This window comes from Nipponia nippon, unplaced genomic scaffold, assembly GCF_047370975.1.
Source record: "Nipponia nippon isolate SJK-2023a ecotype South Korea unplaced genomic scaffold, ASM4737097v1 scaffold_7, whole genome shotgun sequence".
Lineage (NCBI taxonomy): Eukaryota > Metazoa > Chordata > Aves > Pelecaniformes > Threskiornithidae > Nipponia > Nipponia nippon.
This window is the reverse complement of record NW_028262391.1, coordinates 22,872,105-22,944,193: the sequence shown is the minus strand read 5'-3', so window position 1 is coordinate 22,944,193 and position 72,089 is coordinate 22,872,105.

Genomic DNA, 72,089 nt, shown 5'->3' with positions numbered 1-72,089 from the left:
ACCTTAACCACAGCTTATCTGATCAAAAACCTGCAACTAAAGCTTTGCACAAAGGACTGGATGGAGCTAAAGGTAAAGCATAACATATTTATTTCATCACCCAATAAAAGCCATTTCTAGCCAGCTGTATCATTAGTCCAATTTCAAATGCAAACCTTGGTGTTCAAGAATAATTCTTATTTCAAGGGCTGTTTTCTCACCTCCTGCCAATGTGAGATTAGTTAGCACAACATTGACTGGAGGAACTGAAAGTGCCAGAGATTTGGAAAGGGAATGGATGACAATTTCCTGGTTATTGAAGACTAATTATACTTATCTAGCAAATAATCACTACATGTTCAATGTTTCATTAAAAAAGGGGGAATGGACAAAAACCCCTTCATTTTCCTTATCATAAAACCTTATAAAAATATACATATATATCTCCTCCTGGCTATTTTATACAGTCCTGTCTTCCTCAGGCTCCCAATTCCTGCCTACAGGTTACATAGCAGAATATATACTCACTGCTCTGGGCTGAGTTCTGCTGGGCACAGGGTACCTAAAAAGCAGACATTGCAATACCTGCACCTGTTCTGTGAAATGTGCTGTTACATTTATTATAAATTCAGTTATCCCAGGGTGTCCTGGTTTCGGCTGGGATAGAGTTAATTTTCTTCCTAGTAGCTGGTATAGTGCTGTGCTTTGGATTTAGTATGAGAATAATGTTGATAACACACTCATGTTTTAGTTGTTGCTAAGTAGTGCTTACACCAGTCAAGGACTTTTCAGCTTCCCATGCTCTGCCAGGTGCACAAGAAGCTGGGAGGGAGCACAACCAGGACAGCTGACCCAGACTGGCCAAAGGGCTATGCCATACCATATGGCGTCATGCTCAGTATATAAGCTGGGGGAAGTTGGCCGGGAGGGGGGACCACTGCTCAAGGATAGGCTGGGTGGTGAGCAATTGATTTGTGCATCACTTGCTTTGTATATTATTATTACTACTACTACTACTATTTTACTTTATTTTATTTCAATTATTAAACTGTTCTTATTTCAACCCACAAGTTTTCTCACTTTTACTCTTCTGATTCTCTCCTCCATCCCACTGGGGAGGGGGGAGTGAGCGAGCAGCTGTGTGGTGCTTAGTTGCTGGCTGGGGTTAAACCACAACACAGGGACTGTATGTGTCACCCAGGGCAGATATGAGTTAAAAAAAAAATCACTGTATGTGACTTTCTTTTCAAGAGGCAGGCATAACCTACTTTGTCTCATTACTTGGTACTTTTGAAGGTAAATAACCTCAGCTAGAAAATCTCTCTGAGAGCACATTGCTTGGCTCAGTTTCATTGGCTAGCCAGGCTTGCTAAAGAATATGTTTTAATAGGCTACCATCTGCAACCTTCCCATTATCATCTGTTTTCCAGGATGTGTGATATGTAACAACTTTGTTAAGTGCATATAGGAGTAATCTACCATGCAACATTATTTCAGAGTGACACATGCTGAAATTCAAATTATGCTATTCCTTTCTAGAAAGCAAATGACCATAACTTCAACAAGGAAAGTCATTCTGAGAGTTATGATGTATTATGATGTATTTGAACCTAAGTTTAAGTCCTTAAATTAAAACCAAATGAATTTTGTAGCATCAGGGGCACACAGAGGAAGGAGATGAAGCAAAAAGAAACAAAAATTTCCGTGCACTTGCAACTTCCCTGACAAATCTTGCTCATTGTTACAAGGGACTAAGAGCTCAGTGTTTCAATTTTCTTCCTCCCACAGCTACTAAGGATGAGGATGTCCATCAATGTGTGGAATTATAGAATGATTTGGGTTGCAAGGGACCTTTAAAGATCATCTAGTTCCAAACTCTCACCTGTGAGCAGGGACATCTTTCACTAGATCAGGTTGCTCAGAGCTCTATCCACCCTGACCCTGAACCCTTCCAGTGACGGGCATCCACAACTTCTTTGGGAAACCTGTTCAGGTGCCTCACCACTCCCATTGTAAAGAATCTCTTCTTTTGCGCTTTCAATATCATTGTCATTTCTTCAGTATCTTGGTTTTTAGAAGTCATGGGACTTGACAATTCTCCCCAGCAGTGCACCTGAGCACTTCATTAACAATATGTAACATGCTTTTTTACTGTCCTGTGAGTTAGAGAAGTACAATGGGGAAATTCTACATTCTTCCTCAAAGTCATTCAGGATGCATCTAGGAAAGGAGATATACCACCTCTCCTCTTCCCCCTAGGAGGATTGTTTTGCTTGCTTGTGCTCTGAGCTCCCAAACCTAGAGGTAAACTGCAGAGGTGTGGCACAAAGTCTAAGACCTAGCCCTGTTAAATCCCCAGTCCAGAGCTTATTCACACACACCACTGTTGTCATGTGGCTATTGGTGGGCTTGAAAATAGAATTAATAACAAATACTAAGTAGATCGGTTTTAGTGTAGAAATAAAATCACCATTCTGATAAATGGAAACTAAACAGATTTGTACCTACTGAGGTCTTACTGTTCTCAAACTTATTACTCAATTCAGTGACAAAGATCTTTTAGCGTCCCACAAAATTAGGTGGATTTCTTCACCAAAATAGTTTCGTATGTATTTTTAAAGGTTAATGTTCTCTTTTGAAATACATATGTTAATGTGGCCTAGCACAGGTTTCTCTGTTCTTCTCTTTCTAAAACTTCAACCTGAGTTTCATTGAAACATTGCAATATTCTATCATTGCTAAGATCTAGATGAATAAGCTAGAGGTGTTTGGCAACAATTACCAAATGATGAAACAAGTCAGATCATTGTATTACACAGGAATGAAAGCAGATTTAAGTAAAATGCCATTCCTTGGATATGTGCAGAGGTTTCTTATCACCCATAAACCAAAATAATGGTTTTGCAGTTCTGTGAAAGTAGACAACCTAAGAATATAAGATTTGTACAATGTATGAGAAGAAAAAGGAAAGAGAGAAATGTAACAGCAATATGACATGTTGCTAATTTAGTAAAAATTTTGGACTGCTAAGATGTTTCGTATTTAAAAGTCCAATTTCCTTCACAAACGTACATCAACGCATACAACAATAAGTATTCACTGAAGGAGATATGTTCATATGATTATGATACGTGCTTCAGAACTATTATCTCTGAAAAAGATGCAACACAGATACTGGAGCAATCCAGCAGATCTAAGGAATATTTGAGATGGGTCATTTGTGGATATGTGATGGGGAGAGGAGGATATAGATGTATGAAAAAAGGATATGGATATGTGAGAGGAGGGTGTTGGAGAGGGTTGTTTTGCTTTGTTTTAAAAACTCGTCTAAAATGTTGACCATTAATTAATCAAAGTAAGAAAACTCATGGAGGAGGTTTTGCATGGATGAAAATACCAAGCTTGGAAAAAAAAAATCGAAATATGTCTACCTGAAAAGAAACAGATATTCAGCTCCGTGCACAGGCAGCAATGATTGACAAAATTTATTTCAACCACTTTTTCAAACTGAACAAAGCTTGAGGCCAAATTTCCCACTTTGTAAATAAATGGAGATGGAGTAAGAGAGTTACGCTTTGTTGTCTTTTGGCCATGAAAGAACTGATCTAGTTCTTATCTTTTTTATTTTTTTTCCTCAAGCTAAAAATCGCAGTTTCATTATATATGTACCTATAAGTATTTAAGTGCTAAATGCTTTCATCCAAATCCTGTTGCTTTAACGTGGGAATCAAAGTGAAAACTCCCATCTCAATCAGAATTTGCCATTAAACATTTCACAAAAATCTGTTATTGCTAGTATCCATGAGTTAGAGCAGAAGTTGTTCCAAGTTTTCAGTACTTCTTGCGATAAAGTGTGAATGTGATTTGAAAATCTATTACAGTCTAGGCTTCTTATTAGATAATGATGTTACAGGCATTGACTTAGTACCTTCAAATCCTATTTTGCAACATTCTTTGAAATTACACTCGGGCTTCTGGTAGTCTTGTCCTTTTGAACTTATAGAAAACAGCTTCCCTAAGAGCTTAAAAATGATTTCCTTAATAGATCTATTTCCTTCCTTCACAGATACTAATTAATTTTACATTAACTTGCGAGCACGATGATTTCTTTGCAGAAACATCAACAGGTCAATAATCAAGCACAGAGAATCTACTGTGCCAGGTGCTGTGGATGAATAACATGATGAAAACAGTTTTTCAGAAGAAAAAAAGAAAGTGTAAAGGTCAATATAGCACTTCACACTGACATTAATTTCCTCATCCCATTTAACTATGCAGATCTCAAAGTGCATCGGGGAGATAAAAATAGGATTTATGTTGTGAAACTTGGAGTCAAAGCCAAGAATCCTACTAAGTCAAAAGAAGCTCTGAAGCTAAGTTAAAAATCTGGCATGAAAGAAAACAAATGGTATTAAAACAACAACAACAACAACAACAACAACAACAACAACAACAACAACAAAACCCTACAGGTGATCAAACTGGTATTTGACCAAACAAATAAGCCACCCTGGGAAAACATATTTTTTAACATTAGCTGGCCAATGTACTAACAGAGAGTTGGACAAAACTCTTTCCCTTAGAAGCTCTTCCCCACCATATGCATTAAAGTATATTCGACATCAGCATAGGATGAGCTCAGAGTTTCCTCTCTGAACTGCTACCTGAGGAGGCAACAGGCCATGGTTTAGGAAAATACATGTCCTTATGGATCAATGCATAATAGCAATTTGATTACCCTCACAAGGTGTAATGAAAGTTAACATATTTCTATGTGCAACTGATTTTCATTACCATCCCCCATTATCATCAATGGTCAAAAATCACCTTTTATAATGGACTTCAAACAAATTTTCCACTTAAAATAATACCACCACTCTCAGAGAAAAAAGTAATGGGTATATAGTATTTCACCATACACATAAATTATATTTAACTTCTAAATTAGAGCAGTTCCTCAAACAGGTTTTTTTAGGTGAAAGTTGCAGTTCTGCTTAGTTTTAACTGCATGTTGAATGCTCACTGTTAGAGTGCCCAATGTTCATCAGAATCAAAGACATCTAAATTAGAAACTAATTTTGAAAATGGTTTACCTTAAATTCCATTTTCATCTCAATATTAGATGCAGATTAGCTGTCAAACTTTAGGCACGTGAGGAGGAAAAATACGAACACTCAGTAACATTAATACTAGAATATAGTCTTGGACTATTTTTTTCTACTAACACTTCAATGGAATGCAACATAACCTGAATGCAAGCAAGGATTTTTAAAATGTTCCTAGTTCTGTTAACCTATGCTGTTAAACCTGAATTCCAATTGAATCCTATTCACACAGCTCTCTCAACATTCCTTTCTTTTGCCATATAATGACTGGTTTTGTCAACAGAATTTAAGGGTACCTAAACAAATAAGGTGAAGTCCAGAATGAAATGGAGCTAATATTTTGGGACCTAAGAATCTAACATGAACCTGACAAGCACTGATGAGTTCCTGTGCTCACTTTGCCTCCTTCTTTTCTCCATCTAGAAAAAAAAGATCAACTACAATCTGCTGTTAGGTAATCATCGATGGTGAAGATGCTCCAAAATATATTTCACTTACACAAGAAAGAAGAGCACTGAGAGAAAAATGTTAGACCATCAGAGCTGGGTCCCAAAATCTTGGCCCAACATCCCATATCTCTGAGGACATTGGGAGGCTAGCCATGAAAAACTGAGAGCTTTTTCTTCTATCCCACTGCATAATAAGGAATCTTTGGTTAACATTAATCACCAGAAGATGCGTTTTCCATACCAACTCTGTGTTACTGACACTTGCACTGTTTATGCACCTCAGTGGAAGAATACTCTTTTATGAATAGTATCACTAACTAGTGTTTACGTGTCCAGGCATGCTAAGAATAGACCACTACCTTGATTGCAACACATGGTTTGGAGTGAAATGCTATCCCAGAAACTGGAATAAACAGCAGATGAAGTCTAGGACAAAAATTAAGATAAAACGTACTGATACAGTCCAAATAGACAACGCTGTTGTCACAGATTTAGAGACGGGCATACAGAAAATAAAAGGGAAAACATTTGTTTATTTATTCTATATTTTCTTATATTTCATAGCTCATATGTCTTTCTTTGATCAGCTATTAAACTATTAGGACATCTTGTCCCAGGACAGTGCAGCTCAAAATCTTGTATCCTGGATCTTTGCCTCTATGGGAAAAGGATCTTAATTTGGTGTACCCACATCTTCCTTACGGTTCTATTTATATTCAAACCTTTACCCTCAGCCTTGTGGATTTTTTAAAACCTCAATTTGGCTGGTAGTTAGTTTTAACTCTTCTTCTAACAGATCAATAACTGTCCTGTCCTCTCTGGAGAGGTCGTGTTTTATGCACCTTTCAAGAATGAGTTATTACCTATACAAACAAGAAACAAAACCCTATTAACACTTTATCTGTTCTTAAGCTCTCTGTATAAGATAAGTGTTAATCTGAGAAAACTTTTGTTTTGTTCTGAAAGAGATGTTCAAATCTCAGGTGAATGAATTTTTGGATGCTGAAACTGCATTGCTACGTAAACATAGAGGTTAGCAGCCATAACTGTACAACCACATAAAAGACATTCCTGTACGATGTTAAACATCAGTCTAATTAGATACGGTAGCAAAAAGACACTTTGCATAAGTAAGGCAGATCTTACTCTTGGTTCAAGAGTGCCATAATACTGAGTTTAAACTTCCTGTTCAAAATCAGTCACAATAGGTATTTGAAAACTGAAACAACTAATATAATTGCATTAGTCTTCTTATTGTTTAATGGGAAAAAAGATGTGTTGTCGGAGATGCACATCTGAAGGGACTTTCTGTCCAAAAGCTCTGAGTTAAGGTGCCAAATTACTCCCAGGTACAAATTATTCAAGCTAGGCAGGAATCAAACTTGCAATCCTTCAATCAGTAGTCACACACTGTATTCATTGCACGGCTGGCAGAAGCATCCACCTCCTTGTCATTCACTCCTGGTTAACTTAGATATCTCCTGCTCTCATGGTGTTCCTGAGAAACCAGTCCTATGCATTTATTTTTTTTTTTTCAATTGCTTTAAAAGGACAAACTAGATTCTTATTCAGAGCTTTTAATTCCACTGTTTGGTAGGAAATTGCAGGGCTCACAGTTACAATGGCTGAATCTTTTTGTATTTCAAGCCTAAGGTTGCCTGTATACTACACAAATATCATCGTTTTCAGAAGTGCAGATGGAAAAAATACAAAGCTGCTAAGCTAGTATTCAGCTAGAATTCAATCCGTGTCCACTAGTCCTCATTAAATAGGAATAAAAATCTCAGCTAAACTTTGAAAATGAGTTAATCCATCAGCTGATGATGTTATAGATTGGTCTTACAGAGAAAACAAAAGTCTTATCACCAAACAAGTCTTCCAAAAGGTTAGAGATCATACACATGCTGTGGTCCTCTTTAGTCAGCACAGTTCAATTTAATGAAGGGCTTGTACAGTTCATGCTATTCAATAGATACCCAACTAGTTTCAGGTCTGCTTGCTGTTCAATACCATGCACCTCACTGAGCAATACTCAGCAGCAATTAAGGCTGAAGCAGCAGCCACTGAAACAGATATTTGAACTGCTACGCAATCAATTGTCAGGTGACACTGATGCGATGGACCAAAAGCACAGAGAGATGTCTAGGAAAGCTACTGTCTAGCAGTCAGCAGTGCAGAAGGTGACAGGACTTGCATGTATAAGGTAAATTGCATGAAAGTAACAGGACCCTAAATATCAATGACCAGATCAACGAGTCACCCAGCTCCCTGTAGCAAAATCCTCCTACTTATTAGCTGGAGATACAATTTCTGTTCTTCTTTAGACTAAGAGTTAATTCTATCTATTCAAAGCAAAAATACCACTTAATGTGTAGCTATTCAATCACACAGGGCATGACCTGAGCAAGGACCTGTCTCCTTGTATGACAGTTTCACAGCAAACAGGCTGGAGGAAAGGTCTGTTGGTGTTTTACAGGCAGCATAAACTGCAGCCTCTAAATGGGTTTATAATTTGGAAATGTGATAGGTTATTAACATAAGTAGGCTGCACCACTGTTACATTGATACCTGTGTCAACAAAATGGATACCTGAGATCTTCCAAGGTTTGCAAATGTCTCAGCAACACTTAAGTTACTCCTAAAGATCTAGCAATAACTGATTGAGAAGAGTTAGTTCTGTCAGTGGGCAGCTGCCAAACAAGGAGAACAGTTAACTTTAGCAAAACACCCCTCCCCATTTCAAAAACTTGTTTAAGAAAAAGAAAAATTCATTCCTGTGCAGTAATTATTCATTTCTGCAGTAAATTCCACAGAACAGGCTTTCAAAACTAATTTTACAGCCTATACACATGGTTCTGTTACAAATTAGCTGAATTTACTATCTAAGTCATGACAAACAGTTACTTAATTAGAAAGGACAACTTCATGACTTCCAGGAACGGCAGATTTTGGTAACATGCCATATATCCTCATATTTCTCCCTCTATTTATTCTGTCTTAAACTGGAATTATACAACCTCAACTAGTAACTTAACCTTGCCTTTAGAAGTAGTACCACCTACAAGTTACCTCAGTTTATTTCACATACCGCATTATTTTTTCTATAGTAGGTTATCTACTGTAAAGGCCAGTATGTTGTAACATTTTAAAATAGTATATATTAAAGGAATAACTTCTGCTAGACTTTCTCTCAAATAAAAGTCCCACTAAGATGAACTTTCTCCTTGAAATCAGGTTTGGAGAATTTATTGATTATAGATTAAATCACCCAAATTCTACCTTAATTTCTCTATGGCAATGTGAACCTACATTTTACACACATCACAGTGATCTCTCTATTTTTATTTCTATTTTACCTGTCTCACATTTCAAATAGGTTATAAATAAATCCAAATTCCTGCAAATAAAATACAAACATAACAAAAAAAAATATTCCCAAGTGTTCTCATAACCCAATTAAATCTTCTTTCATAACATTGTCTTCAGTATGCAAATTAATTATATTGCATAAACTCCTTTGCAGTTTCTAAGTTGATCACCCTCTCTTAACCACCTTAGTTATATCTGGTAAATCTTGCAAAAGTAGCATTCCAGATAATTAAACTGAAAGCCAAGAATACTTCAGTGACAATGCAAGAATGGAAAGGTTTGACTACACTGGTGAAATATCACAAGACATCAGATGGGATTATCTTCTCTTAAAATCAACACCTACAATTTTCTCCAGAAATCAGACATTCAGAACTAGTCATGGATAGAACTATAACATAATCTAGGCGACAAACAGCACTTAATCTTGTGCTTGAAGTGTGTGCTTAGGAAGCATTCTTCCATGAAATAGGAAGAAAAAAATGATACAAAATGGTAGCTGCATTAACTAAGAGTTGGCAGTGGGTTATAGCACTGAATGAAAATCAATGGATCCATTTAGCACTACAAAAAAAAGGTCTCTCACTGAGTACTTCCTTGGATTATGATATAAAGTAATTTGAAATTCTTGTTTAAGTAAACTACTCTATTTACTATAAGCTCATATGTTTAAGAAGCTCTGTAATTTTAGATAAATGCAGCAATTTATCATAGTCTGACATGCAATACTAACTAATATGTCATCACGGTTCAAATGACATTTGTGGTTGCACTGAGGTGGTATGGATTAATCCACTAGGACTAGAGAAATGCAGTTATAAGTCTCTCTTCAGTGAAAGACTTGCTTCTGATAAAAGACAATGAGCGTGTAGAACCTGGATGATCTCCTAATATTTTCTTCAAGTATTGAGTTTATAGAAGGACATCAAAATATCACAGAAAACAGTACTATCCCAGCTTTCCAAATACCACAGCTTTTTCATTTTGCTCTTTTTGCGTTTTTTTAAAGCTGTATATTTTCTGATGGTTTTTCTCTGTTTTTTACTACCTACAGACTGTACACAATACCTCTGAATCAAATGGAGAATATAGTACTATAAATGTTTAAGGAAAACATACATCAGTAAATTCAATTAATCTACTTCAAGTATTCCACTATTATTTCACAGCAAGTTATGAAATTGTATCATGAAAGCAGCTGTAGCTGGTCAAAATACTAAAATGTTTATAAATCTGGAAACATCTTCACTGCATTTTGTGAAAAAAAAAATGAGAAATGAAATGCTCAGGGAAAAATAAATCTTCAAACTTACAACTTTGTCAGGATTGGGATATAATTGTCTTAATACCAGATAAAATTCTAGAAATAAGAACCAAATCACACACCTGTTTTAGTACCAAGAAAGATATTCACAAACTCTAAAATATGAAAGACTCATAGGAGCTAGTGATTACTATAGCTGTCTCATCTGACCAGCACTATAACACAGTCCGTAAAATGTGTCTCAGTCTTCTTAGGCATCAGTTTTTATTTATAAGATTCCAGTGGGATCCTTCAATTGCTAAACGTCTCTGGCATTTAATTACATATACTACTGATGGCAGACATGATAAGGTTTCAATGCTTAGCTGCCAAATCTTGAGATTCTTTTTATCTAGGAGGATGAAAGTCATCTTCTTTCTCAAGACTGATATACTAACACACCTGTCAACAAATACTTGTCACAAAATGCACGTGTGGCTTTGATGCTTAAATCATGTCATCCTTTACCTATCATGTGCTAGATTAAACTCAAACCCTCATCACAGTAGTGATCATTAAGTTCAAACTAGCTAAAAAATTGCCACTATCTCCTGGCTTACATCTCCCAAGGCAGCTGCTTTCTTTGGGTAGAATGAAACTCTGAAAGGATGGGGTAAGGCGCATCAGACATAACAGAGTCATCCAATCAGTTATTGCAGACAACCACATCAAATAACTCTGAGCATAATAAAATCCATCATAACACCAAATGTGCTCATGTCCCCTCTGCTCCTGTGGATGGCTGCTCCAGAACCTCATTCCATTCATAGTTCTTATTAATTACCCCCATAAATTTATTCAGGGACACTGCATACTCATTTTTTGTTATGCCAGCATCGTTCATCATCTTAAACAGCTTTTCCACCTCCACAGTGTTTATACCTGAAGTTTTCATAGAAAACAATAAGATCTTCTCTCTACCTCTGTTTTTTGGCTTGGCAAATGTCAATTTTAAACATGAAGACACTGATCCCCTTATTGTCCTTTTCTGCTACTGTTCTGTTAGAGAGGAAGAGAACGCAAAGTCTTTTCAACAGCTGTCTGCAATTATAGGACCCTCTGCTAAAATCATCCCCTCTGGGAGCAAACTTGACTCCTCTAAGGACAGAATGAAAGAGACATTTCCTTACCATATGCTGTAAGAACATATATGCATGCACAAAAAATGTAATGCAGTGTTTTAAGAGCTAGGCTGTTTGCCTTGCTGCCCTAGCTTGAAAATGTCGATTATCACATTTGTACTTTGCTATAAGCTAGGCAATGCTTTCAGAAGATACTATGCAATCACAGGAAAAGTAATTAGGATGGATATTGCCACTAGTTGTTCAGATCACTTAATCACACTTTTCTGCTTTGAGCTAAGAATGATTTATCATAATTTTCCTTGACAAACTAAATGTAACACATAGTGTTTCTCATTTTAAGAAGCAGGCTTTTTCTTCCAAGTATTTATCTTTGTTTGAAATGTTCCTGTTAGTACTGAGTCTACAGATGAATCAACTTATATTGACAGGGATAATATATGATTCAAAACTGAAGCTACTGTCATTTTGAACCTTTTGAGAAATATTTTATTCTGAAATACTAATACTTTCAAGATTCTACTCCTACAGTAATTTTCCAAATTAATTGGCAGGTCATGTCATTTCACTGAAGTCTAAACAGAAAATGTTTTTGTGTTTTTGTAAATGTATTTTTTGAACCATTACTAAAAGCTTAAATCAGTATATATAATTAATTAAACCTTGAATCCAACTGGTTCCATTCTGTAACATAGAAATGATACCGATCTTTCTTAAGCATTAAGTGGCTGGGTAACTCTCTTACATGCACATGAGAGTATTTTAAATTAATTCTGTTTGTATGTGAAAATTAGTATTTGTTATTTACATATACTCCTTTTGGTTTCCTTGTCAATACAGTCATGCCATTTTTCTTTCCAAACACCCTAGCTCTCTAACATATTCTTCACATAAAAAGCTCATATAGCTGAGCGCGTTACACAGTCCATCGTCACGTGCTACTTTAAGTGCTGTATTCACTGTAGTGGGTTACCTTTTTTTCATATTGAACATTTCAGTAATTCTGGCTCCCAGTGTATGTACCAATGTTTGCAACTAATGTTCCCTTTCTTGATAATTAGTAATATTTTCTCAGAACTGTGATGCTTCAGGGCTTGCTAGGAACCAAAAAGTACCTCTACTTCTTATTCCTTGCAAAAAGAACATGTAACTGCTTTTGCTGATCATTCTCCCTGATAAAATGCATTGCCTGGCTAGCCAGCCCTTACACAGCATTTGCCTGCCCTTACTATCAGCCCCCAGCTTCCCCACATGTGTCCCAGACACCGCTGCCCCTGCACTGGTTGGGGCTGGACACCACTGTGCTGAATTCACACCTGTGGGCAGCATCAATTTGTCGGTTTCCCCTGATCCATCATGACAGTTCAGTGGCAGAAAGGTTTAATACTAAAATAGACACAAGAATTACTTGTCAAGCTTCAGAGCTAGGCTTTTGGATATAAAACTGAAAAAGGGTCATTTTATAGAATATAAGGAATATAATTCCCATCTCTATCTGACAACAGGGTTCATTCCTACCTTCTTCAAATATACCTCAGGCAGGAATTCCTTGATATCACCTAATACCTGACAGGAGTTGCTGGACTCATCTGACTTTCTAAATTATCCCTAATGCCTGGTCATTTTTACTTCTTTATAACCTTTTACAGATATATTGGTATATACAAATACTGTTGAATGCTACAACTACATATACAAAGAATTTCTTCTGCCCAGTTCAGACCTAATCATCCAGGAGATACAGGAACTATAAAATACCTTTGCACTCTCCTGGGATTAGTTTTTTCTATTTGTCTTGTTCATCGTGACAGCAAACAGCTTTTATTAAATACCAGTTGTTCATACTTTCCTTACTCCTCTAGGCATGGCTCCCAAGCTTTACTGTGGAGTGCCTGTGATATAATGCTATAGCAAAACCCATGATAAAAATCTACACTTCAGAAGAAGGAAACCAATGATTCAAATTTGTAGATTCTCACTAAATTAATTCCCCATTTAGCTCTCCTGCTGGAGAACTTAACAGCTGTGTTCCTACCTAGCAGTTAAGAGAGGAAGCTTTATAGAAACACATCCATGGGAACTCTTTTTGGAAAAGAAAGACGGTTTTTAGAGGATCAAATCACAATCCAGGTTCAAAGCTGAACAAAAGCTAGAAAATTGGAGAAAGCCATCGGGCTTGAGCAGGTAAGTGATTATTATTTCCAAGAGATTTTGAATGGAATTGCAGCCAAAAGAACTGCTTTCGAGATGATTTTAAGATCCAGCATCTCTGCCATAATGACATTACTGCAAATTTAAAAAAAAAACAAAAAAAGATAAATCAAGCAATCCTATTTATATAGCCTTTCCTTTTTTTCATATATGCTTACCAAAAGCCCTTACATACTCAAATTAAAGAATTAAATTGTGAGATATGCAAAACCCCTGAGTATTTGCTTACTTTTTACGTCCTGCATATATTCCAATGGCAAAAGGACTACAGAAGCCATATGTGAAATTTATGCTCGAATTCATGCAGATCTTAAAATAAATTAGAAAGCTTATCTATCCTGATACTTATTTTTTAAATTTTTGGTTTTGTGAGATTTTTTTCAACAGTAAGCAAAGATGTGTTAGGACTGTTACAGGCCCAATAATATTTAGATAGGAATAATATTTAGATTATTGTAGAAATAATGTTAGACTTAAGACAAGCTAGCAAAAGAGAGAACACTTAGATCAAAGACAAACATGTCACAACTTACTGGATCTGATTCAAAGTCAGCTGAGAAGTCCATGGAAAGATTCCCATTGACTTATAAATAGGCTTTCAATCAGGTCAATGCATAGTACGTTATGTACTAAGACTCCTACATAACAACTTCAGCCAGTGCTACTAGTCAAAAGAACAGCTGTTGTTGGCTTGACTGATTTTTTGCCCCTGCTTTTACTAGTTTATGTCAAAATTGTAATGTTTTCCCATAGGTTTATTTGTGCATCTATTTAGTTACATATGCCATGCATTTAATTTGAAAATTCTTATCATTAAAGAAGTATCGTCACAGTTACTTCAAAGCGAAGAACCATCAAAAATGTTATCAGAGGATTTAAAAATAAGACTAATTACTACAGTTAAGACGTCACATAAAACCACACCATACTGTACCAATATTAGTTCCAGAAGCCATTCAAAGACCTACTTGTAGTAATTTCAAAGGCCACAAAAAAACCCAATTTAAAATATCTCCCTTTCCAGAATGATTTACCTTTTTCCCTCTCAGCATTATTATGCTCACTTGAAAACTTTTATATTATGTTTTGCAATTGTAGATATCTTCTTTTAATTAATTCACCAACAACAGCTCTAGCACTCTTTGATAAACTGCATTTACCCAAATTAAGGGGTGAAACTCTAGATAAGAAACGTGAATTTGGGTACCAGGCAATTGCTTAGAAAGTATTTATGAATTAGAACAAATGCTTGATGTAAATACGGCATAAAGAATGGCACTATGCACCAACATTTGTTTGTGTTATGTTTTGGTTTACTTGATGGACTCATTAATAACCTAATTTCAATTTTAGGACTGCTGTTTTGATAATAAAATAGTTTCATGTATAATTTAGGCCTGACCTCAGTTTTGCCTCAGACATATAAAGGGCATTATATAAAAGAAAGGAGATCAGTTTTAAAAATAATCTTGTACTGCTATATTGATGAAGCGATCTAACGTTTTAATTGATCCAGTACCTCATTACACACTTTATATCGCTCAAGATTGATTAAGTGATAAATGCATTTGATGTAGGTCTTATACCACGAAACAAACAGTTCATCACACCAAAAAATGATGAGGCTGCAGACTGGACAATCGATTGATACATGCAACATTTATCTCATACTCTAAAATATCACTAATAGAATATTCCATTAGAAAACTGCAGTACTTGGGCTGTTATTTTTTAATGCCTTCCTGTAATACTTGTAGCTAAGAATACTTACATGATTAGTCATGCTGAAAGAATGACTTTCCTAACAGTTTCCAAGTATCTTTGAAGAACAGCAGTTGATCAGGCCACTGAATGCCCAGACAGATGCATTTGGGTCTCATTTGAATACATGCTGAAATGTCAGACAGCTTTACACTGCCTTTTGTGGACAAAAGTGGATTATGTTTGTTTTTTTTTTACCAACAACTGTCAAAGTAAGTGGGTAAAGTAACAAAACAAAAACAAACAAACAAAACGTCTGATTTTTCCAGTTACCCCTCTTCTGTTTTCATTGGCAAATGGTGCTCCTTCAAAGTCAGCATATGGGTAGTGTCAGGAACAGGATTTTGCCTTGTCTCCTGACTACTGAAACGGTACCAAAAAGAAAGAAACAACCCCCCCATAAAAAACGAAAAAAGGCAGTTATACAATTGTCTCCTCTAGCTTGCTTTAATATTCCTCCATCGATTAAGTGCTAAGAAATAAAGTTCAGCACACTAGATCTCATTCCCCTCCCTCAGAGGTTGCTCTAAGCTGGTGCAGTGCAGCCAGTGCTACATGAAGCAGCTATAAAATGGGAGTTACAAAAAGTGAACTATTAAATCACTTGTCTAACACTTTCATCTTCCTTTGTATACATGTAGTTTGACCATAACCACGGATCCAGGCAATTGTTCTGATACCATGAGACTGCAATCACAAGTGACTTATTTTAGAATGTTAGGTAGTTCAAGAAAAAGGAGGAAAGGGGGAGCATGTTAATTAAGTGATTGTGAAGAGACCTGTAAGACACAATGGAATTTTAAAAGAGAATAATTAACCATTGTATGTGATATTTCATATACCTGTTTTATGCACCTGCTACGTCTGAAGTGTTCTTTGCACATGATGATTTGTATTGTCAGTGTCTCAAAGCCTCCATTCTCTTTGAAACATTAAGATCAATGGAATGGGGCTTAAAAACACCAGCTGAGAATTGGACCCAAGAGCTTTTCAAATACCTATTTTTCTCCAAAAAATAAACAGCGTATCAAGAAACTACTTGTTGTAGGATCTCATTGATTCTCAAAGTGTTGTTATACTGCTTTGCTGCAGATGAAGCACGATTATTGTGCCATTTAAAGCATGGACTACTAGTCTAAAACTCACTAATGTCAGTCAAGAACAACAGCTGCTCTCAAAGCATGTTTTTACCTACAGAAACCAAGCTTTTTGGAAGGTAAAAGTACATTGGTGCTGAATATTGGGAGCAGCTAGCACTCTTCATAGGATAGTGTTTTCACTATCAAAGAGAGAGAGAGAGACTGTTACAGAACAGACAGGAAAAAAGAGAAGCAATAGGTGAGCTAGAGGAGCTGAAATGATTTATTCTGCATCCTGGGCCTATTTATACAGTAGTGAGTCTGCTTCTTTTTTTCAGAATATTTTTCCTGGTCAGTGTTTAAACCTACAATGTATTCAGATAACTAAGCAGAAAAGGTTTGCTTTAGTTCAACTCATTTCAACTTATCTCTAGGTCCATTGTTCCCAACCAGACTGCAAAATACTTCCAGAAATACGCATGGTCTGTGTTAACCAGTTCAGATAGGACAATCCTAGTTTTAGAAAAATCCTATCACTATGTGAACAAACTATTCCAAACATTCCAATGTTAAAAAAACAAAAACCAGGACACGTTTCTATGAATGCCTGGCTATTGCTAGGACAGGGATAAGGAGAGCTACTTGGCAGGCTCCAGCTCACAGTCGTCTTCCCAAATGATCTCAACAGCCCCTCACTTTCTTTGGGGACAGCACGCTGGCAATTTACCCAGAAGTAAAATTTGGGTAAAAAAACGAATCAAGCCTATCAGAAAAACTCCTGGAAAAGAGCATTGGCTTGTTTTCCCTTCTAGGAAAAAGCTGTTCCTCTGTGGTGTTCAAGGGACAGACTAATCCATTGTAACCCCTCGTGAAATGCCACAAATGTGGTCTTCAGTACTGGATTACTATTTTTGGACTCACAATTTAAGAGAATTCGGCATTGTTCTATGCTGAAGCAACTAATTTTAAAGGTATTTCTTACATTTCCCAAACCAATGGATTAGGCTGACCCTTGCTGGACACAACTCTTTGCTAGAAGGCCAATGGCCCCTGTTTAGACACAACTCTGTAGTTTTCTTTCCTACCTATTCTTTAACATCAATAAGGGTTTAGTTCATGTTATAACCTTAATATCATAACACTAAAACTAGTCAATTTTTAGATGCAATTTCATATTAATTACACCACCCAAAAAGCATACTGCTTCTCCATTGGAACCCTGCCCCATTCATTTCATTTTGAATACAAAGATGGACAACATTAAGATTTCATAGCCAATCCAAAATGGTATCTTCCAAACTTTTAAGTCTTGCCATTGCAATCTGAATATATTTTTATTTATACATATACACATTAAATATATATACAATATATACATAATATATATATATGATTATATACACCATTCCTATTAACATATCAGGATAACCATGTCCTCTATGACCTTTATTCCAACTTGAGATCACATTTCTCTCTGCTTTTACCTCTTCTAGTTTTGTATTTTTTGCTCTAACACCACCTTTTCTTGTGACCTTTGTCACACTTAACCTTAGGTACTTTTGCTTCTCCTTCCTTTAGTAACGTTGCTTTCCTCTGTTGTAAATCTCCCTTATCTTCAGATGAAAAACGCTAAGAGCTAAATATCAATTATTGCTGGTATGTAAAAGCTCCAGCTCTAAGTTTGGAATTGAAGAGATGGAAGAACTTGCAGGATAAGGTATTTTTCACTATTACAGTCTTTGCTTGAACATACATAACAAATGTGCTTGACAACCCAAGTATGAAATTGCTACAGGCAAAGGGCATTAACAAATTGGCAAATCCGGTGCCTTAGGGAAATAACCAAGATGAAGTTGCCTATCTGAAACTGCTGTTCTGTCAGTGTCTAAATATACACTTTCAAGTGCTGCAGGGTGCAAACTGAAAGTTGTAACTTGCTGAGAGGATGCTGACTGAATCCTTTGAAGGAAACTTCATTTGTGATGGCAGAGCAGTCCATCAGTGCACTCCAATGATATAATCAGCTGAACTTTCTTTGTTTTTAGGACAGATATCTGTGAACCCTGTATTCATGGAACTGCATGGAGTATCTTGTCAAACTTGCTTATATCTTGTGTAACTAGAACTTTTTATAAGGCCCAGCACATTGAACTATAAATTGTCTATTTCTACACAGTCCACAAGAGGTACTTCATGGCCTTTTCCTGCCTCATTCATAGAAGTATAAACTAACCTGTCCACATGCTTATTAGTTTTCCTTAAAAAGGATATTTTGAGATTGATATCAGATTGATATGCAAAGTAATGAGGCAAAAGTATATTTTCAGATTGATACGCAAAACTTGTCCACCTGGTAAGAAATGGCATAAGGTGGAAGAGTTTTAAGAAAGCAGATGATGGAGCAAAGTTTTCAGACCATTCTAACTAGAATTTTGGTTAGCAGTTAATTGTGCTTATAGTTATGTGTAGTAGAACAACCACCTTACTTTAGCTCTAAAAAAACCAACCAAACAAACAAACAAAAAACTTTACTACTACTGCTGGTTGTATAAGCAAGGAATGTAGCTGCTGTCTGCCATGCACCACCAAAGCTGCCAGGAATTACACAGCCACTCATTTATCATAGATTTCTGGGAGATTTTGGAGTGGTCTGGTGTTCAGTCTTACAGAACTCTGGTAAATTTGCAACTTCAGACAGATTGCAGTGCTAGTATTACTCACTTATAATTTCAGAAAAATTCACACAACTGAGGTGAGAGCACAGATAGTTTCCAGGACTTTGTGTGAATTAACAGTTAAAAACCTAAGAGGCGTATTTCCTAAGAAAGGCGAGAACTACTGCATAAAAGATTTCAGATGAGGTTAGGCACAGCTGAGAAAACAGGGAATAGAAAACACTATTCAAACATGAAAAGAGAAGCATATCAAAGTGTGATGTAAAAGTGCAATTTTTATAAGTAATAAACTGTTCAGTGGGAAGCCAGGCAGCAGCAATCTTTCAGTACTTGAGGATATGTTCATTTGTGATTTGAGCTGTATAACCTGGTGGTTTGCTGTATTTTGATTCTTTTGGAACTTGCACAAAATACCCTCATTAGGCAGTATTCCAATTCCTAATTTGATTGTTGCTCAGGCAGACAAAGCAGCTCTCCCAACAGGCAGAAAAACAGGATATCTGCAAAACGGACCTTCAGAGATTAAGGATAAAGTTTCTCAAAGATCTATCCAAATGGCCATCATGTCTCCAGTTTTAAAAGTTATGCTGTAGATAATGAAGTCACCTTCAAAACGGAAGTTACTGACAACTTTCTAGCAGGGGATGTCAACCACTAATTGGAACTCGAGGGCGTTAAACTCTGCTCTCATCTATACCACAGAAAACCAGAAGAAATTCCACTGCATGAGGTGGTATTTTGTCTCAGTGAAACCAGTGTCACTGAGAACAGCGGCAGGTGACATAATCAATTGTAAGGACTCTTACTCAGGTATTCAGTGGTTAGTGCATTTCAGTTGCCCATTGTAACCCTAATAATAATAGTCTGAACACTATTAAGTCTCTTGAACAAAATCATTATGACAAAAAGTTGCAGTACACATTTTGTTACCTCTTTCTTTAACCAGTCAGATATCCTACTGCAAAGGGATCCAAGGAGCGAAGATAACAAAATAGAAGAAAACTTTAACATTACGTTATACTTATTTCCACGAGTATCATTTCTGGCATTTCTGGAATACTTCAGTGTGACACACATTGCCAGTGCCAGTCTCAAAGCTTTTCTAATTTTGGATCCTTCAAAATTTCAATTAATAGAAAGGTATTACTTCCACATTGTTTTCACTTAGAAGCCAAACCAAATTTTTTGTTTAGTCTCAGCTTACCTCAACATGATGCCAAAGCTCAGCATCTGACTTCATTGAAGTGGTCAATAATAAACTTTAGCAGAGCTAGCCCATTTCTGACACAGTAATAGGTACTATTACAATTCCTGCTAGGAAAAGGATTCATCGCTGAAGCATCAAATATACAGCATAGTTGTGTTCTAACAGACCTTGGGAAAAGGAAAACTAATTAATTAAATTAGTCTGCACTATAAAGTAACTGCCGTTGTCACTGATGCAAAACTGCAAGCAGAGGTTAACTGGACATATCCAGAGAGCAAGATACCACGAGGGTAAACATACAGAACTACAGCAAAGAGCAAACACATGAAAGATATGTTGCCTTTGCATTTTTTAAATGACTTGCATGTGTGGTTGAGCAGTTGCCTATTAAAATAATGATCATAAGCCAACAGTTTCAGTAATCACCGTGTAGAGCTCTGAATTTTGGAAAGTGCCAAGTACCCCACCCACTGAAAAATAATCAGACTTCAAGATACCTCACAATGCCCATAAATTAAGGCAATAAAAATCCTTAGTTTCTTTGTGGAAGAAAACTTTTTTCAGCATGTATCTGTGGAGAGTTTGATAACAATCAAAACCAGCAGCTGCTACTGTCTCAGAGCTCTGTCATTATCATACACAATTAACTAGTAACCTCAGTGCCCATAGTGGATAAATACTCACATTACAATAATCAAAGGCATATTTGGCATTGTGAGTGGTAGCCATATTAAAGGATTTGGTTAAATCACCATCGTTCTGTTCCTTATGTCTAAAAAACTTGAATCTTATTTGTACATGGGAAAGTACTGACTGAAGAATATGTGAATTCCGGCTAAATCCATTTCAAATGTGCAAACTCTTATATCCTCTTCACTGGGTTGCAATTGCAGAAATAAATCTGAGAATGGTGATTATATTTTTCTTTAACTCTTTGACCTTTTTCCTCTGTGCTGGTGCTCAGCTCCTGGGAGAATCATCTATTGGAAATTTTGGTGTCTAGCTTATATTTAACCTGCTGGGTACGTATGTCCAGTCAGTTTAGGGGTTTGATTTTTTGGATGGAATATCTAGAAATGAGAAAGTCACTTATAGGACTGGAGATATATAAGGCAGCAGTATCTGATATACTGTATTTCATAAGGAGATGTAGAGATCAAACTAATCCAACAAAAAATGGAAAGTGTCGATCGGACTCGTAGTTAGAATTTGTGACAGGAATAGCAAGAGATTAATTCCCTCGGCAGATTCTGTTTACACTCATTTCTGAGTGAGCTAAAGAGTTCCATATTTCTTAATAGAACAGGATCATAAACTTTATTTTTCAGAAATACTTACTACCTTTAGAGATATTAAAGCATCAGTGTAACGCCTTACCCACACGAGCAAATATATGTGGCTTTCTAAGAAGGATGTCAGAGGTCATGTATTTCACCATTTTCAAAGAACTGACAAAGTCTATGTCTGATCCTGTTTAACTTGTGCTCGAAGAACGCACATATTCCTAGGTACATTTTCTTTTAAGTAATCTTGATCAGAGAATCAAACAAAAAATACAAAACAAACAAAAACCCAAAGGTTTTAGGCCTCTCATAGGAAAAATATTCTTTTGATTCTAAGCTAAACATAATCAGCTTGTTTATTGAGAGTCCTGCACAGTTACTTCATTTTTATAACTGACAGCGCTTGAGTGAACCAATTACAGTGCCTTTCAACATAGTGGTTAAAAATGAATAATAAGCCAAAAAGCAAATGCTAAATATGTAAAGAGTGCTCAATAAACCATAAATAATAAACCATTTAAATTAACACAAATTTAATAGTGACAAGATAGATAGCGTTCAGCACTGTAACCCTGGCCCATGACCCTTTAAACAACCCAGATTATTCACAACATTGATGTAGCGCTCAGGAATAAAGCTCTCTGAACACATAAGATCAGAGCAGTAGCAACCCACATTGTTACTCTATGGGCAGAAGACTGGCAATAGGATTTACATTTTTAATCTTACCTAAACAGAGCGTAACATTTTCCAGCAATCCTCAGTGGAAAATCACATAGGAAATGACACACTGTTGAAAAATAAAATTTCTCCTTGAGATGGTCAAGCAATTTATATTAGGCTATATATGTGTTCAGTTCAGGTCATACATACAACTACTGATCCACCATTGAAATATTGACTGGCAAATCTAAAAATGACATTTAAAATGCCAGAAGCTATGACTTCCTTCAGAAAATGCCCAAATAAGTTCTTTATTAGCTGAAATACTTCAACAGATGCAACAGAAAGAAGAAGATATAGACCAGTGCGACCTATTTGAAATGAATTCAGGAATCAATCACAAGTAACACAGAGAAGCTTTATGAAGCAAGGAAGGACCCTGGTCCAAGTCTCTGTTCTGTTATTCAATATTTTGGGAGAGAAGTGTTAATTTTGTTGTCAAAAATATAAACACATCTATTTTGCTTGCAATTGTACTGAAAACACATCTTTCATTAAGAGCCGTAGTCTTTTTCAGCCAAACTCCATTTCTATTGAAATGATCAATGGCATATAGCTGGATCAACATTTAAGTTGCTGCCAGCCTTCCAAATCAACACTCAGTGGTATAGATTGCATAGTAATATTAGTATTGGTTTAATCTATTTGTCTACTTTCCTTCATTCAAAATCACTGCTCATATTTTATATTTTCAGCCTTTGCTTTGTTTTTATAACTAGAAAGTCAATTTTATGTATTTCCCATATTAATCAATTGACAAGGTACATTTTTAATTAAAAAAAAAAAGTCAGTACAATGTAGTAGTTTTCCTGATGATTTTGACCCCAAGTTAAAAAAAAAACAACATGGAAAACATAGTATCAAGTAGGTACCAAAAGCAAATGAAACATTAATAATAATTGAAGAAAATATTACAGTTTTCTAAGAGATCTTTGAGAGAGTCATACATCTTACACAAAAGCTTGGCTTTGGGAGAAAACAGCAGATGTTTTTATCTAAGAAACAGCCAAACTGAAGAAATGAATACAGCTATTCATAGCTATAACAGGCTCATATGTACTCAAGAAGGAAACAAGATCTGTAAAAATACAAGTAAGGGGCCAAGAGGTTAGAGCTGATGTTACCATCACTGCAGCAGCACCTTGACTGTACTTCTCTTCAGTGTTGTCTTGTTTTAATCTCTGTTTGACTTACAAAAAAATGGTTGGTGCCAATAGAAATTACACTTTTCTCACCATTTCTTTGTCTTTTTTTTCTAAACAGCAGTGCTTTTTTAGCTATATAATAACCCCGTTTTTCTCTACAAAATAACAGTGAATTAGAGTACCTTCAGTCACAACAAGACGACAGAGTAGAGGAAGATGCATAAGACATCATAAAGTTGAACCACTGGAGACTGTGCAGCTTTTGAGTCAGCCCATGAAAAGCTCTCAGAATAAAGCACATTTCCTCCTTGACCTTTGCCTGCTGCTGGGCTCTGACTCACAAGATTGTGTTTTCCCTTGTGGTGAACATTTGTTAAACCTCAGCCTCATTTATCATGAATGCTCACACAGAACTTTCACAGAAAAGAGCTAAATGCCAAAAATGAATTGGTCTTTTTGACTAGGCACCTGGGCAGACATTACAACAATGACACCTGAGGTGGACCCCTTCTGTTATTTGGCTTTAACCATGTTCCTCTTCCATCATCTTGTCATAAACAGAGTACCTGCCTGGCAATTTGCTGAAGGTGCCACTTAAAAGAAGGCGTTGGAAAAGTTGTTAAATATTGAAGACTAAACTTAACGTAAATTTCTTGTAGTTAGTTTGTTACAGTGATATAAAGTGGTGATGAGAATAAATGACACAAAAATTTAGCAGAGGAAAAAAAAATGCTGTTTCTGTATGCTAGTAATTCCCAAAGTATTGTCTATGATAATCGCTTTCCAGTTGGTTGCCCAAAAGGGCAGGCTTTTATCTTTATTTCTAAGTGCTGAATCACACATATAAGGGGCAAAGTTGCAGTGTTTTCCAAAAATCATCCTTCCAAATAGCATCAGAAACAGGGAGATAAAACAAAATAGAAGCAATGTCTACTATCCAGACTTAGAAGTGCAGCACTGAACACAAGCACAGGTAGGAGGGAATCCCGTTCTGTGAAATATTCACCTCATCAAAGAATGAACCACTCAAAAAAGGAGGTTTCAGTAACTTTTTTCCTCATCAAGAGGAGCATACAAGGCCTCCATTGCGTTAGAGGATGTTTACAACATTCAGAGTTTTAAGAGTTCTAGCCCTACTCGAATAGTCTTGCTTGATCTTAAGTATAACCAACCAAATCACAGCATCACATCCTGTTGTCAGGCTGGTCTTATCACCTGCACCGCTCTCACCAGCTATGCTTGAGGTTCACGATAGCAGTCAGGGAAATGCTTACAAAAGGCACATGCTGTGATCCCTGAATCCCCAATACCATCAGCCTCACTCTGCTCACAGATCTGCTCTTATTATGCCACATTCATGATAATGCAGGTACAGCATCCATCATCCTTCTGACCCCTGGCTCAGTGAAGTAAACCCAAGCCTAACAACTTCTTAATGCATGGTTATCTACAAGTACTTAAAGCCTGGAACAGATTAACCGTAAAACAGATTGTCATAGATGACATAGACTGGATTAGAATAGGCTTTTGCAGCCTGGAAACGTGAAAGACACCATGAAAAAGTCAGGCGCAGCAATCAGAGCTTCTCCAAGTGAATGGAAAGAGAAGGCTGGGTTCAGTCACAGGAAGTGCCTGCTTCAGGCAACTGCAGTAAGGAGGGATAAATCACCCTCAGGAGGCATGTATTTCCCATCAGGGTCTGTAGAAGGAATGGGTGCCTAAAGCTGGGTGAAGTATGTCTACTTTTTGCAGAATCTAAAATCTTTGTCTTTGATTCCTAACATGCTGTGTGCTTAATTTGCCCACTTGAATCCCCCCCCCCCTTTTAAAATAACTTTTTAGTTTAAATGTATACACAAAAGCAATGGGATTAATTAGGGGAATTAAGAGCATAAAGCAGTATCCTGAGACAGTTCTCAAATGGAAAAAAGCAGAATTCATCAGCAAATTAGTTATGTCAAACCATCTGCTGAGTTTTAAAAATAACATATCTAACAATGCTTCTCTACTCTTTCACATAGCTCATACACCATGTATTCAGCTCCCTTTGTACCCCCTTGTTTTGTGCTTGTAATTGTGGTCATCATCAAAAAAAGTCTCCCTTTTTTGCTACTATGGAGCTTTTGGGGGTTTTGTATGGAAAATCTTGTGTTATGCTGAATGCCATTAGATGCAGCCTTCTAAAGAGTGGTCTTAGAACCTAAGTGTATAACTTACAAAAGTGATCAGTTACATGACATTCCATCATATTACATACCTAAATTGGATTCTTTCCTATTATAACCTACACTTTCTAGTATCTAAATTGCCTTCATGCTGACTTGCACTGATTACTGGCATGTAATTTACACCACTTATGACACCACTAAATTTGGCTCAAGCAAAGTTCCTGCAAGTGGCAGCATGCTGTGCTACAGATAGATTTGCTGGGCTGGACCAGATGGTAAAATTCTGTTTTGCAATTGTACTGGGGAGTGGGGGTGGGGGTGGAAACGACAAGACAAGAAAACAAAACAAAAAAGTCCCCACAAGAGAGAGACTAGGAACCACTAGGAACAAGGACACACAGTTAGAAGGCAGATTAGCCGTATCTATGGAGCCCTTTTAAATAAGGAGATCCTGTGTCTGACAATAACTCCTTAGAACTAAGCTTCATTTATTATAACTTAAGTAGAAGGTATACAAACAGGTAGTATTAGTTCACTGAGGTGATATGAATAATGGCTATTAGGCAAATCCTATCTTTCACTGAATAACTGTGGGAAAGAGGGGAGGAGAGACCACTCTGGCTTAGGTCACCTGCCTAGCACAGGGGGTTTCTGATTCCTAATAAAAAAATGCAAAACAAAGAAAAAAATCACAATTAAATCAGAAAATAAATTGCGAACTCTTTTCCCTTTGTTAACTGAAGTAGTATAGCTATTCTTATTCGCCTAAGCAAAAGGATAACAGATCTTCTGCTCCAGAAGTTAAAATTCTTATTGTATATAGGTACTTCAAATATCCAAAGTTCTTTAAAAGCAAGAATGAGGAACTTTGTGTGCACCTTTCAGGGCAAGTTCAGTTGAAGGTGACCCATGGTGTTTTGTCTTGGTATACAAAAGGTATAAAAGAGATTTTAAATTTATCATTCTTGCAAATAAGAAAATATGAACAGGCTTGTGTTTTCATTCTTCTTGTAAAAGGTGCAGTGCTACCAACTAAAAGTACAGTATCATGAAGTAACCTATGGCTAGGGAAAATGCCAGTTTGGAATTCAATAAATAGAGCTTCTACCACTGTTGGGTTCAAAGAGCTATTGATGTACATTACAGTTCAATACAAGTTTTGTTGAATTTGACTAATTTCTCTAAAAGAGTATATACCGCAAAAGAAGTGTTTTGTTTTGGTTTATTTCTTTTCTTAAGAGGAAGAGATAATAATTTTGAATCAAATTCTGTTGAGAACTCAGGGTAGTTTATCACTGTCATCGGTATTAAACTCATTTTGTAGCATTATGCAGTAAGCACTAAATGATGTGTGAAATAAAAAAATTAAAAGAAAGAAGAATGCCTGGATGCTCAGAGGAGGGAGTTCATAGACAGCTGGCTGCTGGGGTGGTATCCTGCTGTGCTGGACAACTCACTGTAATATTCTTTTCCAATAAGAAGAAAATACTTATGAGGTTCAGAGGTCACAGAACAAGAATCAAGTTTCCACTTTCAGGATTTTTTTTTTTTTCCCCCCAATATTCTCCCTCCCTTAACCTTCTTTTTGCCCCATGCATTTCTTTTTTCTCCTCTTTACAGCATTCCTTGTAGTCAGTGTATGTGTTTATCTGAATGCATTAGGGTAGAAAGGTCTTCCACCTGTGCATTCAAAAAGCTTTCTGCTAACAAGCACAGAACCTATAAATAGCATGTTTTAAAGAAACCTTTAGGAAGGTTGGTTCTCTTTTCTGTTTTTTTCACAGAGACACTGAACTGCTGTCCGAGAAGAATTGCAGTGAATTAAAACGGCTATACATCACTGCCAGGATTCACGGCAGAAGCATTATCAGAAAGAGATAAATTTGCTAAACAAAGGAAGTCACAGTCTCTCTTTTACACCTATGCTTCTTTTCCCAGGCTAAAAATGAAGCAGATGACAAAATTTGTATCTTATACAGTGGCTGTTAAAAAATGTCACTTATTTGGCAGAAATGTTCACTCTGAAATTCCTCCTTGCAAAGTCATGTTATTTTGATAACAAAAAGAAACCTCATGTGTAACTTTTTCTTTCTTTAAGGGCCATAAAATCCATATACAAAAGATAAAAGCATGCTTATTTTCGATATTGTGTAGGACAAATGATACTGGAAAAGGTGCCAGCAAGTAACTCTTTCCAGTAATTCTGCATTTTAAATAAACTTGTAGGAGCATAAAGATAATATAACGGTGCCAGGTCCTACCATTCTACCATACCTCTCACCCTATTTGGTGGAATTTATTATTAAATATCTAAAAAAAAATTTTATTGTATTTATTGTGATATTTTTATTACATTTAAACCATTTTAGTCCTGTAAATCAAACAGATTTTTTTGTGGACTTTAAGGAACCTGGAACTGAGAATATCTTTTTGTTAAATATATAAACAATCACATAACTTAAGGTTCTGGACACTATATGGCTGGTTTAGAGAAAGAGCAGAGTAAGTATTGCTTTTTTTTTAATTAATGTTTTGGTATTTATATTAGTAGATACAAATCTCACCTTTTTTTTCCCTCTAAATATCCTGAACAGGCTGCACTGATTTTTGTACAGTACCTGGATAATATTATGGTGATTGGAGCGCTGGAAATTCAAAGATCAAATGCAGCACATTCATGGACATAAAACAAGCCTGTTATACTTGTCTAAATTATTAATCCACAATCCACAAAAAAATATTAAAGACTTCCTCCACTTCCTACCAGAAAACCTGCCAAGATGCTGAACTGATCAGAATACGTTGCCATACTCAAGACACCTGCTCTGAACGTGCCACTTTAAACTATGCCTCTAATGTACAATTCAGCCTTCAGAAAGCAAAATGTCATTGTGGATGCGTTGAGCAAAAGTGTTAATAACTCTTCACAGTAAAAAAGAAAAAAAAAAAAACCCAACCATGCTGAGAAACCTGAATGAATCTTTTCAGAAACAGAGCATACTTTGAGAATTATTTGTTGTAATTGATTAAGAATACCACACGTACACAGAGAGGACAGGAACACAGGGAAACACAAAGAACATATTCTGAATTTACATCATGATTTTTACTTTTCCCTCTCATTCCAGAAATGGGGGGGGGGGGGGGAGGGGGGGGGCAAGTAGTTAATCAGGCACAAAATTCATATTTTGCCACCAGTTCCAACTCTATTAGATAGATACCATATACTGTGCAAGCTTTCTGCTCCTCTTCTTAAAATGGTTTCTGTATAAGAATGTGTGCGTGGGAGAAGGATATTAAGAAAAGACTTTAAAGATGTATTTCGTATTAGAAAATCCCACACAATTCTTTCTAAGATGTGGCTGGAGTTATAGATATGTAATCAACAACCTTACTATGGAGTCTTTGGAAAGAACATTGGTGCTATATTCCTTTTGAAATATCAGAAAACTCAAAATTTCAGATACTGAAATGTTACATTTTGCAATTAAAGACAAAGTAATATTAAGACACTAACTTCTATGATTATATGAATATAAGAAAAATCACTGTCAAATGTAATCCAAAAAGTAAAGTTTTCTGTATAGATGGGAGTATAATGGTTTTATATCACACTTATTTGCCTTCATGGTCTTTCCTTGGATGTTTTCACATGCAAATCAGTGAAAGCAGGACTGCCATTTGTGTGGCAAGAGACACGAAGAAACTACTTTCTAAATGCACAGTCCATGCTGTTCAAATATTCTCTACAACCTGCAAATCTTCACAATCTGAAGGTACACTAATCTCAGTTTTCAATTCAACTATAACTTTTTTTGCACCAGAAATACAGAAAGAAGGGAAACTGTTGTAAAGATACAATGCTTCAAGAAACAGGGTCAGATGTAGGCAAAAAAATGCTGATCAGAGAGCTAGGAAGAGAGGATAAGACCACAAGGACTATGTGAGGCAGAGTGAAGAAGGAAGATCTAGATTTTTCAACATGTCTTGTAAAATAGTCTTTATATTAAATAAACTGCTGGGTTATCTATAAAAGTCCTGCAACAAAAGAGATGGAAAAGCAACTACAAGTTGGGAAATGCTCCATAAAGAAAGGAGAACCATGCTTAATAACCTAAGGATTTTTTGCTTTAATCTGTATAGAACAAAGCTCTATTCAGAATTTTTGTAAGAGGGTGCAGCATAGGTTACCTAGTGTGCCTGCTCTAATCCAATGCTAGCACCAAGCATTTATTATAGTTAATACAGGAATTGTACAGACAGGAAGCATTTCTGGCAGGTTTCCTCTATTTAAATTAGTTTATTACCCAAAATTGTTTTTATAGAACCAAGAAAAAAACGTCAGGGTTATCATTACTAAGGCAAATGTTAGGCAATAACAATGCACACTCTATTTTAAGGGATGTTGAGCACATATTCTTTACAGCAAAAGAAACTGACACCTCTGATGTTTCTCATTAGAAACTCAGAAAGCTTTACTAGAATTTACGGACCTCAAAAACTACAAAATCCTTAAAACAGTTTACAAAACTTATGAAACTAATTCTAACTTCCCCCACTCCAAAAACACAGACAGTCCCAAAGATTTATAAAGACCAAGGAATGAATCTGTTACAGTGCTCATCAGGACCCTGATATCCTAGTTCTTCCTGGGACTGCTCCTTGTTTATTGCCACTCTTCACATCTAATCTATCATTCATCCAATGCTCCTCTTTCTTCATCTTATTGTCATTTCCACACTATATCCAGAAGACTCTTGGTTATAAGCAGCTGACCTCCACCCACATTTCCTAAGCTCCAGAAGCCATTGTAGCCTCAGGGAGGATTCTTCTTGGTAAGCACTGTAATTCAGAGTGTTTTCATCCTCAGAACCAAACATATTCCAGAAAAACAGGTCTAGTGCTTACTGGATACGATATTTGAGGAAAGTCATACTATATGCTGAGTAAGCTCGCCTTTCTTTGGTTATGTGATTGCTCAAAGTCTTCAACAAACCAGTGCAGAAGGAAAGGCAAAAAGTCCCCAGTAGCTCAGCCTACTTTTGTAGTACAGACTTTCCCTTTTTAATTTATATAATACTGGCTTGAAGGCAGAATATCACGCCCATTCATTTCTTACTGTGAATTATAGTTTAAAACCCTTTCTTCAATAGTAAATTACCTATCCCTAGAATAAACACAACCCACATGACATGGGTTAATTGAAAGGATAATTCCTAAGGCGCTGATGTCCACTGTGGTGGAGCATTTTTCTTGTCAGCACTGTTGAATGGATGGCATTGGGAAAGAGAAATACATAGTAAATACTCAGAGTGAGAAAGCAGAAAAATGATCGCAGGCAGAAGCTGGGAGCAGGACAGTATCTGAATAGCTAATCAGTTCAGGAGTACTAGGGTGAAAAACCCAGCTGAATTCTTTCCCTTGTGTGCAGCAGTTATGATAACATTCTTTAGCTTTTGAGGTTTCCTTGATGAAAACTTCTTACTAGTGCAGTTTTCCAGGCTGTGAACAATTGAAGGTTCTTCCTTAAATGATACACAAGTAGCACATATTTTTAGTGTCCTTGGCAGACTGTACCTTCACAGCATTTTTCAGATAAGAGGTAAATAATCTGATTTACTCTACAGTAGAAGCAATTCTAAAGTCGTTTATCAGACTCCCATTGAGAAGCATTGAATACTATCCCTTTTATAGATGTGTGGCAGATTACTCATCCTTTGTACACCTTTCTAAAGTTTGGCACTTTTATGCAAATGGTTGAGGAATTTGCGCAACTGTAGCAAGCTGATGTGAGCTAAGAAGCACAGTAAATTAATTCACTACTTGTTCTTTTCTGCACATCCAGATGACTGATTGTTTTCTTTTAGTCTTTAGTACATTTGGCTACACCGAATAACATAGTGATGCAAAGCCTTTGTTCAAGTTTGGGTTTTGGATTAGACTGTTATTTTGCACAACTATCCATAAAGTACTAGCAGCTAAAAACAACAGTATGAAACACCTTACATGCAAATAGCCTGAAAATTAGCCACCAACAAGTTGTATGCCACAGGGCTCAGGTCTTAGCAATTGAATGCATGGACCTAGTCATGACAAATATTTGTCTAACATTACAGCAGGCAGCCGCAGACTCACATTAAGAAACAGAACAAAAACAGCTGCAACTTGACTTCCAAGCCTTTCAAGGATTTATTCGCTCGTCTCAGTACTGGGTTCACAATTTTTCTTCCAGTGCCAAAAGTGATAAATACTAGAAAGGAAGGGTTTCAGTATTTACAACAGAAGGCAACAGGGGCAAAAGTTGTTAAGGACAAGTTTGCTCCGGAGGATGGTTAAGCTACCTTCTTTTCTTGCTTCCTTGGAGTTTAAGGTTTTGTCCTCTGGAGATTTTACTGGTGTGAAAACGTTGTAGTAGTTTCCTTTTTACTGGACCGTACTTTTCAGATATGAAAAGTGCCTGGAATCTGGCAGCACTTACAGTTTTAATGACTGTTTAAGCTATTTAACAACAATGCAAAAGTGTATTTATTTTATCCTGTCAATTTTAGGGAGTGCATCCTGTCAAATGTATCTGGGGTTATACAAACACAGAGAATAGGCACATGACAGCTCCTTTTGAAAAGTGCGGAGATGTCAACAATTTACAAAAATCATGTGCTCTTGGACAATAGTGGGTCATCTCAGCTATGGGTAACTGATCTGTGCTTTAGTAGTTCAGCAGGCAGCCTAAACGCTAGAGTCTGCAATCTAAAAGACTGCAATTCCTGCAAAATTGTATATTCCTACACAGGTTTACCACACGTAGTCTAAAGGTACTGCTGCCCCACAGAATCTCTGGGTCACATACTATAGGCATATCCCAGAGCTGCCCAGACAGTCAGTACCTGAAATACAGCCCTGCTGTTGCTCATGAGAGTTATCTATGATGTCCAGAAACAGAGAAAGCTCTAGAGTTGGGTATTTCCAATTATGGCACCACTATAGCATACAGGTAAGGGGCCTGAGTGGTACTTTGTGTTCCCTGGGACTGTTTGCTGCAATCTTGAAGGTAAATGTGACCACTTAACTTTTCCAGTCATTACTATAGTTTTCAAGTGCCTCAAGAACATCCCTGTAACCAACATGCGGTGTTTTGCATATAGTTCACGAGTGTTTCAGCTAGCCTGCCTTGTGCTTGTTTTCAATAGTGAGTGGAATAGATACAATGGATTTACATAATTTATCAGCGAGGTGCCAGGTTGCTAAAAGATCTAGAAGGTACTTTCATTTCCCTACATTTAATTTTTCATTGCCAGACCAGCTTTGACACTGAAGAGAATAAGAAATAAAAATAAGACGCTGATTGGTTTTGTTATGACCTTCATAAAAATTTTTAGTTTACAAACAATTACCTGGGTGATTCATTTATGTCTGGTTTGCAATATTAATATTGATATCTCTCTGCAATCATTCATAAAATTAGCCTGGAGTTATGGTAATGTAAAATAATTATTAAAGAATAGAGAGGAGATTTTCTTACTGATGAAGAAGAGAATTTATTGATGTCTATGATAAACCACTAGAAATGATGACCAGGCGATTATTTTGTTGGTAGTGGTGAAAAGCTTCATAATCTGGTTTTTGGAGTATGGTTGCTTTCCATCTTCAAATTCTTGTTCTGTTAATATTGTCTGTTGACAGGATGCATAAAAAGTAACAGGCACTATCTATCTGTATATGAGTGAATATTGGTGGGCTAAGTCTTGGAGTGTTTTAGACCTATTTTTGCAGCAGCTAGCATAAATTTGTTCACAGATTTGCTTCAGGGGCAGTTGGAAATGACCATTATGAGTGCAGCATAAATCTCTAGAGAGCTCACCCTGCATGTGCTGGCTTCTTCCAGTCTGTAAAATGGCAATAATACTACCATCATGGAAAGATATCTCAATGCACTGCGCAGTGGCCGACAACTTAGGACATGCTAGCAATGGGATCTGCAAGAACCCCTCACGTTACTTGAGGATGTGGGAAATGAAAAAACAACAGCTGAGCCTGACAAGCAGAGAAGGTATGATACATTCATCTACAGCACATTACTTTCTCAGTACTGTTAGGCAGGCCAACAAAGTTCAAGGCATAATTAAAGCGATGAATTATGATTAATTTCTTACTCCATTTGGTGTCATTACTTCACTTAGTAATCACTCAGCAATTTTGACAAATCATGATTGGCACTTTGCTAAAAGGGTTTAATCTGGAAGAGATTTATGAGGAAGTAGCAAAGCAGGAGTTGCGCTTTTTTTGTAAAAATTAGTTTTTAATTGATTATAACTTTATTCTACTCTCATTCTTTCTGAGAAATTTGGGAAATGTTTGATTAGCATATTTTTCTTTGAGTTTGGAAAATATTATTGTTTACCAAAGAGGGACAACCTTTTATAATACTTGTATACACCATAAAACATAGTCCACAAAGGCACACTAAAAGAAATCATTAGAGGAAACATAATAAGCAAATGCTGCCTCCTTTTGGAAAATAAACATCCAGAACAACAAAATTTTATTACAACTGCAAACAGTTCTAAAGAAGACATAATTCTTATTTTTGGAAGCACCTATTATGACATTGGTGATTTTATACTGAGACCTCTAAAAATCAGTTCATCATCACAAGTTGTATTACCTAAATGCTATCACAGGGTCTCACTTTGTGACAGCTCTGGTATTCCTTCATGTGAATTTTTGTTTGGGTTTAGGAGCTCTTCATACCTCTCTCTTATTTTTGTACTTCGCTTAGCTAAGCTTGTGGGAAGGACTGGGGGGAACAGTGCTAACTTTGGGGTTTAAAAGATTAGACCAGGGGATCCCCAGGCTGCACAGAATATCAGGCAGATGATCCCACTGTGTGAACATGGGTTTTCAGCGACTTTCAGAAAATATTTGAATACACTCAATTTCAATTCTAAAATATCCAAAACCTCAACAAAGTAACATTAAAACCACAACAGTCATGTCTGACATCTCCCATATTCAATGAAAACAGAATTTCCATTGCATCACCAAAACCCTTCACAAAACACTCAAAGGCAAAAAATACATAGTTATATAACCCACATGAACTCAAGTATGCAAGAAATACACTGTTCCCTTTAGTTTGGATGGCATCTCACATCCTACAAGAATTCTTGCTAAAAAACCCCAGTCAATTCTGACTTTGAGTGTTTTCTTTGAGATTTAGGGAAAAAAAAAACAGCTTTTCTTTTTGTTTATGATACAGCCTTTATTTAGTAGAATTATTTCCATGACTTATGGTGGTAAACCTGTCTTATCAAATCTCATGAGAAAGTCTTGTAACAAAACTTTAACCTGAACAGACTTTTTCATTCTTATTACTAAGACATGGTAAGTTTAAGTAAGTATGGATGTGGTTAAAAATTATTTCAAAACTTTTTGCACTTTAGCAAATGTGAACTCTGAGAATTACCTGCAGTTCAGTTCCAACCTTATTAAGACATGACCCCAAAGCTCTCATTTGTAACTAAGGTGAGTAACAGTTGACATTAGAAGCTCCAAGAATTTTTTTAAAAAGGTGACATTTTTAGGCAGCTTAAATGGGGCAGGAAATAAGATAAACTCTCAAACACCTTGACCCTTTGCATTTGTTCCTGGAAGAAAGAGATAATTGAGTGCAACTCCACAGAAATATAAAAGCTTCCATAATAAAAAAATACACAGAAGCCATGCTGCATAGTTTAGACAAATATTAACTGATCAAAAAGGCAAGAAATAAAGTTTTTTCTATTTTTCAAATACTGTCATAAAAACCACACTCTTTTCATTTGTGGGGATGCATACATTTTTCATGTCTGAAAAAGACTGAACCTTGCTGCATGGAAATACTCTATTTAGAGAAAAAAAAAATCCATTTTCCTCTTGTCACACTCTCATACACTGGCACACTCACAAACTTAAAATTCATTGCCAGGTCTCCAACATCAGTCAGCGTACATTAGTGCAGATCACTGTCGATAGGCCTGCAGAGGTAAGCTGTTGGTGCTGAGAATGCAGTATCCAGAATACATGTGTTTTAGGGATTTTACTTTGGAATATTTATAACCTGAATCTATGGCCTGAATGCTCATTAATGGTTGAGGCACATCAGGTGAGCTCTTTGAGCACATCTTATTTAGTTTTATCTAAGAGCAAACCAGCTGGCATGCTCTGAAACAAAAGCACTGGAGATAATTAGGATATTCTCTTCAAAAGCATGAATCCTGATCCAAATTAAAGCCAGATTCATGTATAACACTTAGCACTAATTTAAGCATCAAAGGCAAGCATCACCAAAAGTGAGCACGCTGAATTTTAAACTCCTGAATTTCTAGCCAAAGGGGTGACCAGATAAATAAACAATGAACTCTTTTGAATGTGTGATTCTTATTTCAAATGGCTACAGCCCTTTGCCACCTTCTCCTTGCCCTTTCTCAAACGCCCTCATGCTTGATGTAATGATCCTTCATTAAATGTCCAGACCAGCTTTGTAATTTCTTATATTTTATCTGTAATATCATGACAGCCTGAGTTTGAAAATGTTGGGTCCACTCTGCTGCTGCAATTAAGACTAAAAATTAACACATTCACTTCACAGAATGCTCCTTAAAAATGTATAAGCATTTAAATTTTTTTGATCACGAAGCTGTGAGTTCACATTGATATGGATTTCCTTTTTTTATTTCATAACTGTAGCTCATGAAATGTGTTTTCTAAGCCAGACAGAAACTCATGGTTGCTTTCTAAAGAGTACTTGGCACCAAGCTTTTCTATAATCACTACTATTTCTTTATACTTCGGGAGTTCTTCCTGCTGTTTGGGGATGTGCTGCTCCCAAAGTATACTGGCATTTCATTGCAGCCTGATGTTGAATTCACATACCCTTTACATGGCAACAACTATTTTGCAATACTTTTTCCCCTCTGCAATCTAAGAAATCTATGGCTACATACACCAAAAAACTCGGGGCGGGGGGGTGGGGTGGTGGTGGTTCAGATACAGTGAAATGTAATCATGCCCTGAGGAACGGTGTTATTGAATCAGAGCCTAATCAATACAATCAGAAGTTCAATATGGAAATAAAAATGCTACCCACACTTCTTCAACTTTATTTTTCAAATAATTCCCACAGTTCTGGCTTAACGGAAAGCATTATCCAAATCTCACTAGCAGAAACAATTGTAGCAGCCATGCATGGTGTCTATAACTCAGAAATAACCGAAATAACACACATGCAGCTCATTGTATGTGTTTAAGTGCTCTGCAAGCACTAGGCTAAATTCTGCTGTTATTTGCAAGGGTTAACTGCAATCGTTAGCATTATCTGCTCAACTGATGCCCAATTTCATGATCTGGTCAGAGAATAAATTATTATGTGCCTTGCAAAGACAGAGAGAATTCCTTGTCCATAACCACAGAAGATGCCAATATTAGCACTGGGGGTAAGACTTGAAAGTTTCTTCTTTTCCCTCATGTGCTGAAATTACAGTTTTCTCAAAAGAAAAACTAAATCCATTGGTGGGGAATCACCCATTGGTGATTCACGGGTACCACCTACAAAGACTTTTTTAAAGGGAGAAAAGATATAGCGGAAAATAACAAAAAAAAAAAAAAGTCTTTTGATTTATGAAGTTGACAGGGCAATTTCAGTTGTGTAAATGGACCATCTTTAAATTATCTCTGCTTCTATTAACAACATACACAGGAATTATTATCAGACCAGAGCTGTTCTATAGATAAATGTAAGTTAACATAGAAAATCCACTATCATACAATTTTAATCTCCTACCTTTTTTCTCTCTCTTTTCTTTTTTTTTTTTTTTCTGCCAACGAGCAGTGCTGACTAACAAGCAGCCACCAAGAATCAGAAACAATTGACTTAACTTTTATAGCCAGGGGGAAGAAGAACACGCCAGTAAATAATTAGGAAAAAGCACCTTGGCCTCCTGCATGCGTGCACACGTACACACACACACAGAATACTGTTCAGGAGTTTAGTGCCTATGTTCCTAATGTAGAGTGCTGGCTGAGTCTACGTTATTTATCATTATTATTCAATACTGCTGTTGATATATGGAAACATAAGGAGAAGAGATAAAAAAATAATAAAAATAAAGCTATGGGGAGATAAAAACCTTTTTATCTGTGCAGAAGATTTTTTTGCTCTCACTTTGCAACCTACCTTAAATTAAGATGCTGAGATATGATATTTTCAACAGAAGAAATGGCAGAATGGCTTTCTATATATATCACAAATTATGTAAGATGTGAGTCATAGACATGAGAGCTAGAATTTTTTTTTGTCCCCTGAAGATAACTACTGCAGGGTGAAATAAGGTGAGTAAGGACCTATATAAAGTACTTTCTGGTTAGATAGCATTATCTATGTATATAATAATAATAAAAAAAAAAATCACAACCCTCTCTTCAATTACAAACAGCAGGATAAGTGTGAATGATTGTCCTCATCATCTTTTAGACGCTACCAACTTTCAGAGATATAAACGTGAAACTGGATGGTAAATTGGGTTAGAGGGCAAGAAGTATTCTTTTGCAATTTTTCTTAATCACACCACAAAAGATGAAATAGGTATATTTGCAGTGAGAAGACCTAGAAGAGATGGGCCCTAAAGGTGGTACCCAATCCTGTAGTTAAATGAAGGCTCCCCAGATGCCATTCCAAGACCACTTATGAAAAAGGATTGCTGCTTGAGTTTGAGGAGTTTGAATCCATGCAATCCAGAAAAGTGAGGTAACAACAAAAACCTAGAAAGACTAACTATTAAAGAAATGAATTATTTTCAAAACAAAAAATCAGTTACATATATAACTTCCTCTTAAATATATGCAATTTTCATACTATGACTTTCCTTGAAAAAAAAATTTACTAGAAGTTCTTGTGTTCCCTCAAATATTTATTTTTTGTTGTTCTCTTGAGATTTCAGACAAACTATTCGGAATACCTTAGTGAACCTTGAACTCAAAACAGTCATCTTTTTTTTTAATGACTGTTTTCTCAAAATTATAAACTGGGGCAGTCTTACATTTGTACCCTATCTCTTTTCTTTCTGTGAACAATGCACAAATATCTACAGAAAGCAGAATTTCAGGAAACCTATAGAAAAGCAAACAGGTTTCAAAGAGAATTTTGAAAATTGTTTTGCTCCCATTTAAAATAAAAATTCAATACTTTTCCTTGTTCTTCACAAAAGGATTCCTGACAGGCTGCCTCAGAGCCAGAAGGCTGAAAGCTGCATAGTCTGTTAAACCACGGCAGACTGTGTCAGAGCAGAAACAGGCAGCATGTCACCTACAAGCAATTCTCTACCAGAACTTTTCAGACCTGTTTTCTTAATGAAAGCAGACTTACACAATCACATCATCTGTTCATCTGTCACAATCTCACACATTCTTAGTTTACTGGCCAAATCACAAACTTTGAAAGAGATCTCAAAGGCAGAAAGAATTTTTGTGGGTTTGAGGTTTGGGTTTTGTTGGGTTTTTTGGTTAGTTGGTTGGTTTGTTTGGGTTTGGTTGGGTTTGATTTTTTTTTTGGGGGGGGGGGGGGCAGTGGGGAGTGTTGCTTTTGGTTTGGGGAATTTTTGAGTTTTATGAAAATCTCCAGAGGTTTAAAGGGAAGAAATGTGCAGTGTAAGATCAACTGTTCTATTTGTTTTGCTTGCTGGTCCGTCAGCACATGCATAACCCTAGCCACGTACAGCTGCCTCCTGTCCAGAGAACAATGTGGGACATTAAGAAGGAGCATACAAGATTCAGGGTATGTCCTAGAGAACGTTGTGGGGGAGTGTGAAGGCAATGGGGTGAACACAGGAATTTAATGGAGGGATTTATGAAGGAATGAAGTTGCTTCTACAGGAGCATAAGACAAATCTGCAGAAAACTAAGCTTCATTAGGTCTGTTGCTTACAAAAGAACATTTTTAACTTAGCTATCACTGTGGAACATTTTAATTACACCTAATTAGGAAGTTCTGGCAGAATTCTGATAAAGCCTTTTTTCAGACACCACTGAAGAATTGCAAGTAGTTTGGGCCACTGTGGGCACCAGAAGCAGCAATGAAAAAGAAGCATTTGAGGTATGTAACTAATCTTACATTATTAACTTCAAAACTCAAGCACTTTCAGTGATTAAACATGTTTGAATGGTGAATACACTTCTGACATTTGCAATCAATTAATTGATAATTCATCATTAGAAATACATTGCTATTTGTTGAACACTGCCTGGGTCATAAAAATACAGAAACACAAAGTTGGTTGAACTGAAGCAGTCGAAGGTCCATCTTCCTAATAACCTCCTTTGATAGAGGTCAAATGCAAAGGTCCAGACAATAACGTACCAGCAAAGGAAGTCTGTATGTTGCTTCCCCCCATGTACTTTCCAGAGTTGGTTTGGAGCCTGATGTTTTATCCCTAAAGCACAGTGTGAATGGGTGGGAGGGTATTTTTATTGAGCTCCAGTATCAATAAAAAAGCATGGGGTATTTTCCAACTATCAACCAAAACTACTTACTTCTGTGAAATGTTCTTTTAAAGAACAAATGAAGAAGTAATGGACAAGCAAATTGCGGTAAGAGTGGGACGATAAAATGGATCTTCTAAGACATAGTAGGATGAGGTCCCTTGAGATAAGAGAATGTGCAGCTCAATACTGGAAGAGTGCCTGATTGAAGGAGAAGAATCTGTATAGCCCAAAAGAATAACAACATTGCTATGGTCAACTTCGTTCTTCCCAATTTCTAAGTTTGCCATTATTTTCACAGCTCAGTTTTGCTACAAGCTAGTTACCTAATAATGAGAGGGACTGCTGAAAAAAGACTTTCTTGTGGTATTGAATACATAAAATGTACAACAGAGGTCAACTAGAAGTGAATATTAGGGTGTCTCTTTTACAACACAGGATGAAGAACTGTGTTGAGACAACTTATTTCAGAGTGGGAGGAAGTTATCTTCACAAAGTATTCAGAGATTGAGATTTTTTTCAAACACAAAAACATTTTCATTTTTCTTAAATGGCAGCTTTCACTACATTAGTGTTAGTGCAACAATAATCAATAGCAGATTACAAACAGCATGCCAAACTTGCCCTGTGTAACTAGCAATACGGCAATGAAGAAACATCAAAGAGTGATAATGACTGCCTTTTGTTTAAGCTATTGTTCATGAACTTGCAGGAAAAATAATTTTTTTTAACCATAAAGTGGCATCAATACTAATGCCTACGATGGTAGGAAAGAGACTTAAATTCTCACTCTCTTTTTCCTGTTATAAATGGCTGTGGAAAAATAAAATATCCCTGCTCCCATAGCACCTTGAGGAGGGGGGAAAAAATCAATCCAGCTTTTGTTTCCATTCACTGCAATGCTATCAGCCATCTACAATATCAGCTTAAGTGAATAGGTAGGGGACAGCATAGAGGCTATGGCAGAGAAGGACTTTCTTCCCTATATTTGTAAATCAAGAACTAATTGAACAAGCAAATAACGGAAAAAAAAATATCATCTGATCAAATAGTTTTTAGTAGAATGCATAACTTGGGGAGGGGGAGGCAGGGATTTCCTGACCTTTACAACCAGAAGTGGCAGCAAATGTTTATATAGATAGAATGTCCAGAGAGTTAGTTCATGCTAAAAACAAATTTAAAATAATTAAGAAATGGAAAGGGTACTTAAATGTGTGTTATGAGCTCTCAGTCTCCACTTGGGGCTGGGAATCAAGTGGTATATTATCCAATAAAAGCCAAATCCGCACTTAATTTTATCTGCCTCAGTAGATACACACTCATTTTGCATAACAGGATTTTCCCTTCCATTTCCTTCTGCAGTTGGTAATATGTTGAATGATGGATGTAATAGAAGTGGGAGATTTTCAGAAGTTTGGATTCAGGAGCACAAATCCCAGCAGCAAGAGATTTAGGAGCAAACTGACTGGCATTCTTGAAAAACTCTCTTTCCTTTGTTTATCTTTTGTGGAGCAAGGTCTCTCACTTTCCTTTTACTGTTACTGTTTTACCTTGAAGCACAATTCTTTTTGAAGCTTAAATAGTTTTGCAAAGGCAGATTGTCAAGAATTACGAATGGGTTTTCCAGGTATACTTATACCACTAAAAAACAAAGGATAACTTTCTAAAACTTTCAGTAGCTCCAAATGGCAGTAAACAATGACATGGAAGGAAAACAGCAATTAACTGGGAAAATTCAGGGAGTGGATTCTTATTTACAAGCTACATTCTTGGGCCCTCAGTCCAGATGCTAGCCTCCTTTGCTTTCAAATAGTCCAGTCAATGGAACTCTATCCAGCCAAAACCAGAACAGATCTTAACTCTGAAGAAACTGAGAAAGATACCACAGCATGAGATGTCAATACGTAGCACTCCTTTATTTCTGTTGCCAGCTTTCTTGGTTAGTTTGTGTCTTAACACGATCCAATTCTAGTCCACAAGAAATCAAATCACTACAGAAATGGAAAAATAGCCCATAGAAAATGCATAAAGGTATAGATTTTATTTAAAATCTCATTGTTATTCCATATGCTTAATGTACTATTTTGTAGCTCCGCAAATCCTGAGTATTTCAGGACAGACCTAGCCCTCTCAGAACTGTGCCGCTGTAAGAAGGTAAAATAGTGCCTCTGTCATTAAGTACTCAAGAATCTTTCACCTCTACCATCCTGTCATCAGTTAATTTCGCCATCTGCAATGCTACTCTGCTTACAGAAAACTGAGATGTAACATAGAAGAAGAAAAAGTTAATCTCCTATAGAATCAAAAGATGCAGGTTTTCAAACTGTCTGCTGACTGACAGGATATCCAATACCTTTCTTCTTACTGGTGCTTATAGTTAAAGGCTATATTCTTTTAAGCACATCTTATTAAACACTTGGAGATAGAGAAAGGTCTACTGAGAGTTGATTACAGGTGTATAATGAATTGAGGACAATTTGCCCTCTCAATTCTCTTAACACCTTTTTCCAGCACTTTAAAAAATATTGTGTTTTCTTTCTATGTAATATGTAATTCTCAGAATTGTGTGGTGACTAATCACTCTCCAGAAGTTTTTCCTAAATCCTGAGTGTTTCTAAGACAAATCCACTTATGGTGAGAGTACCATGTATTTAGTTGGAAAACTCCTTGTTACAGAAGCAAGATTAATCAAAAATTCAATTACATCTACAGATTAAGATGAAATTAGAGTGTTTTGATTCTTCAGACATTGATAGAGGTACGTACTGGTTCGTCTGTCTTTTGTTTACTGCAAGCATTACATTTCACTCTGCATTCATTTTTGGGTTTTGGGGTGTTTTTTTAATATTGTATTTCCTTGCCTCACATGCAAGGCGCCAGAGCAGCAGCACCCAAGACCTGGAACCATCATATGTACCAGGGCAACAGTTCAGTAACAGGAGTCAAAATAGAAACCGAGGATCAAGAAAAGCAGTGGGAGCCAGGATAAAAGTCAGGAAGTAAAAACCTAGATGAAAGCAACAACAGTAGCATCTAATTTTTTACTAACCAAGGAGCAACTGTTAATTGTGTTAGACGGAGCTATCTCTCTCAGCAACTCAGAGTGCCTGTGTTTACAAGGGCTTGGCTGAAAGGGGTTGCTTATATGGCATTGTACAGAGAAAAGAGAGCTAGACTCTTTTTGGAGGTGCACAGCAATAAGAAAAGAGGCAATGGACACAAGTTGGAAATTCCAACTTGAAAATTCCAATTAGATTGAAAGAATTTTTTATTTATTTATTTTAACCATGAGAGTGGTCAAGTACTGGAGCAGGCTGCAAGACCTCCATCCTTGAAGATATCAAGACAAGTACCTGCACACCTTGATCTCATTAGATCTGTTTGAGCAGGTGAATGGACTAGAAGAGCTTTGGAGGTACCTTCCAAACCAAATTATTCTATGATTCTAAAACAGAGCATATTTTACAGCAATAACACTAGCAATAATAAAAATATATCATAAGCAACAATGAAATATTTACCCGAAGATCTAAAATATGCATTCAGGAAAAGATATCTGTAAACGAACAGCAGCAGCATCTGATGAATTCCACTAATATTGCAGCTTGCTCTTATAAGGGGAAAAAAATAATCAAGGTTACTACCAGAAGATTTGTGTGTGAGCCACACTTTATTGCCTTGTGGTCCCTTTGCAATTTCTGTTTGTGAGAATGCGGATATCTCGGCTCAGCCCTCATAATTTGATAGCATTCCTGTATCAATAACACTTGCCTCCTCTTGTTTGGCTTTGGTTAAGCTTCCTCTAATACAACTCAGAAACTGTAATCAAGGAGGTGAGACAGCCACAGTATCCAAATTAATATTAATTCCTTACAAATCTTTAGCAAAAGCAGCTTCTCCACTTGTTTCACACACTTTCAGGAGGAGAAACCCAAGAACGTTTTGGTGTCTGTACAGATTATCCAGCAGCAGAATGTACAAAGAATATCAACACCTCAAACTTTAAGACATTTGCATCATTCTGATACGGCCGCAAGAAACATTATTCCAATTCTGTGTAAAGCCCTCCCTTGAAGCCTGGACTGGTTCAGAATATTCTTTAGTTATCAAACACCATTTGTGTTGCAACACATTGTTATACACATTGTTATTTCTGTTAAATGAAATAATCCTCAGACAATGTGGATTTACCTTCTAAGAACCTAAGTGTCAGTTTAGGTTCTTTTAATAACCAGATGGTTCCCCCTTCTTGAATTAAATTTGGCTAAATCATTTCTACACTTGAAGTGTTTTGGTTGTATCATGAAGGACCATGTCCTTTGTTTGCTTCTTCACCTCCCTTTATTTTAAGTAGAAAAGGCTTCAAAACACTCACTAAAAATCAGAAGCCAGAATTAAAATTACTCACATACCATTTCCCCTTAATTTCTGCATGGGATTGTATTAGCTCATGTCCCTAGAGTAGAGAAGGTAAAAACAACTGATCCTCAATAGGTTTGAGTTCATAGGGAATTTTCTTACTATTCTTTGATATTATGAAGATTATTAATAAAAAAAAACCAAACTGAGGTAAACACAAAGCTATTCAGAGCTTGAACCTATTCAGAGAAACTAATGTTTCCGATGTCTGTGGAGAATTTCAAGGCAAATCAATAAACTTCCTTTAAGTTCCTTTAAGACCTTTGCCTTGGATTCATGGACAGTATGTCACTGAAGTGTTTTGACTGAAATGTTTCATGTTTTACAAAACAACATTTCCTGTTGATTTTTTTGACTGAGAAATTTTCAATCAGTCCCAACTGAAAGGACTTTTTCTAAATATATTACCAACCCATTGTGCAAATAAAATATGCAAGGATTTGCTAACTCAGTATTCTCCACGATTGTGACATTAGATTGTAATCTCCCTTTTCCAAGTCCACAGAAAATGTCACTTATTAGGCATTAAGCCTTTAAAAACAATTATTTTGGCAACATTTGTAAGAATCTAATATGCTGTTTGCATAGTAATTAGGAGAATACTGAAAAGACTACTGTATGGGAAACGTTTCTCACACTTCAGTATGGATATTGACATTAAGAGGTTTAGTTATAGGCAAATTTTTGTTCAGTATCAACTAAGCCTTAGCAGCCCAGGAAAAAATAACCACCACCTATATAACACCAACTGAGCAGGAAAAACAATTATATTAAGGCTTATAGTTTCAAAATTTCTTGTGAAGAGAAGGAAATCAAGCCCAATTGATGAAGGATAGGTAAAATGTCAGTCATTTACAGGTGGAATCACCTACTTTTAACTCTGTTTTAAGAAAATATAAAGTTGGCTTAAAACAGGCAATATAATATATTATGTAACATTAGCTTCTCCCCTTTGAGGAGAAGCTCTGCTAGCTTGTGATAAGGAAGTACTGCTGTAAAAGGGATCACTAAGCTGGGAAAAAATTTAAAAAGAAACACTATGAGTGTGGATAGACTTACTGAATGATGGAAAGCTACCAGCATTACCATTTTCTAGTGTTCTGCTGTAGGAGTCAGGGGGATTTGATGTATATATATATATATATATACACACATTACCATTTTTATTTTCTTCTGCAGCAAGTTGCCATTTTTGTGAAAAGAGAAATTACTGTCAGCTTCCATTCAGCAAAGACAGCTTCTTTGTCCGCTGTCTTATGAAAGTGTCACCATTATGCTCTTCCAGATCTGTCTCCTTGTTTCATTAGATTTGACACACATTCTTCACTGAAGTCAAAGGTTAAAAGGCTTTCAAAATCCATCAAATTCTTTCCCCCTCCCCATCCCATTCTTGATTGCTGCCTCTCTCCTACAGACAGCTGAAGGCTCTATCAAGGTGCTGCTATTCCCCCTTTTGCCCCTTAGTACAAATGAACCCAAACTGAGCTTCTACATCACGCTGCTGTCACAGGCTCATACTTCCAGACTCCTAAATAAACTGCATCTGACTTGACAGCTGTGTTTTCTAGCATCCGTGTCTTTGCAACAAACATAGGATGCCCTAGAGCTTCACATACTATTTACCTTAGATAGTATCATTCATGCGGAGATTGTTGCTTGTTGCTCTTCACAAAGAAAGCAACCAACAAGACTGTGATTATAGGTAGTTGGCTTCAAACACAACTCAAATTTTATGGTACACTCTGGAATGTTATAACGATCCTACTTCCCTGTGGAAGCATGCAGGTTTTTTACCAATCCAGTACAACAAGACCCATTCAAACACATGTTGATAAATTTAAAAGGGATAATAGTACAAAATGAATGTGAAAGTTTCCTGGCTAAAAGAGCTTGAGCTTTAAAAGCCAGTATCATAATAGAAGTGCAAAGCAGCCTTGAAGTAGGCAGTGGTATTAAGGACTGTTCAGGAGGCTTACTCTAAAGCAACTTGTGCATGTATTCAAGCCCACAGCTGTGTATAAATTAAAATTTCAGTTCACCTAACTAGTAGCTTACTTTTGAAGGAAAGAATATACTTATTTTTGACCATGAGATATGTGTCTGTACCAAAAGTTTAGCAGTGCCTGACTTTTTTTGAAAGGAGCGGTCACTCATTGCAAGGAGAGCAAGCTGGGCTTTCTGCTTGCAGAGAAGCAGTAGGAAGAAAGGGGGCAACTGAGTGTGCCAAAACAATTAATCTGACCTACAGTCCACTCTCACAAACTGCAGGTGTAGAAATAGAGTACGTGCAGAGTGATACAGAGCAGCACTGAGAGATATGAAGGGAAATAAATAGATTTCCAACTGCCATGTAGCTTACCTTTCTTCTGTGCAGGGTCCCATTTCAGGAAGAAAAAAGTAGGGGCTTTACACTGGAATTTTTTCACTTCAGAACAGGCACTATTTCATGGATCTACTCATAGCTGTAGCTTAGAATAAGTGTATCCTCAACCACTAAGACATCTGTTCATTCATTTCATCAGAGACAGATTTCTCTTGTTCTCAGTTCTCTCTGAGGTCTGGCATGACACCCCCAGATTCCACCTCCTACTTTTCCTTTATGTGCTGAATTTTATTTGGTTTTATTTTTACAGTGTTCTTCAACCTGTAGCAATATTGGTGTTTTCTGTTATCGAAATATTTGCTTAACTGAGCCCTCGCAATTCCTTTACCAACTTTCAGACTTGTGTGTCCATCTGAAAGCATGACTGTTGTTTGAATAAATAATTAACATTATCATTTAATCAACTAAACTAGTCTTCCCAGTTCCCCACTGTTTGTGATGTCCTACAGGATAGCAGATGTAGAAGCAAGATCACTTTAGCTATTCTGTTTTGTCCCTAGCAACTTTAGCCCAATGCATCCCTCCCATAGAAGTAAGCTGTAACGAACTCAAAGCCTTTTTTTTGGTGAGACTTAAGAGACAGTCCAACAATGATGATGTTCTTAGTCTTCTTGAGCTCAGGAAAAGCTAGAAGTACTTCAGAAGGGAAAATTATACCCAGTGAAAGACAGGAAGGATCAAATACAGCCTCAGGAATGAGGGTGATCAAACACATGAGAGAAGCTGTTACATGAGACAACAGGCCACAGACCACATTATCAGAACATTACAGACTTCTTTTGCATGAAGGGGATAAAGTCCTTTGAACAGAAGAGTCCTTAAATTTAAAACCTGAACATAACATGGTGTTCCCAAGTCTAGTCTCTGTCGTCCTCTTTTCTTTCTTACCTTTTGTATCCTGTCTTATATCAAGATCCAATTCACATGCTCCCCTTACGGGCTTATCTTTCTGGAACTTGTATTTAGTGTCCACTTACGCAAGCCAGCAATTTGTATAAGTGTTCCCACACATGCTTCTCTGAAACCATAACCCCATCATAAACCTCCTGCTTCAGGCCACCTTCAGCCCTCTGCGATTACAAGACTCACTTTACACAGAGGATATGTATAGGATGATGTTCATCCTTAAATCTCTGCATTATCAGTTACAAGGAGATATGCAAGTTGGAAAAAAGGTTTTGAAACAGATTTTTGACAAAGATAGGTGGATCTGTCATTCCATTTCATGCACTGATTGGCTCATAGTCATTCCTATCCTCCCAAAGTGCATAAACCTTGGTGTTTTGGACCTCTGACTGCAGCAAGCTGGGTATGCTCTTCAGAAAAAATTCCCATGTCAAAATGTCAAACGAAATAATAAAAGTATATAGAAAAATCAATTATAAGAATGGTCTGAAAGATTATAAAGTTGTAGACATTCTAGCAGCTTGAGACTCAATGACCTAATAAAGGATCAAGTACGTTATTTACAGTTTGCGGCTATCATAGGTACTATTTATGTATTTAGTTCATTGCATGCATTTTAGTTGTTCTACCTGTACTACAGTAACACATAGGAATTCCCATTGTGAGCCACAACTCACTGCTATATGCATAAGACAAAATTAAGGAAAATCCCTTCCTCAAACATCAAAAGCTACCTTAGCATATCTCAACAAATACATCCACCCAGTTAAGTTTTGCCCAGCTCCTTCCCTTCCTGCCTTCTCACGGAAGTCAGTGTCAAAATTCCCATATTCCTAAACAATTGAAGGATGACACTCAACATAGGCCAATTTGTTAGGGCCTACTCCCAGTAGCTGGTTTCCCTTTAAGTATTATTACTAATAAATGTCACCTAGGACAATTCTATAACAGGTTATATTGTTCCCATTATCATCAGTGGGCTGCAACCACTGTTGATACCACAGAAAAAACCACAAACTCCATCCCCTTCTGGTCTTCGCACTGTTGTCATAGTTTATAACTAATTCATAAGGGGACCCAGCACTAACAACCTGTGTGTGCATGTTTGCGTGTGTGTTTCTATCTGCGTAGGGTGGAAAAGCAATTTAGACGTGAGAGGTTGTGTAAACTTACTTGGCATTGTACACAAAAATATTTTCAGCTTGTCTGCCTGCAAATAGATCCTAAATAATACAGTTCATTCTGAATGACTGATTATGGGAATCCTGCTCATAAATCCTAAACTTGACATTTTAAAATCAGATTTTCTTTTCCTTTTTAAGCAATGAAATGACTTCTCCATCTTGACATGATTGATCATTTTCTGGATGAACTAGCTAACTAAGCAGGCCAAAACCTCTAGCTGCAAGGACTCATTATACATTATCATCCTCTATTTACAGCATGCATCTTATTCTTTCATATTTGTCTTATAGGAAACAGATAAACATACATTTATTTTAGACATAATAGGTTGATTCCTTTAAGATTCTCATTCATTTCAATAAGCCGCATACAAAATGTGCTACATAATACATAACTGAATGCATATGGGAGTATGGAGATTTTTATATGTTCCTGTAGTCCATATCAACTTGAGGAAGACAATGAGTAATTTAACTTTTGTTTTCATATAATAGCCTGTGTGAAAACAGTTGTTATGACCTGACCTGTTCCCATAGGATGTATCTCATCACAGAGTGATTTGCACCCTCACTGCAAGTCTCAGAAAAACTTTACATTTTACATAGATTTGGAGATTACTTTTTTTCCTACAGAAAACACAATGTTACTCCCTTTACAGCCATTCTGAAAAAAATACACAAAGGGTGACTTAAGCTTATATGGGTATACACCTGTATTGATTAAAAGTGTGCCCATGCCTAAACTTCACAGAATTCTAGAACTTCCTGGTTTTATCAGCTCTGTTCCTGAGCATCTGCTACTGTTACAGAAGTCTTTAATCAAAAAGTTTACTGGAGCCAATTGAGTTCCATAAAATAATAAATCCCATCATACCCAGAGCAGAAAAAACTTGCCTCAAGAAATACTTTAAGAAACTTTGCACATATAGGTCACTACGTTATTAAAGGGAAAAGCAAAGTACTGTAGCACTGAAGGCTGAATCCACACTTTCAATATGAAATTTAGTTTCCAGCAGTTGATAATTTGGCCAAGAAAAACTCCTTCAGGATGAATTTTTACTATGGGGACTTAGCTCAAACTCAGGTTCTGACTGAAAGTCTAAGAACCGGTTCAGACATTACAAGGACTAGTAGAAATTACAGAAATAATATATTTCTCAACTGAAATTCCATAACAGAATCAGTTGCAGCAGGTAGGCAACTGATTAAATTGTCAGTGTGTCATTTTTCCAGATTTATTCTCAGATTATCTGTAATTTCCGTATACACTTTTGCAAACATAACTCTAGACTGGGAAAACAGTGCCCATGGGCCCAACACAATATCTGATTTTCACAATTATACATTTGAAAATGCAAGTTTTTGAGAAAGCTGTATACATTTCAGTGGCTATAAAACATATCTACCAATCTTGCAACTGAAAGACCTGAATTTTAAAAACTTTCAAATGTATGAAGACTTGCATGATCCCAGACCTACCTCCAAATAGTAGATGTCAGCAGGGTGGACCACAGTCTGCCATGGACACTTACCGTTGCTTCTGAAACAAACTGAAATTTTGAAGTAAACCTGAAAGAACACCAGACTAAATAGACAATTGGGATGACATTTTCTGCATTTTTGGTTGTGGGTTTGGTGGGTGGTGGCCTTTTCTTTTTTTCTTTTTTCTACTGGTGTTAGTTTTGCAGGGTAGATACCAAAACCAGACTCATGTTCAATGCAAAAGGCTCAAACTCAGCCTCTTTCCCAGACACACAGAACCCTTTCTCCATCCATAGGATCAAACCAGAGAGCTGAAGATGTCCTCCTTCAGACTCACACACAGTATTCTGTTACTTGTGACCTCATTAATTTTAGGACAAAATAGAGACAGAAAATGCAAACATTTCTGAATACAATTTTCCTGTGCATAATTTGTCCTAGCATATACTGGACCACAGGTTAGATGGTCTTAAATATGGCAGAAAAGGCATTTTGACGTTCTTCTTCCAAAACAGGAAAAAAAAAAAAAATACGTTGACAACAGTACTGTCTTTCCTGAGTATGAGGTAAATGAAAACTATGAAACTGCACATTTTTTAGGTTGCCTGCAAGGTGGTTCCTGCCTCTTTCAGAGGAACTAATTTAGTTCCAGTAAAATAAACTAAGAATTCTTCTTGAAGGACAGTAGCAATGTTAAGGATATTAAGGGCTGGATTCTACCCAAATGCTAAGGTTTGAACTGCATATTTAAAATCTGTATGGTGTTATTTTGTTGGTCAGTAGAGTATTTCTGGTTTAAAAGCCATTTAGGCTTTCTCTCCAATAGTAATTTATCAGCAGTCTGCTGCACCTTTGTGCTTCATCGGTCAATTTTGCCAGTCTTGTACCTGTGCAAATCATTTCATCTCACAAACCACCGCAAACTAAACAGAACCTAGAAGCCCAGACCTGAAATCGCTGTGATGCTGTACAATGATTAGAAATACTCTTTGTCATTAAGATTTCTGTCATTAAGTTACACTTTAAAAAAAACCCAAAACCTAAAAACTACTCTATTCATTTCATTTTGTATCTAATCGGTGTTGCTTTGTCTTACATTGCCTACAAATACTAACAGAAACAGGAACATAGCTTCTCATGAACTTAAATTAGTGAGCTATTTAAATCAGATAGAATATTTCTTACAAAATTACCTTCCTATGTAAGTGTCAGGGATTAGACAGAAAAGAAGATAAACCATGCGATCAAACCTGAGGCAACAGACCTCAGGCTGTTGTCACTATTTTCACTATCTGAACATGCAACCTACCTGTACTTTTTTATGTAGTGCTCAGATATGTTACCCTAAAAAATAAGTACTAGTTTTGCTGTTTATGGAATGAATGCCTGGATATCTTTATCAGCAAATTATTTATAAGTGAAGACAGACCAGGAAATAAAAGGCCTGAAGGACCAAAATAAAGTATAAAATGCCTAACTGTATTCCAGTGAGAATGGGACTTCCTTGGCATTGTCCTGGTTTTTAACTTTGGCTCCCTCTGCTGTTTTAGCATGCAATCCAATTAATTTTAAGTGAAAAATGTTTAAGTGGCCCTTGAAATTCAGAAAAACTTCATCCACTCCCTTACTCTTTCAGCTTTATAGCTATCAACAGCATTTTCATGCACTTTGCAAATTTTAATTGGGTTCTGTAACACGAGGAATAAATTTTTGTCCTCTCTTAGGCTAATCTCAGAACGATCCATTAGCTTCAGTGGGCACTCATAACTAATATTACTATGCCAGAAAAAAAACCACTCAAGCCTCACTCAGTATACGTGAAAACAACAGTTATTGCTTCAGAATACCACTGGCTAAAGTGAAGTTCTGCTTTTGTTAAAGCAATATTTCATCTTCTGTTTTTGCAGCTTATCGCGTTGATGAGCTGCCACACAACATCCAAACTAGTTTTTCTAACTCTGGCAGCTATTATTGCCTATGGAGAATGTTATCAAATGCAGAGACATACTTATTTCTTCACCGCAGTCACTTAACAGAACACATGTATCTAATTGCCTGTTTATTTGTGTGAAAAATCTAGTGGCTCCTATGGCTGACATGGGCACAGTGCAGTGGCAAACTCAGGCCAACATGATAGATGCTAGAAAGTATGAAGATTGGTTTCTGAGAACTGTTAAATTCTCTGGGGACTCCTTTCCCTAATTTAAATAGATTACACATCTTTTAGAGCTTCTCAAAGGCAGCAAATTATTATTGTGTGATTATAGCATATCAATGCATAAACATTAGCTTGAAAACTAGATTGAAGTAGTTCGTATTAATCTCCAGGTGACATATTTTCTCTTGCTCTAACAATTTTGATCTGCTGGAGCAATGGTGGCACCCTGTGGCTAGAAAGATATGTTTAAAAGCTGTCTACTGCTTTGTCTGCTGCGTAGCTCTTTTGCTACAGTTCTTGCTTTTCCTATGGTACTTAAAATGATGCTATGAATTACCAGATAGAGCAGACAAAAGAAACACTGAGTTTCATCACATACCAATATGTCAAATATTCTACTTAGTCATCTTTAACTTGAATTCCTAGAACAGGTAAGGTAGACTGTAGTCCTGGAAATCCTGAAGCAGCAAGTACTCAGGCCTCAGAGAATCTCTGAAGAGATCAGCAGGTGTTCAGAGCCTTACAGCCCACTCCCAGTTGTTGTGAGATGTGGAGGCAAGGTTCACCTACAGCGCACGTGGCACCATAAAATTAAGCTACATGCCAGGGCCTCCCAAATATTACTGAAATACCAAAAATGATTAATCTTGTCAAATAACTTTCATCTTCGACTGTGCATTGGGTGTAGGTAGCAAGGCATTGGCGGGGGGGGCTGCAGGGGCTGCCTCTGTGACGAGAGGTGGACACAGTCAGGTCTGGCTGCTTCTGCAGCGGCCCCACCACAGGGCACAGCCCAGGCCGTCAGAGGAGCCAGTGGCACCTCTGGGAAAAGGTATTGAAGAAAGGGCCAAACGCTGCCTGGCAGCAAGGGGTGAAGAAGTGAATGAAGGAAGCCGGGCCTCGGAAAAATAGTGGTTCCCCATTATATGGGTATTGGCCAGAAGGAACATTCTTCAGCAGAAGTACAACTGAACTCATTTCAAAGCTGTCTTTAAAGATGTATGATTAAAATATCCCAGAATTTTTACTTTTCCCTCCTCTCAACAAGTGAATCAAAGTGTAATTAGCTGCTTTTGGAGCAGAAAGTCGCAAATCTTAATAGTGGCATCTAATTACCTTCCTATGATCATTAGTCCTCAAGCTGTTAGAAAAAAGCTACATGACAAGAAATTAGAATGGCAGAAGCATGGTGATATTAAGGATAAGCAAATACCTACTTTGCAACTGAAGGGAAGAGTAGGTCATGAACAGAAAATGGCTTGCTAACTCTGGAGGACAACAGTAACCACTGTCTTGCAGCTTGATCATCCATTTAATGTGAGACACAGAAGCCATAAACCAGGGAGGACATTTTTCCTCTCTTTTGGAGAGGATCAGGAATGCTAGTGATAATGATCAGTGAGCTCATACCCTAACTAAATCCCCCTGGTAATTAGCTAAATTACTACACTAAATAAATCCACCCAGTAACTGCCTGGTCAACATTTTTTTTTCCAGCTATAGGTAACATAAGTAGCATCAGATCCTTCTCAGCAGCATACAGAGGATAGAGAGAGGAAGCATTTGAAAAATGAGAAATGGAAGTGATACTAGCATGATGTTGGCTAAGAAAAACTAGCATTTTTTAAGAAAAAGCAGAATAATGTCACCTGTCTCAGCTTTTTAGATAATCGTCATGACATTTGTCTTTGAGATTCTGCTTGTACTTTTTATTAACTTATGTTTTCTGTAGTGCCTGTATTGTAGCATATTGTGTTTCATATTATGCATAACTATATATTTTTTTATTTTTTAGAAAAAATTTCATTGATCACCTATAGAGCCAGAGGCTTTATTATTGTGAATTGATATTTTTTCCTATTCTTAATCAGTTTTATCTTTTCCCACAACATCCTGTGTCTGGTGGATGACTGTGCGCTATATACAACAGTAACTATTTGCCTAAGCAAAGCACCTCTGCATTGCCACTCATTAGTCAGTGATGCAGGCAGCGTGCGGGCCAGAGGGCTAGAACCTTTTCTCTGAGATGTAAGGGTTTGCCATGTGACAAGGTCACATCCTTTGGCAATGTGCTTGAATTTAACCTATTTCTATGTGACAAGGTATAATCTTGACAGATATCACATGAGTGGAGTTTGAGAAAAAAGCTGTTTCTCAATGGAATTCCCATGTGCCAAACTTTCAATATGTATGAGAGAGGATCTAATAACTAATGGCATCTTATGCCTGAGAAAGAGTTGGCAAACTATTAGTTAGGGAAATATTAGCAAATAGTACATAAATACTGGTGATTTACCTCAATTTGACAGTGTGACATTTTTCATAGAGGCAAAGTTCCATACCTGGTTTCCATAAATTTGTCTAAATAAATATTTCATAAATTTTGAAGTACATGGCTGAGGAATTTTACAAAGCTGAATACAAAACAGGAATATCAGATTCTTGCAAGTATTACATCTAGTGGCATTTGTTCCTTTATTATTTCTGCAAGCATGAGGAGATTTACAAATAATGAGCTAGTAAATGCTTTGCAAAATAAAAAAATTACCATGAGTTTGTAAATGCTGCATTTTGCAAGTTCTGCTACTACTACTTACAGATATGATAGTTCAACTTTCTAGCTGATATTTCTTCATTACTGTTGACCATACTGGAAAAAAGCAATGCAGATTTCAGCAATGCACTACACAATTCATTGATGAGACATCAGAACAGCCAACAACAGAAAAATGCAACAGAACAGAAAACCCCAGTCCAAGACTTTATGAGCAGGGTCTCATATATTGATATTTTCCCTAATCAATGGCTGTCTTTGAAGTGTGATGATTTGATTTTCTCCCTTGCTTTATTCTTTACACAACAGATTACAAGGAAATGATCTATTTTTCTGCTGATATAAATCCCAGAAGCCTTTGCAAATTTCATAATGCAAACTAAGATGCTCATTTTGATTTAGAATCCAAATCTGAATTTGGAGGAGATCCCTTATGTAGGAATGCATTCACACACACCAGTGACTAAACCCTTGCGTACATTGCTCATACTCACTTTCTTTGGGTAATTGAAAAAACACTTTGGAAAAAGGGAATCTGGGGGACATGGGGGTGATGTTTCTGTGATGGTTTTGTTCAGCATCATAAAAACTGAGATTTTTGTTAGTGCTGTTTTCTGTGAAAGCTATCAAAACTGACAATGCAGTCAGCAACAACCTGATTGTAAAAGCTCTCAACCTGATGTGTGGGGAGGCTGCCTAATTTGGTGCCTTGGCCACTGACCAGTAACAGTTCTCTCTCTGGAACAAATAATAAGTAAGTTTTTGTAAAGATCCAATGAGAGCTGAAGCCACATCACTAAACTATCAGATGGCCTGAGTAAGATAGAGCAAAGACTTTTCCAAAAGGTGAATTTTGGAACCATTAGGCTATCCAGATTGATCCTTACCACTCTTGCTCCTCCTCCCTTATCTGTAGAAATTCTGTTACATACCCAAGAAAACATTTTATCAAGAATTTCTTCTGTGCTTTTTAACATATCAACAAATGAAAAACTTCTGCTAACAATAGAAAAATTAATAGAAAAACGTCCCAGTTAACAGCTACATATTTTTTTTAACAAATGTCTCATAGTTCGTTCTCTATTTTCTTACAACATGGGGTCTCTATTTACAATCCTGAACAGCAGCCATTTGTTGTTTGCGAGGATACTGATTCACAAAATGAAGTGAAGAAAAAGAGCTATACTGACAGTCATGAGTGTTGAAATGTATCCTAAGAAATGCTTAGCTATCTACCCAGTGATTACATTTCCCATAGTCACAGAATGACTTCTAAAATGTGGCATTTCCAATACAACAACAACAAGCAATCAACTCTAGGTGGATCTCAATGGAAGAGCTGGAATGAATTAGATTTCAAATGAGCTTTAATAAATCATTTCTTGCCCTAATCTTTTCCTTTATTCCCCCAACCTGTTTCTTTCAAAAGCAGGTCCAATGGGTATAACCTTTCATGATGGTAAAAACCCAACAGATCTACACAGTGAGTTGTACTGCAGTGCTTCTCATTAGCTCACAACATAGACAGCTTTTGCTCTCCTCTGCAAACCCATTCCTGAGCAAGCTATTTGATCCATCTAATCTTGAAAAAAGACAGTGATAAACTTTGTTAGCCAAGAGCTGATATCAGAAATCTGCTTCCACACAGAAACTGAGAGTGCAACTGTCTCTGTTAGTTTTAAAGAAATCATTCAAATCATCTATTGGCTGTTTCAGTAATTTCCTCAATGATAGCATGCTTGTGTAACCCTGGAATCTTAGCTTAACGGCTACTGATAAAACATTTTAAAGCTAAGCCTTTAACTGATGGAGTGCAACAGGAATGCAAATTAACTACTGAAGCTGAAATAAGACCTCCACTGCTTGAAATACACTTTACATCCCAGGAGCCTGCATTTTTGTTTTTTTGATTTCACTGTCTCCCATTCAAATTTACCAATGTATCCCATTCCCACTCCAGTTTGGTTTTTTGGGGTTTTGGTTTTTTGTTTTGTTTTGTTTTTTAATAATCAAGTACCAGAAATTTTTAAGTATCTTCTACACACCAGGCACATGTGCAAGCCACAAAGTTTGCCACAATACTTTATGCCTGCACTGGAAGTATACTATACCACAAGAAATTAGCAGGAGGGACAATGAGATGACCAATACCCTAAGTTACTACAATTGCAAAGAAACTTTTGAGTGAAAATGCCACAGTAAACTTACAAAGTGAACTGAATATCATGATACATAGGAAAGTTTAAAAAATGAGTCCTGTGATCTTTGACAAATGAGACACAAGCTAAAATTTTTTCCTTACTCTTAAATACAGCGATCAACAAAATACAACAATCATATGACTCTGCTGATTCTGCCTGTTTTCCAGTATGTCACTGAAAGTTAAAAATCTATCTCAGTGCGAAGAATCCATACTTTTACACAGTATGCTACCACTTCTCAGAAGGCATATGTGGGACTTGTATGTTGCTATGTCCTGTGAGTACCCCAGGGTGAAATATCTGCTCCATTCCATTTCAGTACCAAGAGAGCAGCTCTCTCTTAATGCACAAAACACCAGTTTAGTAGGTATGATCGTTATTCTCCTGTACGAATCTCACTTGGGTAGCAGGCCTTTAGTACCCTCTGTTTTGATACATGGAGTACCTTCCAATGGATGCTCATCTGACCAGAGGAGATCATCCACAAAAAGAGAGTGAAGTTTTGGTCATATACAGAGAAATTATGATGCATCCACTGACTGCAGTGATATGCAGCTTTCACCTACCTTGGACTCCTACATTCTGGTCGGATGTATTTAATTTCATTTTCAAACAGCAAATCGGCACTTAAAAGAACACAGAGGTTTAGTTTATGTTGTTATATAAACTAATAGCGTTAGCCCATTGCTGAGAAATGAGATGTGAATTCATTTCTAATTAATTTCTCTTTACATAGCATACGTCACATTCATTGGTCACTGCCCAACTTAATAATTGCTTATCACTTTGCAGGAATGTCTTATGATTGCAATTCTAACAACATCTGCCTGAACTATGCCAATAAATCCCTTGGCATGTTATCTTAACACGGTTGTCTTAAAAGCCAGCTTCTCTTACAGCTATTTGGTGTTTTATTGATAATAGTCTATTTGTCCTGTTAAAGGGCTAGAATAAAAGCACAGTTTCTCTCAAAACTATTAAAAAAAAAAAGGTGCTTCTTCATTCACAAGGGCTGTATGCATAAGAAAAATAATTTTAAAAAAATCATACATCAATTTGTATATTTCTCAAAATGAAATTACTAATCCAGGTCTGCCAATAAAACTAGGTATTTCAAGCAAAAAGCATAGTATACAAAAAGCAATAAAAATATTTTATGAGCTTGTGACTTAATTACTTGTTTTCAGACTGTCAATAACTGAGTGCAATAATTATTCTTTCAAACGCATTGACATGTTAATCGTATATACAAAACAGGCTTTGTCATGTATCTCACTAAAAAAAAACCAGACTTGTGTAAACTGACAGATTTTTGCAGAACAACTAATGTAAAGAAGGATTTATGGAGGTCAATTCAATGCAATTTATTTAGAGAGAAGCATTTGAAAGTGTCAGCCCTGAAGACAGCATATATTTCACTTATCTCTCACAAACCAAAGCGTTAGTCTTGAAGAATTTTGGAGTCTTTCCAGAGCATGTTTCCACTAGCACTGACAGGAAAAAAGAAAAGAAAAAAAAAAAAAAAAAAAGAGAGAGAAAGAAAGAAAGAAAACCAGTGTCTAGTGGCATGTAAGAGTGTTTGACCTACCTGGTGAAGCCTTGACTATTTTGTCAGTGTTTGCAGTTTGGCATGATCAATAATAAATAGAAAAAAGCTTTCTGTCATTGTCTTCTAAACTGTCTCAGATTACACTGTGTAAGTTCCTGATGACATTATTCAGATAGTTTGCTAGAGAACAATACTAAAATTATTGAAATAAGAGGTTAATATCAGTAAGAGATATTGACTTTCTTAAATACTCCTTGAACCTAAAACTACAGTTTAGAAGTCAGTTGAAGTGGACTGGAAGATGGACACGACAGCATATTTTGGTTTCAGAAAAAGACTGCAGAATAGGACTACTATCAAAGGTCTATTTAAGGTAGGATTCCTCTTCCTTTAATCACACCCTGGTGCAGGTGTTCAGGATTTATTAGTTCATATTTCTTAAATTCACCCAGAAAAAGTTGTAAGGAAATAGGTTGTCTACACGACTGTTCATCCACCAGCCCTAAGATTCTGGCAGTGGAGTTGCAAAGCAAGGAGGCAGGCTCTTGTCACACGTTAATTCTGCCCTTGTTATTCTGGAAAAATAACACTTACATCATTGTATAGCACTGCTACTCATCCACATAAAAACTAACCAAAATGCTGTTATCACTTAATACTGTAGAGGTTCCTTTTTATATTTTATTTTTATTAATTTTTTTATTCTTAACAGTGATAGTTATAAGCCTTCAGCAGGTTCACCAAGATGCCTATTTAAAGCAGAATATGTGCTATGATTTTGAACCTTCTCACACCAGCTGTGTTGCTGAAGTCAAGTTAGACTTTTAAGAAGCCTCTCTACTGGCTTTTTGGTCTTAATAGTTGGCAGTGAGCTCTGATTATAGAAAACTTTTTGTAACATACACCTAGCACTTTGTCCTTCCAGATGCCCCTACATGAGATCAGCACTATCCCACATTCAGAACAAATGGTGAGCTCCGTAGAGCTATTCCTGTTGCCATGTCTCCATGACCTGCCAACAGATGTGGTGGACTCAGCATGAAAGACTTTCACCCCATCACCCGATGATTTCATCAGGAGGTGAGACGCTGCAGATGCAAAGTTCGCACTTCGATTCAGTGATCAATTCCTGAAAAAGGAGGTTACTGATTCTGAGCAACTTTACACCTGTGTTTCATTGCTACAACATGATAGATTTTATTCAACTCTACTAGTTTAGGACCAGAAATAAAGTATAAAGAAAAGGTGGTATTACCAACCACAGTATATTCCTTCCTCTACCAAGGAATAAGATAAACTTGTTTAGAGAAACAGTTAAGCTTATAGCACAAAACCTCATCTGGTAACAGGTAAATGTAGCCACTTATAGAGAGGACTATATATAACGCATTCAAGTCCCTAGTCTTGTTTCCCAAGACAGGTTAAAAGAACCCTACTAAGAATAGTATCAGATGCTTGTTGACAGATGACAGTAAAGGAATTATCTAGGGAGTACAGAAACTCTATCTATCCCAGCAAGATATGCTATGTGCTATTTTTGCATTGTTTTATTTTATGCTAGCCTAAACTCATAGTAAGAATCATGCACTACTGCTTTGAATGCCAGCTGCATTTGCATTTGTCCCCCGAAGAATTTTGGGTTGTTCTGTGTCACAAATAAGTATGAAACAAGGAAAAATGATGAGAATGAACTTAATCGCACTTCAAAAAAATGACATAATTTCACCTATTTTTAATGAACTGAGTGTTTTGTGAAGGAATCTCATTAGCCAAATAAAAGTAAAGTACATTTTAAAAGATTAAAGAGGTTTGAAAAGGTCTTTTGAATGCCCAAGAGCCAAAAAAGATAAAATTAACAATTATTCTTTAAATTAGCCCAATGGACTGTTATGCAATAAGATTGTCTCATAAATACTAATTTAATATAACCTGAAATTTCTTTGAATCTCATCCAGTTAAGTACCTTCAATAGCTTTTGTGAATGAGAACCAAGATGTAATCAGGAAGAGAAACAGACAGTAACTATTTCTTTTATGAGACATAATATTTATGACTATTCATATGGTCTTGTGACCTTAGAAGTAAGCAGGACCTAACCTCCATGTGAGAACTAGGAATTGTACACCACTGGCAGAACAAAACTAAAAATCTGCAACAATTCAATTAAAAAAAAAGAAAAAAGATATTTGAAACTAAATCTGAAATACCACAACCAACCTCTATATTGAAAATCATTTGTAGTAGAAAGAAAAAACCCATACAGGCTCTTAACAGCATTTCCTTTATGTCAGAATTTAATTGCTGTCTAAAATTCCAGTTCTGAAATTAATATCTTTTTTTTTACAGCAGAAGACTCATCCATTGCATTTTGGTTCCAACTATAAAAGCTACCACAGCTCTATAAGGCCATGATTCCAGTTTCAGTAATGAATGGATTTTTCCCCCTCTGATCAAATGCAAGTTAGTTAATGCTATCAGGCCAACTAAATGCTTCAAAGTCAAAAGGAAACAGCAGTAGTCATTAGTGATATTACTGTTTTATTTTCTAGAGATAAATTAGAGTGAGAAATAGGATCCATATTTGTCTGCCTTCATCACTCACCCATTAGCTATATTTTGCTATATGCAGTGGACGAGCTGCTAACTTCTTTTACTTTGTTTTCGACTCATTTCTTTGATGTGCTTACTTCATGTAAAACTGTTACAACATATTTTGGTTTTATTTGTTATTATCAATTCCTGTCATACTGAAAAAAGACTAAAATGAGATTGACCTGATATTTTCTTTCTCCCTTTACTTGTACTCCCAAATTTATTTATGTGTATATATATGTACACATACACACAAATGTAGCATGTTGTATATTTCTTCATTATTATAAAGGGAGAATCTCTGATCCAATATTAAATTCTGGTTTTGCAAACATTTTAGCGCATATTGGCATCACCTAGATAAACAACCACATCAAGTACAGGGTATGGTACAAAAAGCTAACAAAATAGATTTTAAAATTACTAGATTGGTATTCACTGAAGATTTGGGGTAAAAGAGCTAGTTTTGATTAAATAAGGGCTGGTCATGAATAAACCATAGGATCTCAAGGCTTAAACAGAAGCTGGTCCATTTATTTTCTTTTAATTTCTTTCACTTCACTCTACAAGACCAGATTCTTTGAAAAGCTAGAATTTGAGAACCAGGGATAATACTAATATTCTCACAGGAATTCAGATCAAATCTGAGCTAAATATCCACCTCTTCTGCATAACCGCAGTACTCTGCTGCTCAGAAATTTTAGATTTGTCTTTAACAATGATCCCATGAAGCAAAGAACATATTATCTATTTAAAAACAGACAAGGCGCAGAGAACAGAGTAGTAACTTGCTCAAAGTTCAATAGAACAAAACACAGGCTACCTGATAATTATTTAAGACCCCAAAATAAAAGATGACTCTTCCTAGCAAGCCCAGAAAAGATTAAAAACCTCTGATACAGTTCATCTGGGGAAAATTTCCAGCCCATTTTTCATCTGCCTAATTCTATTTTGGATAAACACCCAGATTTCTGAGCACTTACTGAAACCAAATTGAAATCTTGGATGCTCATTCATTATTACCAAGTACCATATGTCTAATTTTATTTTTGGAATTGTCTTTGGCAATAACACACTCTGTCAGAAGCTCTGTGGCAAAGACTCAAATCTTACGGTTCAGAGGAAGAGATTTTAGGGGGGAAATGTACTGCAGATACTCAACAGAATATATGATACTGTGTGTCTTTTACCTTAGCTTTGCATGGAGGATGTTTTGTTGACCTGTAGGCCACTAAAAACAAGCAGAAGTGCAAAGAGATATAGAATAAAAATCTTTGCTATGACTCTCATGCACAGGTGGAAGTGATGAGGTTTGGCAGACAAATCTAATAATGTAATTTCCTGTTGTCTAAGAATTTGTTTCCATGTTTTTCCAGAAGCTGGCTTATTTGGCTTTTTAATCTTTTTGCCTGTTGAGTGTCATTATAAATGCATATTACATATTTTTGTCAGGCTCACACTTAAAAGGCACATTTCTCTGCTTGGGCAGTTCCATCATCACCACTGTCTGCCTTGAGTCACCACAGAAATTCACCTGGCCTTGCATCCAGGGCCTCTCTCCCCTCAGTCACTAAATACACCAGAGCAGCTTCTACATGGAGCTTCAACATTTTTTCATCCATTTTACTCAGAGTATCTCAAAGTGCATTATCTAGTATACTGGTATCACTGGGACTTAAAAGCTGATCCCTTTAAGAAACCTTATATTTCCAGATATATATGGTACTGTGGAAATAACCTAGCTCACATATTTATCCCACATGATCGTTTCCTTCATTGTAATTATAACTCAGTCCCTGCAGAAAGCTCGCATGGTGCACAAGTCCCTCTCTACGCTATTGCTGCTTCGTGGTGCAGGAGGTTTTGTTTCACTTAAGCCATTGTCAAAACTGAGTGCTGGTGGAAAAACCTTATTGCTTACATAAAGAGCTTCAGCTCTTTTGAAAATCCACCTGGAGCTTTGCTGTATCATTAGATTCCCTGAAATCTTTGGAAAAAGTGTTAATCTCTGCCCCAAGGCATGCCTGCAATATTGTCTTGAACACAGAATGGAGGTTCCCTACATAGTTGTGGAATCAGAAGTAATTGTATTACATCAACAGCAAAAATACAGACAGATTTAGCTTTAGCTGCAGCACCGTACTAACAAGGTACTGCCAGGAGCCAGTGTATAGCTCTCCATGGCACTGTATTGTGCCATGAAAATACACTGCAGTGCACTGTGCTGTGCTGCGAAAATATATCTCAAAATGTGGTAAAATTTTGGTTAATTATGTCAGAATTACTAACTGTTTGGCAAAATGTCCCATCCTGTTTACTGCAGTTCAGAATTTTTTTTGAAATTTCAAAGAAAACCTTTTATTTCTCATATTATGGAGTGACTTAAAAAAAAATGTCATCTACTGTCTGAACTTTAAGCTATGATTAAAGACTTCAGTTTTTCTTTTGTTCCACATTTACTACTGTACTTTATTTTTAATGTCATATCAGAGCTGTATTATAATAATTGTATAACAGAGTCAGTGTTAAATCAAATGCAAAACATGCAGTAATGTTTAAAAAAACTTGCCGTCCAAATTCAAGTGAATATTTATGTATCTTTTATTCATGAAACATCTTTCACATCCCATTTATGACAGTAGCTGAATATTAAAGGATTCCTTGTCAGTGAAATAAAGATAATGCTGAGGCCTATCATCTTTCTTCACTTCCCATTTTCTCTCTCTAGAACAGCTTGAAATGCCTTTCATTGGAGCTACTGCAGTGAAAACTTTGGCGTTTCAGTAATGAATGTTCTTTTTACAATGAAATACAACACCAAGTTAGTACATAGGCTACAAATGCACCACAAAGCTATTAACTGAGATAAAGCACAAAAATAGTCCTGTATTCTTGGATGCACAAAAGTTTTTGCCAAATGAAGGAATTGTTTAAGCATATACTGTGTACTCATGTACATGGGAGATGGACTTGAGGAAAAATGGGACACACAGAAGCTTAGTTTTCTTCCCAGAACCTCCAAAATCTGTAAGAATGTAAGCAAATTTACACCACCTAGTAGGACTCATTTGTTGACCACGCTAATATGACAATTGCTAAAGACAGCAGAGAAGTAGTACATACACAGGCAGTTAACACAGTTCAGCTAATGAGTTGCTACAGCTTAACCTATTGATTATATCCATTGATTTCAAACATCAGTCAACCCGTGTCACTTACATAGTACAAATATTAAATAATATTGAGAGAAGAAACAAAGTGACAGCACAGTCTCTTGCTCTGTTTTTTTTTTTTGTTTGTTTTTTAACAAAATTAAACAGTAATTGGAAATTCAGAAATATTTAGCATGCAGTCCAAGAAAGCACTATAGAATAGGTCCAAAGTTAAATATACACTTGAGGCCACAGGGCTTAAAAAGGTAAAATTAAGAGGAAGATATAGGACAATAGTCTGTCAAAGACATCAAGCAGCAGAGTGAGGAAGGGACAGGCAAAATGCCCAAACAACAGCTGAAGCCTAGGGGACTCCGAAGTGGACAGTAGTTTGCAGCCTGTTTACGCTATGGTCTTGACAAACATTTTTCCAGAAAATACATTGACAATTATTACTCTATAAACATTATCCTCCAACACATTGACTATTTTGATTTTAAGGACAGATGAAATATTTAAAAATTAATATGAAAATAGAAAATTCAAGGAAATCACAGTGCTGGACTGGTAAAAGACAACTGTCAAAACAACTGTCTGGCGATAGTGTGGTCTTTTTGGCAAAAGACCAAGATCAGCTGTGCTTAAGAACATACTAGGCCTTGACTATAGAGCAGCAGTAGTGAATTACAAGTGGGAAATAAACTGTAGAAATTAAACTGGGCAGTAACTTGTCACAGTTATTAGAAACAAGAAGTGCTTTTAGTAATACCTGACACCCCTTACCTGGGAAGGAAGATTAAATGAACATTACTCTCAAAAGGCAGTTTCAGCACTGCAATGCCATGACTGCCTTCCTGTTTTACTACTGCTTCAGAGCTTCATTAGCAAGTTAAAAAAAAATCTAGTTCTGTATGACTCGCATTGCTAATACAGTTATATTTAAAATTTTCTGTGTCTATTTCTTCATCCTGTTGTGTTAATTTCCTTTTATCACTTTATGCTCTCCCAGTTTAGATAAACCATTGCTTATGAATAGACTGAAGCATACCAAAGTCTTTTTCAACTGCTTCATCTTCCATGCTGGTAATTTAGCTGACTGAAGGATAAACAAACAATAGCTTCTATTAAAAAAATATTAGTTTTTCTTAAACTGAGTGCAAACACAACCTTCTGAAAACATTACACCAGGTGATATCATCTACATTAGAAAGTTTGCCATATGGGATTAAAGATATTAGAAGAATATTCTAAACAAAATTGTGGTATTAGTCACATAAATTTGGTCGTGCTCTGGTTTATGAATGCTTGGGGTTTTTCTGTGTAACTTCCCATGCAGTAATTTAGCCACAACAGTAATATTCATGTAATTTTAAGAGCATGATGCAACCTTTGGAAAACAAGGAAAATGGAACTCCCTGCTGAAATAATTGACTTTTCACTGAATATTAAGGAGAATATTTCTGCAAAGCAAGCTGGAAAAATGAAGCTGAGACTTTTCTAAGGCACAGTGAAATATTTTATTCAAAGCATATTGAAATAATTTTCCACTTCAAAAACCAATATCTGTTTCTTAATGTAAATATTTCCTTCTGTACCCAAACATTAGGAAAAAAGGGGCTGTGTCCTACTTATCACTTAAAGGAAAATGACTTGGGAACTTCTTAGTCTCAGACATTCCTTCCAGCAACTTATAAGATTGTTATCTACTGCTGTTACAAAGTGGCATTGATAAAAAACAGAGAGGCAACTGACCCTCAGGAGGCAGATGCATCTGTCTGTCCAAAGAGCAGAACAGAAGTGGGAATCAGCCACAAGAGGCACCAGCTTCTCAGACCTAATCACAGGTCAGGGGCCCTCAGCCTTCTCCAGGGGCTTGAGCACCCAAGTTCACAGCATCTGCAAGCTGCTAGCAACACTTTTGCATTGAAATTAATTTGCTGGGTTGCAAGTCAGAGCTCAGCACCATAAACATTTCCTAGAGCGTTCTGCATTCAAGTCTCCTTCCTGCTTGCTTCCTGATATATACGTGTGTGTGTGTGTGTGTGTGTATATTCACATATATATATACAAAACACATGTATTTATATATAAAACCTCTAACATACACTTTCAAAAGCTCCCATATCACCTATTTACTCCATTTGCAAAAGCATTATGATGTCAAATATTTAATTACTTAATAGTTAGTTAAATACTCACTGAATTGAGTAAACATGTAATTAAGGGGCTATTAAAATGTGCATTATAGGTATCATAACCACAATGGCCCTTATGGAGTTTGGAGTACCCTGCCATTATAGTATCCCCAGAGAGACCTATTGATGCTGCATTTGCTCCAAAAGATGCTGCTGTTGCCTCTTCATCCTTGAACTGCTTGCACTTATTTGCCCATGTCAAGGGGGTTAAGCGAAGGGTCATCACTGCGATCATTCCATGGCTAAAAGATGAAGCTTAATATTGCCTCGGAGAGAAAAATATATATCACCTTGGGACAGTGTGTACCTCGGTTATGAAATGATATTTTGTAACCCTCCCTAGGTAATGCAATACCTTTATAGCTTAGAACATCCACTGCATATAGTAATGCATTGACTGCATAAATTTCACCTAAAGTAATGGCAGGCTTGTCACATTTGCCTCACCTGAACTAGCACTGCTGAAATATCTTTTTAGAACTCTTAGAAATTACAAATAATATAAAAATAATCTGTTCCTCCACAGTGGGCTTCTCAAACTCAGATAAATAAGAGGGGCAAAACAAATGAGAGATACAAATTAACTATTCTTTATACATCAGCCCTGGATTGACACGACTTCATAAACAGGGCCCCAAACCTGTATAGCAGAAATATCAAAAAAAAATAAAAACTGATCCAGAGTTAGTAATGTAAGGAGGAATGTGGAAAAGCACAACTTCTCCCTTGACTGCAAAACATATAGGGAATTTCACCTTCCTTTTTTTTATTTGGTGAAGTTGAACTCTCTCAGCTCCCCCTCCTCCTTGAACACTGCGATGTAAGCTCCCTCAGCTTATTAACTGCTTGGACTATATTCTTCCCTAAGCAGAAGAGATGCTGACTTGGCAGAGTTACGAGGAAAATGGGCCTCTCTGTAATGGAGAGCTGGCAGTACTGAGTGAAGAGAACAGAATGACTTGCACCGAGTCTTTCTCTAATGAAATCATTTCAATAAGTCTGTTTTCCCTTTTAGTAAACAGGAGAAAATCAATAATGGTTGATTGCCATTCCTATCCATTATGCTATTTCAACAATGAACCCACACATCTGAACTTGAAGTAAGGCAGAGTTAAGAATACCAAATGTGTTAATAACAAAACAAAGTTTTAGTGGTAAGTAAATATCAATAAATGGGCATTCCATCTCACTGTTACTTTATAATTGACACTAATGCTACTTCTTTAAGTAGTCTTAAAATGTAGACAAAAATTAGTTACTAAAAAGATAGATGTGGCAGTATATGGATCAATAACATGTACTGATCACCTTTAAATAAAAATCCACAAGTATATTACTTGATTAACAGAATAACTATTTTATTCACTTTTGCTGGCATGGATTTGTACAGGTTCTTGACCATCTCCCTTCCCTAGTTTACCTTGATGTAATTTAATTATTTTGCCACTACAGATGGAAGCAAAGCCTGACCATTTGAGACAGCATCTGAGGATAGGGAGACAGGGATTCCCATAACATTGGTTTATATAGGATGATGTTCTTCCCTTTCCTTGCTTTTATGTGCTTGCATTCCGTAGCAGATATGACAGCTTACCAGATGGTAAGATTGATAAGTAGCAATCTTAACAATATTCAAACAATTAACCTTTGTGACTATTTTTCCTTTCAGAAATATCTGAATTGACAAGTTCTGAAGGTAAGAGTAAACTAAAGGAGAAGAGTGAAACTTTAACAAGTTTGCAGAAAGTTACTTCTGAATTCAAGTGAAGTGTATGACAGCTCCCTATGATGTCCTGCTAGTAGGGCTACAGACAGAAGGAGAAGAAAATAGTCTCAGATCTTACAGAATCAACTGCCCACACACACACTCATCTGTAGTTTTTTCACAAAAAATATGAGCAAAGGTTAAACACATAAATATAGAACAGGAGGAGATGGCTTAATCCAATCACATAAGCACTTTTCTTAAAGAATGGCAGATATAGAAATTTAATGATGTGATGAGACTGCTCACCTAAGTAGGAGGTGTTTCCCACAAGTGATAAAGTTGAATTTAATCTGAAAAGATTTTTTAGTATTCTACTGCACTCCTTTCTGACTTTCTTCCAGAATGATATTCCTGAGGCATTACCATACATAATGTATAAATGATCTCTGCTTAGCATTACATTTATTACAGTATGAAGTATTTAAAAAGTTCATCATATGCTACCTCATAGTGACATACTGGGACAAATTTTAAAATGTAGATCTAGGTTACTCTAGAAGAAATTCCATTGTGCATAAAAATGAATGCTTAGAAGAAGCTGCCAACGTAACCTAAATCTTTGCAAAAGCAGAGCAGCTTTACTTTTATCCTATAGATAGGCTCAAATTGCAATGCTTGTGTCTGCTCCCTTCATGTCATGGCATTTAAAATCCAATCCCAGAGAAAAGAGTTTGAAGGATATTTGGATCTGAACATTTTCTCAGGACTGTTTTGAGTTTTAATATCATTTCTATCCAAATTATCTGTGGAAAGTTGTCCAGCCTTCAGAGTGGACTTACTTTCAAATGACCCTCTAGCATTCTGGTACTGATATAAAACCAGAAAGATTCTCTTTGATTTCAAGGCTTGGTTCAAACGAGAAATTTAAAGCACAATGCATGGGACAGCAGTTATTTAAATTTTCCTTTTCCTAACAAAAAAAAAAAGTAATATCATATTAGAATAAAGGTAATAATGCCTTGATAATAATAGCCTCTAAAATACAAATTATCTTCATACATTTAAGAGAATGCTTATTGCTAAAGGTTTTCTCATTAACATCGTGGGTTGCTACCAACACTGCCATACAAAAACATCCAAAAGAATCTATATATGCAAAGTGAATTTAAAAATGCAATATTTAAAACTAAAATATACAATGTATTTCTGGTTGAGAACTTGAGTATGGAATAAATTTCTGTCTTGCTCCTTGCTTTGTAACCTTTGTGTATTTGTATAATGCGCTACGTTTTTGAAAGATATCATGGCCACAGCTGACCCGGCTCCCAAGCACATCATTGCTAAACTTGCTGATTTCCATGACAGCTCTTTCAGATTTCCTGCACTGAAAACTAAGATCACAGTCAGGAAAATTCATTCTTTTTGACAAAATCTAAGTTTAGTGGTTCTTCCCACTGAGTTCAGTCAGTTCGCCTTAGAAAAAATGAAAAGGTAATGAAAATTAAAGTAATGGCTTCACAATTTGCCTCCAATGTAATAACCAATCTGCTCTAACTTGTCAACTAAATTCTTCCTTTATGTATTCTAAATCATTCTTAAAATAAACTCTTTCTTTATAACCTACACCACGTAACACAACATTAGCCTATATCACATGTGGAAATAAGAGCATCCGTTGATTTGTGTCACAATGTACTTGTCTTTTAGAGATCTAGATGGAGAGTTACCATTTGAGGAGCTGCATGTGGAATGCAACTTTGCAAGACACCATTTTTGTGCTTTCTCTTTTATATTAAAAATAATATATCAAGCACACACAGAGGGATTTTTGAGCATTTGGCAGAGTTCTTTTTAAAAGGGATAACTTCATTTATCCGGAAAACTGATGAAACATCTGATGGATTTAGAGAAAAGGAGGCTGAGGGACGACCTCATTGCTCTCTGCAGCTTCCTGAGGAGGTGGAGACGGAGGTGCTGATCTCTTCTCCCTGGTACCCAGTGATAGGATGCATGGGAATGGTTCAAAGCTGCGTCAGGAGGAGGTTTAGACTGGACATTAGAAAGCATTTCTTTACCGAGAGGGTAGTCAAACACTGTAATAGGCTTCCTAGAGAGATGGTCAATGCCCCAAGTCTGTCAGTGTTTAAGAGGTATTTGGGCATTTGGCCCTTAGTAACATGCTTTAACTTTTGGTCAGCCCTAAATTGGTCAGGCAGTTGGACTAGGTGATCATTGTAGGTCTCTTCCAACTGAAATATTCTATTCTATCTTTCAGCCAATAAAAACCACCTTCAAGTCAAATGAGCATTATGCTCTAGTAATTGGCTGTAGTACTTGAATTATCACACCTTAATTACATGTAACTTTATGTTCATTTCAGCCAGCCTTAAACAATGAAGTTGAAAAAGGAGAGAAAGACAACTACTCAGATATAGTTATTACAAAGTTGGGATTAAACACCACTGGCAACCAAAACCTCTTTTGGATACAAGAACAGCTTGAAGATCCAGTTCAGCTATGTACATATGCACACAGCAATCCCTAAACAATTCCAGTGAAGTCAGTGAGTCTGTTAGGATGCATGGGCATAAATAAACTAAGCAAAAAGAGAAGAAACCTGTAATTGCTTCCACTTCGTCCTTTTCTTAGAAACCCAGTATGTTGCCTGTCTTTCTTCCTTTCTCTGCTCCCTTCATTCCCGACACAACATCACAACCTAAAGTCCAACAGCTTTTCTAAGCCTTATATATTCCCATCACAAAAGATAGGAACATGTTCTCTCACTTTAATTCTGAGTGGCTATTGAAAATTTTGGCCTCCCAATAAAACAGTAAATCCATTTTATTGGAGTAAACTTCCCAGCACAACACACTTTAAGAATGTGACTGCCGCTTACATTAATAAAGCACCTGCATCTGACATTCTTTTCATCTACCCAAACCCAGTTTCTAATTTATTTTCATGTACAGTGAAAATTCAGTCACAGTGGGGCACGAACTTATTATGTGGAAACACATTCAGATGCTCTCACTCAGCACAATTCCCTTTGATGTAAGTGAAAGTTTTGACGAAGTGAGAAATAACAACAAAATTATTCATTGTTAAATCTTTAGGTTTAGATTTTAGATACCAGGATAAAACAGATGACAGAAAGCACTCCATCTTTCCAAGCAATACACTGGTTAAGGAGATTTTTGAACAAGATACTTCTACTGGAACAGAAGATTTGGAAGAGACTGCCTTGACTATAAGGTCTTTCTACCATCACAAATAATTGCATCACATAATCTCTTTTGTAAACTGATCAAGCTCTTCCTAAAACCTAGTTAGGCTTTCTCCTCCCAACTAAAAGGCTGTTCCAGAACCTCATTTGTCTGATGATTATAAAGCATGTTCTGATTTCCAGCCTCAATATACTCTCAGAATGTTTAAATGTATTTATTCTTTAGCTTAAACAGTTCTTGCTTAGTGTTGATTTTTCTGACATATTTATAGAGTGCAGTAACCTTCTCTTTCACTTACATTTGCTAGTCTAAACAAGCCAAGACTTTTAGTC